This window comes from Meleagris gallopavo, chromosome 1 (genome assembly GCF_905368555.1).
Source record: "Meleagris gallopavo chromosome 1, MGAL_WU_HG_1.1, whole genome shotgun sequence".
Lineage (NCBI taxonomy): Eukaryota > Metazoa > Chordata > Aves > Galliformes > Phasianidae > Meleagris > Meleagris gallopavo.
In genome coordinates this window covers 26,240,790-26,312,878 of record NC_139404.1, presented here as the reverse complement: position 1 = coordinate 26,312,878, position 72,089 = coordinate 26,240,790, and the positions used below count along the sequence as shown (strand labels likewise).

Sequence of the window (72,089 nt, the reverse complement as noted above, 5' to 3'; positions counted from 1 at the left end):
AAGCTTTTCTGCATTCACCAAAACAGCAATTGGTCACAGTCATCTGCTGGCAGCCATATCAGGACCAAATGTGCACGAGACAGCCTCTTTACTGACATTCCACACTGCTTTGTTTATATTCTGAAGAATTTCCATGGCCTCCTTCAGCCACACTCGTGCACAGGAACCTCCGTCTGGCTGATTATCTTCCAGGACATCAAGTCATCCTGGCAGTGACTGCACACCAGCACGGAGTTCCTGTTCTTCACATATGAGCCAATAAAATGAACAGAAATGTACACTGTTTGCTTGCACCTAGTCAGAAGCACACTCCAAATCTTTTCAGTGATCTGTCAGCCTCATTATTCACTGCTCCTCCATTTCTGTGCACTTTCTCAGTTGTGTTTTTTTTTTTTTTTTCCTTTCAGGTCACTGATAAAAAAATGAAGTCATCTGAGGCCAAGAACAAATCCTTGAAGGCCCCAGTAAAATTTTTCCTATTTGATGCAGATTCCCAGTTTCAGGCTGAGGTCTGCCAGTTACCTAGTTCTCAATAGCTTTAATCAGTTATTTTTGTGCCCCGTTTCTTAAGCAGAAAGCCAGACAGGTCTAGGTCAAATGATGTGCAGAAGTCTAAGTATGTTACATCCTTAATATTGCTTTCAAGAATTACATTTGTAATTTAGTCTGAAGTGCTGAAATTTCTATTTATAAGTCAATTTAAACTTTTAAAAATGAGATTAATCATTCTTAATCCTATCATTAGGAATAATTATTGTCCAGGTTGTTCTTTTTTTCCCCAGCTCTTCTTTTATCTGTTCTGATACTGTCATCAAGCTAATCGCTTTGTAACTTGCGTAAACCTCTACAAGTATTCATGCAGAATAAATGCTTCTTTGCAGGCAGTTTATCAGCAACAGTTTAGGGGTCTGTTTAGCAGGCAGGCTACACCTCTAAGCAAAGAGTGAAGAGGGATATTCACTGGGTTACATAACATCAATTTTCTCCATGCTTGCTTTTCTTTCAGTTTCATCAGTCACACAGCGCTGTTTAAACAAGGATTTCATTTCAGCAAATTATTCCATAGTGTAGTCTTGGGGCATGGCATGAAGCAACTGAAGGTTGGAATTCCTTTAAACTAAAGAGAGATTGAATTATCAGATCTCTAATAATTCATAGAGCCTTGTTTTAAATTCCTCTGGAGATGATTTTGTGCTCTGGATCCCCTTCCCACATGTATGACATAGCTGCCTTATTTTTGGTTTTTCCAGTGCATCTCCAGAATTACAGACACCTGAACAGTCATTTTGGTTTCCTACTCTATATCACTGAAGTCAAGAGTAAAGAGTCATTCACGTTGCTGGCAGTGTGCCTGGATGATATTCTGAATTCTCAACTGTATACTGATTTCACTAATATCAGCAGGCCTATGACAAATAAGGACTTACTCTTAGTCCACATTTTGTAAATATTATAAAACCTGTTCTTTCTTTTCTAAATGTCACCATTCTGATTTTAAGGAAAAGTTCTAAATTGTTTTATATTGAGTTATTATTAATCTTTCATCTTGTGTCACTTAGGTGTTGCATGCTCATATTTCCTAGTCAAATGAACGTATAATAACTATACTTAAAATTGTATTTAATTTTGGATTAAATTCTGTGGGGTCAATTCAATATACCGTAGACGTTGGTGAAAATGCCAGCTTCTAAAGAACGCAGTTATTAATTACTATGAGCCATATTATCTCCTCTGAGTTAGCTATATACATACACAGCTGGATTTAAACCAATATCCTTGAGGACAAAACCTTCAGCTCCTTTAAAGATTAGACAATGATAACAATGCTATCCTTTAGAGAGCTTGACTTGAGACAAATTTGACCATGCAAACCTAGCAGTGAATGATCTAAAATGTGACTGGATAATAATATAAAGCTGTTTGTATAAACAATGGAAAGAAACACAGTAAGTTCTGCAGTGATTTCTGATCACTGGTTCTACTTTGACATTTTTTTTTTCTGAAAGAACACTCAGAAATAAGAAGTTTAAACTTCCTTCATTGTATCTATACACTGAATATACAATACTGTGCATAGGGAGCACAAGAGGCAAAGAGCTCTTCACCTTGGAAAGACATCAATTTATCCTCCCATCTGGATTTTTATGATTAATTATTAATGTAGTAGTAAAATAAATAAACTTTTGAATACTGTATAGGAAATTCAGATTTTCTAATAAAACACTGAAATGAAAAACAAGCACCATGGATCTCTGTGATCTATTTCTAATTTAGGATGGGAATGAAGGAACCAGTCTACTTCATAAATTATCTTCCAAAAGCAGATAACTTCAAATCCTCTGTCATACCTAATCAGGACCTGTGCTCTACAAACCTTTTATTCCAAGATTTTGCAGTGAAGAGGAAAAGGTATTTGAATTCCAGCTTCTGTCTCATAAAGTTTACAAAACGATGTATGGGTGAAAGTCGCAGTTTTAGAGGGAAAAAGATTTTTTAACAGACTTTGTGATATACAGGTATTCACATCAGCCAAGTTGACCCATGGCATCCATTAAACATGTTAATAAAATAGTTCATTCAAACTAAGAATGAATTCTGCTGTTATCATTCCTATTGTATACTGCAGCGTTGGCATCAGTATTTTATAACTAGCCTCATAGGAGAAAAGGTATAATCATTTCTCCTTCTTCACTATTTGAACTGCGGTCAACAGCATAAAACACTAAACATGAATTTAAAACTAGATAGTAGTGCCAAACTAGATTTTATTCCCTGAGTAGCAGAGTGAGGACAGAAGAATCTGTGTTACTTGGAATATCTTTTTCCATGTGTGTATCAATACTGCAAACATACACGTACATAATTAATTGCTTGCACTGCAGAAGTACTACTGAGGCTAAGATTACTAACACAGTTACTTGACATTTTTACATTTTTTGTACTCTAAATTTGGAGTCAGCTTATGAGATGTCTTCAGAATTTCCCATTATTTCCAGAAGCATACTTTGCTGCTTGCTCATTATTATTAGGACAGAAAAAAAATGTTATGCAACTTCTCTCTTTCTTCATGATACATTTGGGTTTCCTTCAGTGTGCCCCAAAACCTTGGGGAAATTCTCACTTGCTTAAACAGTGACTAGATCAAGCCTGGAGTGAATCATTCAGGAGCTGTTTCTGTAATCAGACATTCACTTGCCAGGGGACCGCTGTTTCCCTTTTCTTGCCATTTCTGTTTGTTGCAATCCAATCCCCTCAGTCTACTGGTATTCAAATAACCTTTCTTTCAACTACAGAACACAAGTCATTTATTCCCAAGTCATTACTTCAGTTCTTTTCAAACACTGGCAGCTACTATTCTGCTGATACTTAATTGCGCTATGAATTCCTCTTGGGAGGAACAGCTCCATCCATCGGCACAGGCTGGAAGCTCTGATGTAAAGTGGCTTCGCAGAAAAGGACCTTGGGGTTTTGGTGCATCCCAAATTGAATGCAGGCCAGCAACGTGCCCCTGAGGCAAGGGAAACCAACAGCCTCCTGGGCTGCTTTAGGAGGAGCAGTGCCAGCAGGTGAAGTTTGGGAGTCCTCTGCTTAGCACTACTGAGACGCATCTGGAGTGTTGGGTCCGGTGCTGAGCTTCATGGTGTACACAGAGATCGAGACACATAGGAGTGAGTCCAGCTAACGGTCATCTAGAAAACTAAAGGCTGTGACACAAGGCGTGAGGCTGTCAGTTGAGACTGTTTAGCTGGGAATGCTTAGGGAGGGATTTACCAGTGTGAGTAAATGCCTAATTGAGGAGTAAAGAAGAAAGGGCCTCTCATTCTCAGTGGCAAGATAAGAAGAGATTGGCACACATCAAAAAAACAGAAAATGCCAGCTAAAAATAATAAAAAGTCAAATCTCGTTTGTGGGTGGTGGAGCACTGGAGCAGCTTACCCACACCACTTGTGGATGCCCCTCCACTGGAAGCGGCCCTGACCAACCAGCTCTGGCTGACCTCCAATTGAGCAGGCCTTTGGACTGGGTGATCGACAGAGGTCTTTTCCAGCCTCAGCTTTCCCATGGTTTTAGCTAAACAGAATCGTGGGTGGGAAGCTGGTGTTGGAATGTGGTTCTTACACTGCTGAATCTAATTCTGTGCATACATATTACTGAGAATAATATCTGCCACCAGGAGGACCAGCAGTGATGAGTTGATACTGTCTATATGCTGTATTTGCAAGATGAAGCCCTTTGTAAATTCAAGAGACTCACTTCTATTGAGCCCATGCTTTCAATTACATTGTTGTGGATTGTTCTCTAAAAGAATTTAGCACAGGACTGCATTCTATACACACTTCAGTGGTTAGACAGGTTTGATGGAAGGAGGGAATCAATAATTTATGTTCTTTTAAAAATATCCATAAGTACATCACAGAGAATATCAAAACTTTGGGGAAAGGTGATATTATTATTTAATGCCTTGTTGATGAGGTTTATTTTGGTAAGCTCTTGACAGCACAAGGTAACATATCATCTTTGTGTTGACACAAACACTATCAAAATGTGAAAGGATGCCTAGCAATAAGAGATGTGCATCCAAAATAGATTTTTGAGAGAGCAAATTATTCTTTTCCTTCCCAATAGCTTGTTGGTTTTACTTTGTTAGAATCCTGCCAAGACCTCTGAGCAAAATTAAAAAGCATTTTTGTTGCTATAAACCATCCTCTCCAGGTCTGTTCAAAATTCTGTTTCTTTCTGCCTTTTGTTCGATGTTGAAAAATGTTTGTTGGTATTTGTTACAGGAATGAACGTCTTTATATTTCCACTGCTTTTGCAGTATAGCTGCTTTCATTACTCACTGCACTTGTGCTATTCATTTGTACATTGGAGACCAAGGCCTTTTTCTATTTTTCTCCTGTTTGTCCTTTGTTTGGCTTGTAAGGAGAGTGATTCAGAATGCTCCAGAGGGCAGTGTTGCACTGAAAGCTTCTGTTCTGTGGGTTTGCCAGGCTACTTTTTGGGCATCAGGAGGCTGAATATTTATTATGTGCAGACTTGCTAAATTGACCTTAAGTCTTAATTCCACAATAGCCTTGGATATATACATTTTATGATTGGAGGTCCTTGCAACAAACATACTAATTGTGATTGTGCACATAGTGTGATCTTCAAGGTTTTTCAAATGCTGAGTTAGATGGAAGCAATTTAAAATATACAGTTAAAAATTATGGTAATCTTAAATAATGATGTGCTAGCTTCACCAGATTTCCCTGCTCATGTCACATGGGGGAAAGAGAAGAGAGAAATCATCCCAACAAGGGCACATGACAGCGATGTTCCCACTCCCTCGTAGGAGCTCTGCGAAAGAACAGCATTTCTCAGTCCTGATTAAGGCCTCATAGGAGCACACAGAAAGGCTGTTGGGGAAGTACTAAATCACGTATCTCCTCCCGTCATGGCCAACAATAATTTCCCTCCGCCTTCCCTACCCTTGATGGAGTATGTGCAGCAATGTTTGCTGGCCTGGAAAAGCCAGGGTCACTGGGTCCAAATGCCACTGAGCCCTAAACTCCTTGAGCACTTTCCAACTGCATTTATCTTATTTTTAAAGTATCTTTCAAATTTATCTCTAAACCGAAGATACCTTGGCTGTGCCTAAACTGTCTTCCTAATTAAAGAATGCCTACTAATGAAAGGTTAGTCTCTGCTCAGAGAAAAGTCCTGCTGCTTGCAACAGTGTGCTGCTTGCTTGGAAGCACGAGCAACGACCACAAAGCTCTGAGTATCCTGACTTGTCAACCATGCAGTTGAGGTGTCCATTCCACCTCAGCTCCTGGGTCTAAAAGCACCTGCTTAGCCCCACAACCACTCTGTGAATTGTGTGTGGCTTACAGTTGCAGCTTCAACTGTTTGCCAGCCTGCACTCAGGAAGAGGCTTTTGAAAGCTGGCATGCCACCTTTTATAAATGTGCCCTCTAAGCAGCAGCAATAGGCCAGGTACAATGATAACATGGCTTGAATCTATCAGAGGTATCTGTTTGTATGGGGAGGTATCACAGGTGATCACTGCAAGCTGAAAAAAAAATCAGTGAGGGACAGAAGAAGGGTCATGGAACATTTTGTATCTTAGCCTGCCCTTCAGCCTCTATATCACTGAGCTAGAGAAGGACTAAAGACCCTCCCACAAATGCTTATGGATTTAAGCAGTGCTGGCAAGGGAAAGCTTGAAGTTGTCACTTGAGAGTGAACAGTGCCCTCCTGCAATGAGACACCTAGAAGCAAGCAAAGGAGCATAGAACAGCAGTAGCTCTAGATAGGGATTTTTTACTTGCTTAATTTTTGTTGAACAGGGACAAACAGTCTAGCCCTGCTCCAAGAGTACACTGTTCCAAGTGTGTAGCAATGGAGGACAAAAGAAGATACTGACAGAAGTGTGGAGGTACTTGTGCGGCAGTAGGACAATGCCCAGAATAAAAATACCTAACATCTGTACCTCTGGTAGCTACCAGCCTGCATTTACTTTCTTCACCTGAGTACTGGCTGCTCAGAAGCGCCCAACAAGATTACAACACGCTCATGAATCAGAGGAATATACCACTCTTTAAACTGCTCATCCAGCAGAGGGAAGGTTTGCTATTAGCTCTCTTGGTAAGTATATCCCTAGATTCTTGACTTGAGGAGAGTGACACTCCATGCCAAGAAAAGGAAGAGGAAAAGGAGATAGTGCCATCTGCTTGTGTAGAACTACACATTTGTGCACCAGCTCTCCTGTACAGATAAAGAGGAATAACACTTCCCTTTCTGTCAGATTCAGTCTTGAGTATGAGACGGTGTTCTCGTGCAGAGACCTGAAGAAAGACTGTAGGATATCCATGCAATAAAACCTCGGGCTCAGACTTAGGGACTTACATGTTAGGCCTGCAACAGCCTGAAGACCTTTCTCCCAGTTGACCAGCCAAACCATCACCTAGACTGCTGGAGCTCAACTGAGAGCCAAGGGAACCCCAAGTGCTCACACAGAACCCCAGGGGATTGCAGGTGCATCCACAGAGCTGCTGTTCCCACTGGGTTGTCTTGCACAGCCTTTTGTGGGTTGAGCAGGTTTGGGTTCTAGCATCGTACTGATGCGATCAGTTTCAAATACTAAATGTTAGGTATAACTAAAATGCCCTTAACTAATGATACTGTTGCAGTCTGGCAAAAGTAAAAAAAAAAAATTAAAAAATGAAAAAAAATCAGGTATCAATACTTGTATTTATCTATAATATTTTGTGGTAACCCAGATACTGAATTGCCCAGGCAACTGTGCCTTAATCGTGTTTAACTGCCAGCTTGTATTTTTGCAGGCATATCTACCCTGACAAAGGCTTTTAATATTTAAAATCATGCAGATTATCTATTCAGTCCTCAGAAAACTCATTGTGATGAATTCAGTATCTCAGTTTCAGGCACTTCAACTGCTGACACCTTACTTCAGGCTAGAGAGAGAGACTTTATTAATTGTACTGAAAATCCTGTGCAAACATTTAAAAAATATTATTTAGGACTCAGTAAAATGTTTTTCTTTTATTTGAGTATGCCACCATCTATCAATGTTATCATGAGTATCTAGATCTCAGAAGTCTTTTTTTTTTCCCCCAGTCTCCTTTTAAAATATATTTTTATTCTAAGTGCCTCTGTTTATGCAAATGTATCAGTCATGTCTACTCAGAAATGCTTATATCATATCTGAGGTCAGGAATTCAGCTGTATTTAAATTATATGCCAGATGGATGGGCAATGCATACATTTCAGTTATTTGACAACTTAATGAACATATCTCTTGGCAAGATGAGGCTATCTGAACATCCCAAATCATCAGTCACAGTTGTCTCCTAACTTTTGGGCTGCAGTATATTGTTAGCAACAAGAGGTAACCACCATGCTATCTCATCAACCTTTAGCTGAAAAAGCTATAACAATTATTTGCTTGCCTAGAGCAGCTACAGCCATTTTGCACGGCCTTGTCAATTACAAGGATAAATCCAGATTTATAATGAGTTTCAAAAATCTAGAAACATTTGCTAATTAATTCTCCTATCCTTACATTAAATTGTATTATCAGCCATTCTACTCAATTAGCAAACTGGGCAGAATAAAAGTTTGAGGGAAAAAAAAAAACAAAACACAACTAACCAAGCAAACAAAACCCTGAACTAAACATTTTCAAACTGACAAATTATATGGCTACCTTATTTTTGGAAGTTTATCCTGAAATAATGCCTGGCTTAATCCACATAAAGATGTCAAAAAAAAAAAGAACTCTGCACATCAAATTTTGAGTTTCTCAAGAAGGAAAACAACATCAGGGAATTTCAACTTACACTTTTCAGAAGGCCAAAACTTAGCAAAGCACTCTAACCATAACACTTTTGATCAATTTTGCCACCTACATACCTGTTACACTAATATAATCTATACTTACAGGTGCTGTATTGCCATACTTATTGGTTAGCTAGTGTCTTAAACTAGGAACCCCCAAAGTCCTTGGGATGTTTAAAACTAGGGGATAACTAGAAAGTTGGCCTGTATAAATCATGCAAGGTCACCCATGCAATGATATTACCAGGAAAGCTGCAACAAGAACCTGGAACTTACTGGCTTTCTTCCTAATGGTCACTTCACCAGACTAAGATACCACCATTATGGGAGATAATGATAACAAAACACTGTAGTGCTCTCAAATTGCACAGAAATGGCACTTTCACTGTTCTGAAAAGCTGTCATCCAGTCTGAAAGTCATCAAAATTGCTGGGCCAACATGCTCTAAATACAGTGTCACTTATAAAGAATATGTAGCTCTTCTTAGTTGAGTAACAAAAGTAGAGTTACAAAAAAGAGAAAGAATATGCGGGTAGAACAGAAAAACCTATTACAGTGTCAAAAAAAAAGTGAACTGGTAAATAGTGGATACTAATCTTTCTTCAGGCTCCAACTGAACTCAGATATTACAGTGGCTACAAGAAACTGAGAGCACCAGAACCACAACCGCCTAGACACCACTGTGAGAAACCCTTATAATTGCTTTCTTTTGCCATGGCTTAACATAAAGTCACTGGTAAGCAGATCCTCTACTAGACAATAGCAACCTGCTCCTGTCTGGGCAACCCTCGTTCTGTTTCTTCCCAAATCTTTTGCAATACAGCAGTTCTTCCCTTCTTTCACCTTTCCCCCCTTACAATCTCCAGCTAATGCCATTTCCTTTTCTCATTATTGTCACTCCTTCCATCCTTGCCAGAGTTCTTCATCTATTGAAATCTCAAATGCACATCTCTCCACTTTAATTCAAGAACACTTACTCAAGTTTGGTCGTTCCTCCAACCTCTACCTGTCCTCACCTCCCACCACTCTTTTGAATATCCCTCAGTCTCTCCGGCTGGCGTCATCAGCATCTTTTCTCCTCTGACCCCTCCCATAACAATTCAGGAGTTAGATAACTTCTATCTTAATTTGGAAAAACAACAACCAAAACCAGTTTTTTGTATCCCACTTATTCCTTATTTTCACAACTACTCTACCACCTTAGTCTACTTCTCCTTTTTAAGCTCACTGACTCCACTACGTGGAGTCAATCTCTTTGGCTTTCACCAGCTGTTTTCACTGAGCCTTCCTTTCAACATGACCTCTGATGACCTCTTCTTACCTAATGCTGAGGATCAGTAGTTATTTTCTGTTCCTCATTCAGCTTCAGTGACACTTCTTTCTGCTCTTCTTGGTCTATCATCTTTCTTTCTTTATCAAGAAGTTCCAATCTGCTCATGTTGACAGGCTATCACTGACAATTATCACTGACAATTACATTTTCAGGAAACAACCTTTGTACTTTCTCCCAAGCTACTCTTCTCTTCTAAAAATCTCTCCTCTTGTTATTTTTCGATCCTTTAAAACTTGCCTTTTTATCATCTCTCTCCTTCTCTATATTAAAAAAAAACTCCAACCAAACAACAACAACAAAAAACAATCCAATACACTGGGATCTCTTACCCCCATCACACTTGTCTCAGAATTTCCCTGGAATCTCACATCCCTGTACCCTTCTTCTAATTGTGTGCTTTTACACAGAAGCTGCTTTTTCACAGAACCTAATACAAAAAGGTACTTGAGGCTGTTAAGCAACGTGGTTATATAAATAATTACAACAGGAGTTCAGATTTCACTGCAGCAATCATCATACGAAAACCTTGACATGAAGAAAATGGAACCAAAATGCTTAAGAATGTGGTCTGGGCCTTAAAAACTCCTTTCTTAGACAATTCCAATACAAGTGAATCTATTGTCTTTAGAAATAAAGGTTTATGCCTGACTTCAGTGAAAGCAATAGGTATTTTATTATTAATTTCAGTATGGTAAGGGATTTTCTATCTGTCTTATCAAATAGTCTTTTTCAATATTTGCAAAGAAGCAGTCAAATAGAAATAGTTATAGTTACAGCATTTCACACTTATATTCAGTGACTAGAAATTATCTTGACAGCTTGATTTCTAATTTTGTACTACGTTTGTATGCTAAATCTGACAATACCCAGGTAAAAAGCCAATGTTTAATGGATCACAAACATGACTTAAGAAAACACAGCTTGTTTAGCTTTACACTGCCTCTTCTGAACTTTAAATTAATACATTATTTAGTAGCCAGCACTTGTGCTTAGGCAGCATGGCTCAGATATCAATACCACCCCAAACAACCACATTTGCCAAGCCTGTCTTGTATGAAAGGGATTGAAGATGTTTGCGTAAGAAACACGTCAAAGCAGGAAATTAACTCCTTCAGCTGCAATAACTGTTACTGCATCAGAATTTAATTAACTGGCATCAAAGCATCACAATATTCCCACTGATACTGTGTTTTCCATTGAGACTTGGGGTTCCCCAAGCTGGGATAGGGCGACGGGCATTTTTGTGACTGCCTTCAAGTTAGGATGCTAACAAACAAATTTGACATGACATTTTAACCCAAAAATACAAAACGGACTTTTTTCCAATACAAATGAGTACAATACACCCCAGCTTTTATGCCAGTGTGCCTCCTACAGGAAGGTCATCTGTACAGAACAGTCTCCACAAACAGTGGTTTCTGTCTGCTTCAAGATTTACATTTTTACAAAGGAAATTATTTGATCTCTCATTCATTCCCTTTGCACGCACCTCTTTTTCACCCATGAAAACCAGAAACTACTCACAACAAACCCTGAAAGGAAAACAAGTTTCAAACATTTGAACAGCATGGACCGTGTCCAAATAACCCATCTGGGCTAGCTCCTTCGGCTGACGGGTTTAGTGACCAGAACCACCCACAAGCTGCTTGGGGCAGGAACCAGCCTATTATGGGCTCAAATTCCAGTCCACCCCTATGTAAAGAAGTGGGGGCAAGGTTTTGCCAGCAGCATTCCACCCTGCCTTACTGCAAATGCCCTCACCACCACTTTGGAACTTACAAAGAGGTATACGAATGAATCCAAAGGCATTATCTACTAGTACCAGCACAGGAAGATACCACCAGATGTCCCTCATCTTCCTTGTGCCTGACTTTATTCCCGTCATGTTCCAATGTGATGCTCCATGTCTTCCAGAGGAGCTTGAAGTGTCTCTACTCATTACCAACTATACTGCAGTATTTTGAGGACTCTGAAAATAATCCATATATATGCATATACGTCCTCCCTTGAAAGCAATCAGCAGATTGCTTTTGCGCATAGCCTATGACAAAGATTACTGCTAACACTCTGCTATAGCATCCTCTCACTTAGAACTAGTCAAGTAAAAAACATCAGCGTTTACATTAACCATCATAATTTTCTAGTTTTTATTGAGACAAGATTTCACAAAAGAAGGAAGATTTTCCTTGAAGAAGGACTGTAGGACTGTAGCCAAAATTACAAGGATTACATGTCAAATGATACTCTATTTTTTTTGTTGTTTGCTTTATGTCTCTCTTGCTATAGCTTTGATAGAGTATATTAACTGCATGTAACTATACTTATTTGTGTCTTTACTTGTGTTTACTTTCATTTACACAATCATCTTACAAAAGGAGCATTTCTCTTTTGTGCTAGGTACTTTAGGATTAAATTTAAAATTGCAGTTATCCAAATATGTTATTTTAGGAGCCCCATCACTATCACTTCTATTGCCCAGTCATTACCATAAATTATGACACAGAAGCTAAATATACATTTCCAGTCTTTGTGATGTCCAAACAGTCCTGCAGTCAGGGAGATCGAATGTTCCCTGCGGTGTGCCATAATAATCTGCATTGAGTGTTTTGGATCAAATAGGAGAAATTTCCAAAGCTTAAGGGCCTTGATAGAGAATTGAGGAAACATAATTGTAGAGTGCCTTAATTTCAGAAATAGGATTTGTGTTGTCTCGAACACAGGAATTGCTTATGGAAATGAGCAAGGACATGCTTTGATATATACCTCCATAATCAGTGCAAAGCTACAAATGATTTACCATTAAGTATGTATTGTAAAGACTATACAAACTCGATTAAGCATAAAATCAACTTGTGAGGGGTGGGATGGAGTGGACTGGCGGAGATAGAATGCATTTTCAAATTAAATGAAATAAAAACAGATCAAGAGTAAACAAGATCTCAGTTACTTCTAAGAGGGTAAAAGAGCATGAAACACCAACCAGCTGACATAAACATTTACCTCTGGACCTCTGCTTCTCCCATTACTTCTTCTGTTTTGAGAAGACAAACATGTATCACTTGTCTGCAGCTACTGCGTGTTTTCTGGGCATTTCTGATCTCTGCTCCCTGCTCCATTTCACCCATTGATACCAAGGGGATGCACAAATGAAGCCTGACCTAAGATCAGCGTGGAAGTGGTTATAGGCTAGAGGTACACTGGTTCCATGGTTTCCTTCACAGGGTTTTAGCTAACACATATACAGGAGTGGAAACCTTATTGTATTCCCCCACCTGCTGCCTAACATAGTCAGCATATATATACATATGCTTGTCTTAAACTGTCTCAAGCACCCAATCCTCCAAAATTATGCAGAACTCCGGTTTTAGCAACTTCTTCAATTTGCTTAAGGATGTTAACATGCCTGAGCTTTTTGATTACAGAAGGAAAATTATATAGTTAATGGTAGCATGAGAATTTAATCCTGCTTATAGACACAGGCAAAACACAGACAAGCAGATAGACTGTAGCCATGCAGAAAATGCAATACGTATATTTTTCACTGCAAAGATTACCTCAACAAATGTATTTCTGGCTTGTTTCTCTCCAACACACTTCTTTTCAAAGTTTGCCTTTGCTTTCCTAAAATTGAAACTCTAATATTCCAGGAAAATATGAGAAATAATCAACTGGAAGCGTGAGACTGGACTTTCTTTGTTTGTTTTCCTAAGTGATTGCTCACATTTTTAAACATAAGCTTCATAGGTTTGTTTAAAATGTCACTACAACAACTTGATAAGTGGCATACTAATTGAAATTCAAACATATCATTTCATACTTGGGATTTTTAATTCCGCATTACAGAATAACTCATCTTAACCAAGAAATGACAGGATGACAAAAAAATATGCATCTTTGGCTAGATGGCTCTTTAACAAAGGTGAAGTAGACTCTTCCTGAATTAGCACAGGGATAATTTTGAATAATCTCTGGAGACAGTAATTTGTCTAATATTTATTGTAGCTAATGCAATTTGTTGAAGATTATATCAGATGAATTCTGTTTTGAAAAACTTGTGCTCATTATAAAGCACAGTACAAAGACTGTGATGTAAAGAGTAAGTCTCTGGATTGCATCAGTCAAGCCACTGTCTAAAGACATTGCTCCTTAAGTGCATCAGGTACACAAAATCACTGAATACTGAATACATTTATTTTTATTTAAATGGCTGAAGATTGTTGTTACTTATTTCCTCTTTAGACTATTACAAATGTAGTTTATTTACTGTGGCATTCCTTTGATCACCATATACTTATGTAATCACACATTTAACATAAACACACAAAAACCCTTTGCTATTTATAATGAGCAATTTTTAAAATTTGTGTTTTTTCCCATACTGTCTAGTGAAAGACTTTACGCATTGAAATGGACGGTTTCATCATATTTTTTTTTTCTAAATATAAAGCATGAGCTATTTTCAGGCCACTCAAAGAAAGTCGTGGTACGTAATATCAAATTCTTTGATTCCTCGCTGCCCTATGCATCACAAAATGCCATCTTGTCCTGCTGCTAATGGACACAGCCACAGCATGCTTAAGTTCATTAACAATTTAGATCACTGGTTTCTTCACACTCAGAATCACTTCAGTAAACAAAAGGAGAGAATCTACTGAAATTTACTTTCGAAGAACAGTATCTTAGAGTGAGCCCTTGCTTTTTTCTGAAAAGTCAATCAGATTAGTAGTGTGCACTTCCACAGCTCTCAATGAATATAAGCTGGAAGGAAGCTGTCTATGTGGTATGCAGAACTGTACAGTCAACTCCTGGCTGTCTGTGGGTGTGTAACCCAGGTTGCAGATTAGCACAGCTATGCTAAAACAAAGCAGAAAAAAAGGAAAAACACCCACCATTTTCCTTTGAGTTTCTACTTCGGCTTTTTACTTCAGCTTAACTTCATTCCTCAAAAAACGTAATAAACACAGGAAATTCTTGCAGTCTAGAGCGCGTATGCTTTGTATTATCTATGATTTAGCTTTACGCAAGTTAGTCTACACCATTTCTATTGTCAACAATTGACATCTGACTGTGTAACTATGGAAGAGCCTGGCAACCCACAGTTCTATTTAACATTTGCTAAAAAACAAATGTTAGTCCAAGTACCTCTCTAATCTACCTCAAAAAAAATCAGGCTTCCCTTTGACGTTATTTATTAAACACACGGGCAATAGCAGCTTGCAGTGACACTGCGCTCCTACAAGTAAAATGTTTTCACGCTTGAAAGGCAAAGCAAAGACAATACAAGCGAAAAAACTCAGTGCACTTATAAGGAGATAGATGCAGAGGACTCCTCTGCCCCCGAGGCCTGGAGAATGGCTGAAAACCATTGCGTAATAATCTTCTATGGCTGTACCAACAACCTTGCATTCATTTGCTAATGTACATTTGATTTATTTAGAGAGTTTATGCAGCAACAACTGTGGTTTCGTTACGAAGAGAGGAAACTGCTTCCTGTTGCCTGCTCTTCATCCTCATTTTTTCTTTGCATAACACAGACAGCATCTTCTTCATTATCAATGCCAAAAGCCAGAGATACCCAGTGTGCAAGACAAGCACCATAGCATGACAGCTACAGCTATGAAGGCAGCTGGAAGGAACCAGTGGTCCCTTTAAATTCAGGAAAACAACCCAGACACTGACAAACTTTGGGCAACCACTGGAAGTCAGTACAGCTCGTCTGTCTGTTCTGGAGGAGAGATGGCTGAGATACTTAAAGAGCACCGGGGCAGGATAAATATAGGACTCAATATATAAAATATTTCACCTTGAAGAAGTGATGGAGGCTGCCAAATGGCCAGTGGTGCGAACAGATTGGGGGAAAAATCAGAGGCAGACATTTTTTTCTAGACAGAATCTGTTCTTACACTTTTTTTCTGCCACTAACTTCTCATTACACATGAGCATTCAACATCAATGCAGACATAAGCCAGCATGATATTCTTTGCCCTTCTGTAATAGAAGAGTAATCTACCAGCCCAGTAAGCTTTGGCACCAATGTCACATCCATACTAAAATGAAAGCAGAAGGCTTTTCACAGTGTGATGCAATCATGTACTGAATTGGAAGGAAGCTTCTTGCTCCTTTGAATTTATACCCTGATGCATGAGGCCTGATGTGGCAACTAGGATCAAAATGACAGTCATGTCAACATCTGCAACTACTGCTTTGGTTCACATATATGTGTAACTCTTGTAGGAACCTCTCAACTACTCGACATCCTTTGCCAGTGAGTTCCAATGAGTAATAACTCTGTATGAAATGTTACTTCGTATGTTGTCACTTAACTTCTCTGCACATCCCCTTGTTCTTTTAACACTGGAGAGAATAAAAGGAATTACATCTTACACAAGACTTGTTCTGGAAACATATAAAAAATCACTTACAGCACTTCTCTGTCAGGTAGTAACACACTTGCGTATCTTTCAGTTAGTCAAAGGAATTATGTTGATATCAAAAGAAAAACATTTAGCAAAATATTTGCTTTCAGACTTGTTTACTGTTTATTATTTTAATTTACATCAGTTACTGCTTGCAAAACTTCCAGGGAAATAATTTTAATTTTTTTTTTTTCCCACTGCATAGTAAACACAGCCTTCTTAGTATTTCAGAAGCACAGTACTATAGAAACGTTAGGGCCTGCTTCTGCTCCAAATGAAGTTAATGGGAAAACACCAACTGACTTTATTAGGAGTTAGGCCAGGCCCCAAATATGCAGCTCTTGAAATGTCATTGTTTTCTGGCTAATTTTCAGAACCGACTACTTCTACAACTATAACACTATTTACAACTTTATTTATATGTACTTCTTTATTACAATATGTAATATCAATGTTCCTTGTAAAGGTTACTATTTTATAGAAATTAGACTGAAGTTATTGCCAATCAACCTTTTAATAAACTTAAGTGGGATAACTTTCAGAATTTTTCTCAACACACGATTCAGCTTTTATGCGCTCTTTCCATCTTTGACAATTGCTTAACTACCTTAATTTCAAAGCCTTTTCCAGCGTAATAAAAAAGTCCTTTTGGTAGAAGTTTATTGGTCCCGTTTCAAATCATGTTCTGAAACATTCTTGTACTGATGAGGACTCATTATTCCAGCAATTTTTTCTGTTTCAACACAGTATATTAGGCCATGCCTCTCAACCAATCAACCTCAGTATAAAAGTGTAAGTGAGGTCAAACAGATTGCTCACTAAATCTTTGATCAAGTTGTCTGATCACATATAGACACAACTCTCTGAATTGTTGCATATGTTGTATACTGTTATCATACAAATTTAAGCATTTCCATTATTGACTGCTGCTTGTGTACGTATAGATTAACTTGCTGATCATAAAACTACAACAAAGGACAAGATACACCAATGCTGAATCAAGACCTCTAGTCTTGTCGCTCCAGAAATTAAGAAAAAAATCAACGTTCTTTATGATCGACTGACTCGTGATGTTGTGCTTCAAATATACACATTTTCCAAAATCAAACTGTGAAGTTAATGTCAAATACTGTGTTGTAACTTTAAATATAACTGACATATTAAAACAGATAGATGGGTAATTATGATAAACTACACAATAGTGCTACCGTAGATAATATCATTTATCAATCCTGTGGTCCCCATCATTCATGCATTTACAATTTGGGAATACAGTGACTGCAAAGGATAATAATTCATAATGGCTACATTCTCAGTACTTCATGCTAGCTCACTAGACAAAATAAAAAAAGGTTAATTGTATAACTGGAAAAATGTAAAATTTTATTCCAAGAAAATTAACAAGCTACACAGGTAAATTTTGGCAAATGCAACTTTATATTGAAATCCACACATCTGTATCTTAAAGAAGGAAAGACTCACAGACTCTAATGTATTTCTAAAATACTAAGAAATCATATTATATGCTTTCACAAGTTAAAACTTAAATAATTTAAAACAACCAATACACCAAAATGTGCAGAAAATATAAACAAGACTGTGCCTTCAGTAGAATAAATGCTTCACAAATTGTGCAAGATATCATACTAAGGCTGCGGTCTCCCCATGACAGCTGTCTTAAAATATAAACATACATCAACTGCCTGTGTTTCTCAGAACAAACCAGAAAGGGCGGCACACCTAGAAAAAAATCGTATCATCCCAGTGATGTGCATACTGATTTTGGGAACCTTCGGAGTAAAAAGGAAAAAAGAGGACTAAGTGATCGTTCATGCACTCCCAAATGACTGACCAGAGTCACTGATTCAATTTTCCTTGCTTATTTGCTTCAATGCTAAACAAAATGGAAGATACTAGATAACCCTTTAAGGCAACATGTGTTTATTCTGTATAATTATAACTGTTCAATTATGACTGGATATTATCATTAACGTTGCCTAACAGACTGATATCTAGCTTTTTAAAAAATATAAATAAGAGTCTATTAAACTTTATACCAAATCAGCAAAAACCACAGAATACAGTTAAATGTTATTATTTCACTGTTAAGGAAAATGGCATTTAGAAAGAGCAATATATTTGGAAGAAAAAAAAAAAAAGAAAAAGAAAAAGAAAAAGAAAAGAAAAAAGAAGTGTAAATGAGAACAAAAATACTGCTTTGGAATGCTCCCCAAAACTTACTCACAAGGCAAACAGATTTGTAAGTGTGATAATCCAATAATGCATGGCACATCTTTAATCAGTTACAGTACTTGAGTCCCCAGTTTTCAGTCTTCGCAAAACAATAATTGTATGAAATGTTTTAAAGGTCTTCAGATGTCTAAAATTAGTTTTATCAACACATTAACCTCATATCAACTTAATTTATTAAGATGTCCAATGCTAATGTTTCTGATGGTCTTATTTTATGTAGTGATATACACAGCATTTAGCACTGATACTTAGCACCTGCTACTTTCATAATCTAGATTTCAACCACACAAAGAAATTCAGGGCAGTAGTTCAGTCCTTTGTTCTTAATTACAAACCTTCAGCAGTGGTCAGCAGGAACACGTTTAGGTTTAAAATAGGATTAGAGGTGAGCTATTGCAAAGACTGCAGAATGTTGCCCAAATCCTTACAACTGCTGACATCCCATTCTTGATTTTCTTCTCAAGACATGGCTACAGGCCACAATTGCTTAGCAGAGAATGGTAGTGTTTCACAAGGCTAAAGATTTACAGATGCTCCCTCATATAACACAGTAAGGTTCCCTTGGTAACCTGGATTTTCTGCAGTAAAGAAGGGTTGTGCTGAAACAGCGCCTCAGCTCCCTGTTGGAGAAAATGCAGACAAAAGGATTGATTCCAGCTTGGGCAAAACTCATCCAGACAGCGGCCGTTAGAAATCCCCCCGGTACTACAGGCCCTCTTGCAAAAACTCTCCAGTAACAGGCTACCAAATAGGGACCCCACAAGGTCAGAAAGAGGAATGTCATGATGTAGAACATTCTGCTGATTCTCTTCTCCATTTTGAACTCGTCTAAAACCAGTAGCCTTCTCCTGCCCGTGGTGTTGGCGTTCTGCCTGATTCCCAACAAGGTTGGCGGTGTGGGACCCCTTCCAAATCCAGCCAGCCAATTAGCAGCTGCTTGACCACTCGCTCCGGGACCGTGAAATGTCCAGTTCTGGCTCACCGCTGCAACAAACTGGACTGGCTTCATTTTCCTGCGATCGTGAACAAAAAATATCAGCTTGAGGTAGACAAGCTGTGTGGCTAGGAGGATGAGGGCAAGAAGAAGCATAAATCCCAAAGAATCATTAGCCCTGAAGGAACGATGCTGGAAAGTGCATTGGTCTTCCTCCCTAATGAACGAGTAGGTGCCCACATCTAAAACTGGGGGGAAAGCCATGGCTACAGAGAGAGTCCACACCATACAGATCACGGCCAAACAAGTCCAGAAGGTCAGCCTCTTTGTATAAAAACGGTGGTGGGCAATAGCTAAGTATCTGGTGACGCTTATGCAGAATAACATGAAAGCGGTGTGAAAGCAGGACAAAACCCCCAAAAAGGCAATCACTTTGCAAGTAAGAGTCCCGTACGTCCAAGTAGAGCCATTTTTTACAGAGGTGAAAACAAATGGGAAACAAATTGCAGATCTGAGGATATCTGAGCAGCAAAGATCCAACAGGAAGTAGTAAGGAGCTCTATGCAAGGTCTTATCTTTGACTAGCAAAATGGAGATCAGAAGGTTACCCACCACACTGACTCCTATTATGAAACCCAGTGAAGTCAGTTTCAGAAAAGCTGTTAAAGGAGAGAGATTTTGTAAAATGTTGTCAGCTGCATGGCTGTAGTTCGCCATAGATGGATGGATGATATGTATATTGCCTCAGTCAAGTCTCATGATCTATATATAAGAAGAAGGAAAAAATAGATCCATACATCTTACTGAAAATGTAATCCACAAACAGAACTGATCTGGTGTCTAGTCATACAGTACATCCTCTTCGTTCTGATTTGTCATGCCATCAAAATATCTGAAAAAAAATCGAGCTATCAGTTCTTAAGTTAACGAGAAATGATGTCAGAAAGTGCTAACAAAGATGGTAATTTATGGAGAAGCAAATGAAGTTGTAAATTTGAGTACTATTGTTTGTTTTTAAAAATCACGAGGCTTTCACAGATACATACATACTGTTCAGCATGTTTGATCACTGGCATTTCACAGATCTGGCTGGTTACAGTCTCAGAACTGGCCAGTGCCCCTTAGCTGTGGTAGCGTATGTCGTTCTACAGTCAAAGCCTCGGAGATTTTATGAATCGAAAGATTCCCAGTTTGCGAGCCCAAGAGCTAATCACTGACATCCTTAAAAAAATCCCCAACGGCTGCTGGTATTTTGACATTACCTATGTTTATTTTACGGCTACGGTATTTGTCAGTGTTTTAGAGGCAGCTGCTGTGTTGATACGGATCACACCCAAAGAAACCCTGCAGAATTTATGTTTTTTAACCCGAGTCACCAAAGCACATTAATCACACCGTGTTAGTTCATGCACATTCTAAGAGAAACGGTATTCATTATCTCCCTCCCTTCTTCCTGCAAACCGTAATTTCATCATTTCGGCTTCCAAACAAACAGGTACGCCAGGCAGCCGATGGCACTGTGCTTCAGGGTCCCCCCCTCTCCGCTTTAATGCAAATCTTTAAAGCCTCGACATCATTCGGAATAAGCAACGCTCGATGTAAATACCGAGACAAAACAGGCATCACACCCAAGACATAATGCCCATCCTTCGGGGAGGGCTGCTTTGGGTTATGCTTAAATAAACATATCGTACATCGACTGCATCTTTTATTATTATTGTTATTATTTCCCGCTAATCGGGGCTCCACGACGCCCGCTAATCCTCCCGGAGAGCGCACCGGGGCACATTTCATGCAGCAAAACGAAATAAATGGAAGGGCTCTGCCTGCCGCTGTGCCGCCGTTGTTTTTTTCCTCCCCCCGCGCCGGGGACAGAGCCCCGCAGCAGCCCCGGGCTGCCCGCCGCCCGCACCGAGCGCCGCTCCGCCACCTCGGGCGTGCAAAGCCTATTCCCGCTGAATCCCCGGCAAGATCCTTCCGTTCTTACCGTCCGCGAAAGAGCCCGATCGCCGCCGTGTAAACAGACGCCGATCAGATCATGGCATCGTTTTAAAACCATGAAATCAGGCTCCCCCTCCCCCTCCCGCCGGCCCCGCCGCTTCCCCTCCTCCGCGGAGCTGTCCCCGCCGCGCGGCCCTGCCTCCGCGCACACGGACACCGCACGCACCGCACACACCGCGCACCCCCGCCCACGGCCATGCAGGGCCGCGCCGCGCCGCCCGCAGCCGCCGCCCGCCAGCCGCAGCCGGAGCCCTGCGGGAGCCCCGCGGCGGGGCCGGGCAGCGCGCCCCGCGCTTTGTCCGCTGCCATCGCGGAGCGCTCCCCGCACGCACCCGCGGCTGCGGCAGCCCCGCTCCAGCCCTTCCTCCTTCCTACCTGTTGGTGCCGGAGAGCCCCGCGTGCCACAGCCGCTCCTTCCCGCGGGATCCCGCCGGCCTCCTTTAAAACCCTCCTCGCTTCCCTCCGCCGTCGCTCATCCTCCTTCCCCTCATCCCTTTTTCTTTCTTTCTTTCTTTTTTCCTTTGCCTCGGTACCCTGACGGAGCGCCCAGTCAGCGGCTCGCCCGGCGCATGCTCGCAGCGCCTCCTCCCCGCGCCGAGCCCCGTCCTCCCCTGTCGCAGCGGCACGGTCCCCCCCGTACCGCGGCGGCGGCGGGCTGGCCGGGGGCACGGCGCCTCAGCGGCGTCCGCTCGCCCGCCGGGGGCGCGGCAGCCGCCGTCTCCGCGGGGAGGGGAACGAGGCCCCCGCCTCAGCGAGGGGAAGGCGGCGGCACGTCCCCATCGCGAAGCATAGCCGAGCCGGATTTATCGCCGAGCCCGTTAGAGGAGAGGGAGGGGGAGGAATTTGGTCCTGCACTCCTTGTTTATGCCTTTGAACTCCCCCTCCCGCCCCTTTCGCTGGAAACGGGGGCGAGGAAGCGGCCACTGCGCGGCTGTCGCCAGCTCGGATCCCGCCGCCGGCGGTCCCTGCCCCGTCCCCGCCCGGGGATGCCTGCCCGCCGGCCTCCGAGCGGGGGGTCCCTGAAACCGCCGCGGTTCGGGGAAGGCGTATTGGCTGCGAGGTCGTCAGGGCGCTGCGCTTCCCCCGAGTCTTCCCACTCCGCCGCCGGCAAAGCGCCTTTCGCAAAATTCAGGCACAACAGCGCAGAAATGCCAGCGCGTTGCATGGCGGCGGAGCCGAGCGCTCGTGTCAACCCGCTCTGCCCCAGCGGGGCCAGCGCTCCCCTCGCGCGGGCCGGGCGGAGGGGTGACTCGATGGGCCGGGGCCCGGTGCCCAGCGGGCCGGTGTTGTCACCGGACGGAGCCGGCGGGACCCGAGGCGGGTGCGGCCTAAACGCTGTCAGCCGGTGGTCGAAGCCGTGTGGGGGTGCCACTATCCGTCAACCTGAAGAAAATGGGAAGGGTTTGGGGAAAAAATAAACCCTTGCAAGAGCCTGTCCCTCAGCCCTCCTGCCCCTTTAGGCTGCATGGGAGTTTATCCAAGAAAAATAACATTTAAAAGGGAGCTGCACCCAATATAATTTGTTTTGGCTTGAAAGAGGTTGTGGAGCTTCTTTTGGATAGGGAGATTGGGGTCCTGAGGAACTTAGAATCATAGAGTCATTAAGGCTGGAAAAGGCCACTAAGACCATGTAGTCCAACCACCAACACATACCCACCTCTAACCGTGTCCCTCAGTGCCATACCTCCACAATTCTTGAACACCTCCAGGGATGGTGCCTCCACCACCTCCCTGGGCAGCCTGTGCCAATGCCTCACCACTCCTGAGAAGTTGTTTCCCCTAAGATCCAGCCTGAACCTTTCCTGGTGCAAATTAAAGCCATTAGCTTTCATCCTATCGCTGTTACTTGGGAAGAGAGACTGGCCCCCACCTGACAGTAACGTCCTTTCAGGGAGCTGTAGAGATCAATAAGGTCTTCCCTGAGCCACCTCTTCTCCAGACTGAACAATCCCCGTTTCCTCAGCCATTCCTTATAACTTTCCCACTGGAATCTTCCAGTTTCCTCAGCTATTCCTTATAACTTTCCCACTGGAATCTTCCAGTTGTGTTAAAATGGGTTATTCAGGGGAATAGACCTGTGGGAGTGCTTCATAATGTGCGTCATGTCTTTGAGACCCTTAGTAGACAACAAGTATTTTTAAAGCTGCTGTCAAAGTTCAGGTTCTTCTTGTCACTATCTAAAAATTATTTTAATTAAGGGCCAAACCACAAGATTGGTTTCAGTCACAGTGTGGTTAGGCCCGAAGATCTGCAGGCACAGGACAATTCAGTTATTTAAAACAAAAAGTTGCGGTGTTTCACGCATGTCTTTTTCTTGAGCAGAAAACTCAACAGAGTTCAGTTACCACATATTTTTTTCTTTTTTTTCCATGAATGTAATCAATGTGAAGTTGGGTTGGTGGCTCATCTTTGGGGTTAATTTCCCTTTTACAAAGATTTTTACAGCTGTTTTCCAGCTACTCCTGTTGTTAAATATGTGCACACAAAGCTACATCTACCATGACTTTTATAGTCATTCTCAAAGTTAAAATGTGAAGAACAAGAAAATGACTACCAAGCTGGTAAGAACGGTCTTTTTAATACAGCAAAGAATTCTCTGAATGCTTTAAAAATTAAACACTTTTTAAGTTTTACGGATTAGGGAGCACGTTGATCATATCTATTACAGGACAGTTATAGTATGTTCACAGCCAGAGCCTATTTGTAGACTCTTAATTTAGGATTTGTATTTAGGAATAAACAATATGACATTATTGTCATTGTCATCATTCCAAAAAAGGTGTCATGCAGTAGTTTCCAGGGACAGATGTAGAGATCTGTTCTGAGTTGTTCTTCAGAATAACAGTTCTAGAGAATGGAAAGGTACAGAAAAAGAATAGTGAGGAAGCCTTTCTTGCAAAGTGAGATGATTGCTCTGGGCAGCCTGATCTGGTGGTTGGCAACCCTGCAGATAGCAGGGGGCCTGAAACTAGATGATCATTGTGGTCCTTTTCAACACAGGCCATTTTATGATTCTATGATTCTATGATTAGGGTAGCCAGGCAGAATTTCTTGGAGCTTTGCAACAAGAATGGATCGGGAACTCAGAGTAGTGGCCCATTCCTCAGTTTAAGGGCAGCAATGTTAAGGGCAAGAAAAAGAACCTGTGTGCCATCTCAGTATCTCAGAGGAAAGAAACAATTACTGTTGGGAAGGTAAATATCTTTTCCTCCCTTCTGAACGGAAGTAAGTGTGCTTTTCCCCAGGAAAGTAGGGGAAGAGGACAGAGTACAAGTGAAGAGCAGGAGCAGGATAATTTACTTATCCCATGAGAGCTAATAGCAGAGTATTTAGAACACTCCCTAAAGACTATGAGAGCCAAAAATATTTCCTATATTTACAGGTTTGGGCACACCTACTATAAATTTATTGAGAGTTATAGTACAGAGCTCTTTCATTTTGTCCTTAAATAGTTACTTAACTTTTCAAAAAGAAAGAATCATAGAGTAGAATGTTACTGGTGAGTTACTCTGCATTATTGTTTGTAACTAATTTTCTTTTCAGACAGTGTTTGAGAAAAAACAAGGGTCTGGGTGCTGTGAACTGGACCTATTAGATCCACTCCCAGATCAGGATCACCTTATTGGAGAGGCATACCTAGCAATATTTGGTCTTTGGCAGGAGATCAAGGCAGCTCATTCCCATGAGGTTTCTATTTAGGTACACACAGCTAGATATCAGGAATTCTGGAACCTGCATGGTGGATGGTTGAAAACTATTGTAAAGAAACAGCAGCAGTTTGGGTGCATGGCACTTGATTTCTTTTAAGGAATCCTGTATCAAATTTATAAGCAAGCTAGACATGCTTGGTAGGCAATTCTCATTGTCCTGAGCTTTTTCCTAAGAATGGAAGAGACTTTTTAGAAAAGTCTGGCACTGAGAAATCTCACTAATGGAGTCTGAGGTAGAGATTGGGCTGGAGCACAGGCTAGTGATGACAAGTGACTATCAGTTGAAAAGATGGAGTGAGATATTGGCCTCACCATTGTCAGTAACAACTCTCACCAGTTTCAGCGGAATCAGGATTTCAAGTCTAGGGCCAGACGGTGTGAGTAGCTAACCTGTAAAATATTCATGCCTCTGCTCTCTTGATTATTTCAGAAACTAATGTGTTTACTGGTGGTTTGGAAATTTGGCAGTATGTAATGTCTGTTCAGTCTGCTAAGTGCAAACTGTAAAGCACTGTAGGATTTTGTGACATTTCTTCAGAACAGGAGAGATACTCTGCAAGGTGTACCCACCTCAGTGCAGAGGCCAGCAGAAGATTTATGTATTGCTTAAGAGACTGTGATAGATGCTATCAAAGTACATCCTTTTCAAAGGGCTCAAGGAATTCTTCCAAGGGAAATTTCATGCCAGTGCCATAGATTTGTGCAACTTTAGAATAGTATTTAAGTAGGACTTATGTAATACGGAGACCTGTGAAAGACCCCTGCACAGTGGAGAATCTCACCTGCAATATATTTGGTTCCCGTGCTTTGTAAAGTGTTTGCAGAGTAAAGACAGTGTTGGTAGTGTCTGGCTCGTGGATGGCTCTGAGCACAGACATAAATTTCCCCCCATGCTGAAGATGTCTGAAGTGGTCTCCCTCTCGATGATGCCTATTTTCTCCTATAGCAAAACTGCATTCATATGACTATCAAGAACAATTCCTATGGATAATTATTGCAATTTATTTTTATTAATTTTTAGGCAGATCCAGTTGTTTTTTAAATGTTTCCCAGAGGTGTTGAATGGCATATTTTAAAACTGTTTCAAAAGTGCCCTCTGAAACTTAATTTTTGTTCTTGAAAATTGATCTGTGTTGCATATTTACATAGGGATAAATAAAGATTTAAGGGCAAATATACAAAAGGTTATCTTCTGAAAATACAGAAGGTCTTTAGAAGGAAATATCTTCTTTGTGTGACTGTAATGGAAAGAAACCACTATGTTTCTGAAAATCCCATTAGATATTTATCTATATTCCCAGGCTTCTAAACACTTTTTAAGGCTTTTTTTTTTTTTCTTTTCATTAGAACTATATTTGAGAGATGGAACACACATCTTTTGCATCTAGCTTTCATAAATACACTACTAAGTAAGTATTATAGTGGCATTTTTCATGCAATTTAGGTAGTATGGACTTGACTTCACTTCTATCAGATAGTCAGAAATGCAAATGAACTTAACCTTGTCCATAAATAATTACCTGTATGAATTTGCACTGCTACTTTATTTGTGCGAGCAAGTAAAGGAAGTAAAAGTTGGCCTTGTTGTATGTATGTGATTTAGAGAGAGAGAGAGGTTCATGCTGCCTTTGTGGTTTGTGCACCATATGTGTGCTGTCCTGTACCAAAGAGTTAAATTATTTTCATAGCCAGGGTGGAGTGGCAGTAAAAACAGATCAAGGATACAAATACTCACATCCACAGTTATGCAAATCAGTGATTTACAAGGCTTCTCAGAAAGTAAAGCCTCCTATTTTATGATGTTGGCCCATGACATCAGAGGCGGATGTTGGCAGTAGAGACTGAACCTCCCGCCAGTATCCTGTTGTTGCCCTGCAACAGATGGCAGCAGAGGGGCAGTCTGACAAAATGGCACCTGGTGTGGAAGTGTTATGAAGCAACGCTGTGTCACTGAATTCCTCCATGAGGAAAAAACGGCACCCACTGACTTTCATCCATGCTTGCTGAATGTTTGTGGAGAGCAGCCGGTGGATGTGAGCACAGTGAGGCAGTGGGTGGTGCGTTTCAGCTGTGGTGGCAGTGGCAGTGGGTCAGCTCCACTGATGCAGATGTTTAGGAGTGCAGCATGCAGGCTCTTGTTCATCGCTGCTGAAAATGAACAGCTAATGGTGGTGGCAGTGTTGAAAAACAGTGTTTTGTAGCTGAGAATTTTCTCTGTCAAATGGTGTTATTGTGCTCTTTGTATCTGTTGTAGTTTCCATGGATATAAAGAGGAGGCATTACTTTCAGAGTGATCTATGCGTTTGCACAGGTATAAAAATAATAAAAGGAACTTTATAGTAGCTGAAGGAGTCATTCCAAGCAGATAGATTTGTTAAGATAATATTTTTGAATGGTTGAGAATATTTGTCTGATATTGCCATCTTGGGTTCCTCATAAATTGTACATATAAATAATGTCATATTTTAAATTAAATTTTTGAATAACTTCTTCAGCTCAAATTAAAAAAAATAGCAAAACAGAGAGTAAACACTATTTTGTGGACCCATGTATCATTTTTTTTTTTAATGTGAATAATACTGCACTTGCAGTTTTGTTAGTGGGCAGTATTAAAATTCTCATTCCATCAACAGTTTTTAGTTAGTATGAGCAGCAGCGTAGTCCTCTGTGAGGTCCTGAGCTGCTGACCTTGGGAGAACACTTGTTATTCCTTGTATTCCTGGGGAGGAGGATGAACCTCTCAATACTTTAAGAGAATGTGGGCCAAGCTTACTGAAGTTTGTGCTGTCTACTATCCGTCTGCTCTCCTCACGTGCCAGAAATTCCATTGATATTTTGTTAATTGAATGTGGAATGGGAGGAAAAAACTTTCTTCTTTCTGCCTTGCCAGAAATAAAATACCCTTTCTTACAAACGCAGATAGGATTTGTTGAAGCACATGTACAGACACTGGGGATAGTCTCACAGAAGTGACGACTTATGTATTTAATGTATTTTCATCTGAAGTTTAATTAATCCAATTAATTGTACATATTTATTGTAAGCTATATTGCAGTGCATCTTGCAACTACTGTAAATGCATTCCTTGTGCTCATATATTTTTCCTGTGCATGACATACAGTTGTATGAAGTCATCACAGTGGTACAATTCAGCAGCCAAAGTAGTGGAAAGGACCAGTGCTAAGCATGGTTATGAACTCATGACTAAGTCACCCTAGGTGAGTGGTGTGACTTTTGCATGCACCTTACCTGTAGAACAAAAGCAACGTGGTGTGAAACCAGCAGAGACTTTCGGATTCAGAATTCTGGAAAGGAAGTGGGAGAGCTGACCCAAGGCCATGCTATGAGCAGCCTGAGCAGCCCTGGCCTCCCTTCTGCCTGCTCTTACAGATGTTACTTTCTGCCACCCTTCTGATCTTGTGTAGGTAAGAGGGAGGTGTCCTCAGTCCAGGTAAGATTTCTAGCCAATGCAAGTCAGCACCACATGACCATTAACATAGAAAGCTGGGTATGTGTATTCAGTGTGAAAATCAGTTACAGTGAATTTAGAAGTGCAGTCTACTAGCTGTAGAAACCAATGTTTGACAAAAGCATGTAGATTTTCTTTTTTAAACAAAAGAAGTGTTTGGTTTTTGTTTTGCCTATCTCACCCCTTCCGAGGTATTATGCTTGATGGTCCTTTGGTTTCTGCTATTTTAACACTTGTGTATCAGTAAAATGCTTACTCAGAGGCTATGTCATGCTCTTGGTTTACTTTGCTAAATGGAAAGTCAAGACTCAAAATAAGCCAGCCACTGCTGAAACGCACAGCAGTTCTGCAGTGTCATGGTCATTAGCAGTGCCAATCAGCATTCAAGAGCCCTTTTTTTTTTTAATCACCATTACAGATGCCACTGGAACACTGTGGAGCAAAATGAATAGGGCTGGTGACAGTACAGAAAGATTGCTTGCCTTGAGAGAGGAACCTAAAAATGCTTGAGAGGTGAGGGAAGGATGACTTCTTCCAGCTGCGCTCTGTCCAGCATTTTTATGCACTCAGTACAAAGTGCAGAAAGCCTCGTGTTTGCAATGCATGTCGCTATACCAGTTATGTAAAGCTATTCTATCCCATCTCCTTTTGGGCTGGTGGCTCACTGGAGATAATTAGGAAGTGGTTGGGACCTAATGAGAGAGTGATTATAGTTCATTATTTTTCATATACTTTCTATCATGAAGCTATATAATGACTAAGTAAATTTATGCACATTTCCTCCTTTTCACTGAGCCTGCAGTGAAGTTTTAGTGAAGTAAGGTACATGATCTCAGAGCCATGTGAGGTCTCTGAAGTTTTGTGAATGTAGGTGTTGGCAGGTTGCCATGGAGTTTACCTTCTTCCCACTTGTATTCTCAGAACAACCTAGGGACATCCCTTTCTAATTCAAACTCTGTGACCAGGCTTGGTTATGCACAGATGTGCAGCCTCTGCAGACACCGTGCTAGTAGAACCAAAGACCTTGCTGGTTCTGTGATAGACTGAAGATAATCATTAGTCTGATATCAAACTGATTAATAGTCACACTGCTGAGCTCCCCCTGGCTTCTGTTGCACAGTGACTGCTCCATTTCTTCTAGTGCTCAAAGAACTATTTGCAGGACTGTTTGTGTACAGCGATATATCTCAATCCCTTTTTGCAGAGTTGAGAGTATCAGATCTCCAATCTTCTGCCATCTTTAAGGTTAGGCTAGAGGTGAAGCATGAATGGACATCATGTTGTCGGATTACAGACACTATTTGGCAATAGCATTTGCTATTTCTAGCAATATACTGAGAAAGGGATTTAAAAATAATAGGATAAAGTAGGATAACTGTCACTGACAGCTTTCAGAGAAATTTTAGGCCATGCTCAGGGACAAAAATTAACAATGTCAGTGTTAGAAATACTTATTTTTGCTGATATGGTCGGTTCACAGCTAGGCATTAAACTTCCTACTAATTTATTGTTTCTATTTGAATACTGACATGTACAGTATAAAGACTTTGAATTGATTCAAAGCTCTGAAAAAAACAAAACAAAAACCCACAACCAAACAACCAATCAAAAAAACTCCAAAACAATGGTTAAAAATAATATATTATCCTGAATGATAATTGCTTTGAATGCTTAGGATTTAAACAGTGGAAAGTCAAGTCTGTAACATCTGGCATGGGAAGTGAGTGCTGGCTTTGTGAGTATTTAGCATGAATATACCTCCTACTTCTGATCTTCAGGTTTTACAATCTAGAATGTGGAAATACTCCTGAGTACTTGCATGTCACCTCAGCTGCTACCTGTTTAATGCAACTTTGGCAGCTAAAGCCTAGTGGCGTGGTTTCCTTCCGTAAGTTTATTGGTTATTAAATATGAAATGTTCTCATTTATAGGTAGAATATGGAGAAGCCATTCTATGTTATAGAATCATAGAACGGTTTGGATTGGAAAGGACCTTAAACACCATCTTGTTCCAACCCCACTGCTATGGGCAGGGTCACCTTCCACTAGATTAGGCTGCACAGATCTCATTGCACCCTGGTTTTGAATACTTCCAGGAATGGGGCACTCACATCATCTCTGGGCAACCTGTTCCTGTGCCTCACCACCCTCAGAGTAAAGAATTTCTTCCTAATATCTGATCTAAATATTCCTTCTTTCAGTTTAAACCATTACAAACCATTACCCCTTTTCCTATCATTACATTCTTTCTGCATCTTTCCTGTAGTCCCCTTTATGTACTGGAAGTAGGGAAGTCTGGAAGTGTTAAGACACTTATGGTGCAGATGCAGGAAACAGCCTATCTCAGTAAAGGTAGGTCATCTGTAAGAAGTCGAGTTGATTTCTGCAGATACTATTAGAGCAGCACTGTGATGGTACAGTAGGAAGAACTGCATGATTGCAGTTCTGTAATGGAATTTTAAATCCAAAGTTATTACTGAATTGCCTATTTCATGGCGGTATGAAAGAATGAATGTTTTATTGAAATGTCACCTACAGAACTAATTAGCCTAATGTTAGCAATGGCAAGATCTGGTCCTTAATTGGACTGGTATTTGCATATAATTAGGCAATGTTTGAATGTCTAATGGTATTTAAAGAAAAGAGTAAAAAACAGAGCAGCAACAGGATATTGTGCTGCACTAAATAAGACACTCAGCTGGCAGGAGAAACACATGGGATCTGATCCCTGCTACCTGAATTGTTTAGTGATGTTTTCATTCTGTTTTCTGCTTGACTGCATCAGGTCAGGCCATGGAGCAGCAGCCAAGACCTAAATCTTACTGTTAGAGGCAAGTGTCCTATTCAGTGGACGCAATAATTAATTTCTCTTTTCACTTCTTTCTTGTTTTGTTTTGTTTTGCAGTGCCATTGCCCTTCTATTTTTACATTCAGAGAATCCAGAATTGATATAAAATCATGTGTTCCAGAATTGGAGTTCCTGGTGCTAAGTGTTGATGCAGAAGATGGGCTTCTTGCAGCATTTGTATGTGCTCTGGCCTCAGTGCTGCTGCTGCTGCTCCTTACTTGAACAGGCAGATGGGACTCTTCTAAGGACTTTTTCTGGGAGGAAGACACATAGGTTGTCCTCCATCTCACATCTGGATTGCAGAGATTCTGATACATACTCATATTTTTTTTTGAAGTTCAGTGAACTTATTCACTCTTGATTATTAAAATAAAATGTGGAAATAAGAGATCTAAATACTTGTGATCTGCTTTTCCTAATCTGGGATGTGTGCCTGAACATAAAAGCACTTGTTTCCTTTGATGAGTGAACGTACCAGCTCCTTACAGTACAGGACGCAGCCAAGGAAGACACCTGTTGGGTAGTTCTGTGCTGCCTTTGGTATTAATGTTATGCTTCAAAAACTAACAGAACATTTAGTTGATATACTGTATATCTCTATTATGTATAATATCTCCTCATAAATATGCATGCATAACAAAACTGTGGCAATTTGAGGAATTTATGTAGAACTTACGAATTCTCTTTGATATCATGGGTTTTCCAGACATCTCTGTTTCAACCTGCACACTCTGTACTGAAAAGAGAACAGGTTTTTTTTCCCAAGCTTTTTGGTGTATTGAATTTTCAAAGGGCCAACCATGGAACATCATGAAATGCTGTTCCTGAATGAAATGCCGACAACCTGAAGTCAAATGGAAGATTCTCAGACAAAAAGTTAGCAATTGCTCAGAATGATTTATTTGCCAAAGTGGATTAGTTACTAAAATGTTGACCACATCCTGAGGAAACCTGGTGATGCTGACAGAGAAAGAAAAGTTAGGAAGAAGGTAGCCTAATGGCCAGACTGGAATGAGACAGAAATGAGAAGAAAAAGTGTGTTGTAGAAATGTAGTAAGTGTTTTTCTGCTGTCACAAGCAGCCAGAGACAATTGAGTAGATAGATTTTGTGGAAACACAAGGCTAGATTTAAGTGAATTTTTGACCACTTTGGGTGAGTTATATAAAGGAGTTGGGATAGCTTTGGGTAGATACAGGGATGAGGAGAAGAGAGCTATAGTTACAGCCTTAGTTTGAAACTTTCAGACTTTTGTTTTACTTTGCAGTCTCAGAGTAAAATTCTGGACCTGCTTATATCAAAAAAATTTAAAGGTGAAGTGTTTTTTTGACGCTAAACAGGGGATACAGATATTCAAATATGGCCCCTAATGAATAGATAGAGTAAGGCACATTTCAAAACAATGCTAAATGCCTCTTTTTATTGTAAAAATGTGTCTTAAATCACGCCTAGAGATTTCTGAAATTGAACAATATAAAAAAGATGAATAATGACTAAGTACTAAGAATATTAGTACTTAGTACTTCTTAGTACTAAGAATATGCTGAGATTTGAACACGGGGTTTCTAAGTGTTAAAAGGAAGAAGGAGATGCAGGTCTAGTAGACCTTGAATCAGGATCATGTCTTAAAGCTTAGATATGCTGTAATGTGAATAAAACTGCATGATCTAGCAGTTTTAAGAAAGAATTTCTGAAGTGTCTGCGCCAGGGGATGGATGGTGAAAGATTTGTTCTGGTTTGTTCAGTGAGAAGATCCTTGAAGGAGATTTTTGAACCGGTGTAGTTTACATGCCTTTATTTCTGTGTAAGTTTAGAGAAACATAAGTACTTATAAAACACATTGCAAATGTCCTAGTTCTATATAACCTGCACATTTCTCCATCTTGGTAATGAGACCAGAAATAGTTACTATAAGCTGGTGGTAGGGATCAAATCGTTCAACAAGGGAAAAAAGCAGTCCTTCCCTCATGAAGTCTACTTCCTTAGTTTTCATTTCTTCATGACAAAATGAATGTAGCTGCTGCAAACATAGGACAAGAAGGTGTTTTTTCCACAGCGGATAAAGAAAAGATGAAACCTCAGTCCTGTGAGAGGATGTGGAAATCCTTCTGAACAAATAGCTCAGCTGCTACTACACGGATGAGAGTGTATTTAAGGTCTATTTGTCAGTGCCTTTCACCTTTCTTTTATGACATTTGCTTTGCAAACATGTATTTTGCAGTGAATCCATCAATTTTTGTTGTCCTGCATTAAGACAGATGTCACTGTGATATATTAAGGCAGCAAACTGACATCTAATAAGTACGGCCAGTTTCAGATAATTGGGAATTCACTTCGAATACACTCAGTTTATTTTGGTGGTGTGCATAAAGTGATCACATGCTGTTCATTCAGCAGTGGAAGGTCAGTAAGTACTCCTTTGGAAGCAGAAGGGATTTTCATGGTTATTTCCCATCAAGTCTATAGGGAGTTAAGCAAAGAAACTTCTGGCAAAACTCATGAACATTCAGATTTTGAGTGCTTTACATCTTTAAATTACAGCTATAATAATTTACTTGTTGGTCCTTCTGAAATTGAACATATAATCTTTTTTACTGGGATTTGCTTACTACTTCTGCATAGAAAAAGAAGATTTCCAAAGCACTTCTCATTCAGTACAAAGAACCTTATGCAGGCTAGGTGGTGGGAGCTCGTGGAGAACTGTTTGACATAGAGACAAAACTGATTTGTCTTACTACTGAAATGATAGAGGAGAAACAAGGCAGAAACATAAGCTGATGTACATCAGGCGTGTGTAGCACACATGCATTAAAAGTGAGTGAACAGGCATTTTATATTAGTCTGGCGTCCTTGAGAGTGGGCTGTCCTGTGGGTTTCCCTTTTCCTTGAGTGATAAATCTTGGGGGAAAACCAATGGAGTATAAATTGAATATATGAGTTCTGAAATGTATTTGTAGAATAGGAGTGGGGAGAACATTTTTTTCCAATATTTATTAAGATGTAGGTCAAATAATTTACTGGTAGCAGACTGAGAGAGAAAAAAAAAAGACAGCATCTATTTTAAGAACCAATTTAGATTTTCACATAAATGGAAATCAAGAATAATTCTACTGCATTACACAGAAGTGTAAAGGCTGGTGCAAGGTCAGAATGAAGCCTCTTGTGATTGCTGTTCAAAATGAATTTAAATCAGGATGACTGTACTGATTTCAGCAACTTCAAGCTTTTTCTTAACCACATGAAAATTTGGCGTTCAGTTAACCAAATAAATAATTTAGCTAATTTTTTCATAACGAATCAGATGGGGCTGGAGCCTAATGTGGCTGTAGTTCCCCCTGGGCACCATCTGTTGCAAGGTGTTCAATGGGTCAAAAGATAGGAAGCCCTCAATCTTATTGACTTAGCTGCTGCATCCAAACCTGCATTTTGTCTTTGACCTTGTCCAAACCTCCCAGTGATGCAATGTGAACACCATGTGCAACAGAGTCTTTTTTTTAGGCTGTCAAATCTTAATATTTTTGAAATGCTGAATTTGTCAGGAGTTGAGGTAATTCACATTTGAGGCTTTGAACTGAAGCACTGAATTCCATTTGGAGTACAGCACTAGCCCCATAAGCCCATCTCTAAAATTCTACTCCGAAAAGAGGATTATTGTACATATGCTGTATTTGCTCCCTTTTTTCCATAACCTTTTAATGCCTTGGGGATTGAGTTTCACTAGACGCAGTGGGAGAATCCTGGTACATCTGGTTTCCCTGTGGTCTTACATGATGACTGAACAGCCTCACAGCTTTTGTGGTCAGGTTCCCTATGGGCTCACACTGTGATTAGATTTATTCACCACAAATATATCCTTGTTTGCCATAAAGATACGAGTGAATTGAGCTGCTGTTTAATGCATCCCATTTACAACTAAGATTTCATAGAATCACACAGTAAATTAGGTTGGAAAGGAACTCTGCAGGTCACCTAGCCCATTTCCTGGCTTGATCTCTTCCCAGATAAGATTTTTTTTTGTCCCCTTTTGAGGATGGGCAATTTAGAGATACGCTGTCAGTCACCCTTGAGTTCTAGCAGTGATCTTTGCTTTCCTACTTCTCTCAATTCCAAGCGCAGACTCCACATACAGCCTGTATTCAAAAAGATATACAAGCTCTTTAAAAATAAAGAGTAATATCCAATACTGAATTTTGAAATCTGGCATAGAAGAAGGTTAAAGACTCATAAGCCATACAGTTGTAACCGAAAGCATCTAAACAAAGACCTGATCAACTATCCAGTTTTTGTCATAGCAGGAGATGACTCCTCAGAGAGAAGAGGTAGTAATGGCCTGGGTGTGCAGTTGGAACCCAGGGACACCCAGCTGTGTCACACCTCAGGCAGGACTTAAGGTTACCCAGCATTTGTGAAGTTACCCAGCATCCCTTATATCAGCACAGCCTGCTGCCAAAACCCTGGCATGAGGGATGGCCGTGACAAAGTTGTATGGGACTCAAAAGACACAGTTTTAACACTCCTTCAAGAGAGCTTGATTTAATTTTAAGACAGTAAAATTTTTTGAGCTGACTTCACTGAGTTTTTCACCAGGGCCATAATTATTACTAGATAACACTGACTTGTTCTCGAGAAAGCATTTTCTGCCTATTCTTAATGTACAATGGTTTCTGGGATTTATGTCTTCTTTCTGCAAATACAACAGAATGAAAAACATGGCTGTGACATTTATTACCGAGTACTGGTTTCCTATTGGCAACTGCACTGGATATATGATCAGCATCTTTAATTTTTATGAAGAGATGAAAAGTGATTTGTGTAAGGCCCATTGAGATACTACTTTTTATTGGAAAAGGACTTTTATTTTTTGATAGATGTATAAACACTGTCGGCTATAAACTCTCTCCAAATCTCAGGTAGACTTTTGGAAGTTGACCACAAATGGCTTTTCTTAAAAGCTCAAACTTTAACAAGGCATAACTGTTCCTTGCCATTTGTAAAGACACTGAAATAAATACGTTTGAGGAAAAATGAGTCAGGATGATTTCTGCTAATACTCTAGATCAGTTAAGTAGATTCAGATACATTTTAAAACTGCCACATGTGACTTCTGAACAATCACAGCTAGATCATATTAGGTTAAAGTCTGAGAAATAAGTGCAGGTATTTACCACGTAATTTCCATAGCCTGCTAAGTTCTGAAAAAGGTTGGCAGAAAATGTCCTTGAACAGAATTAATTAAAGACATCCTGATTTCATAGGTAACTCAGGAAATAGGTGAACATATGTTGATAAAAATGACAATTTTCTTTGCTTTAATTGTGCCGGGATTAAAATTGGTCATGTTTTAGGACTGCTGCTTTTCTGTGAAGGGGTTTGGAAGAGACATGCTGTTGTGTCATTTAATCTTTGCATTACAGCAATGTGTGCAAAGAACTGTATTAACAGAAGAACAAAAGACAAAGACAGATCCTTCTCTAATGAATTTTGGAGAACTATGTTGCTCTGCAGTATTTGACCCCATTTGGAGAGAAAAGGTAATTTTCAAGCTCTTTTATTTGGGAAGTAACAGTATGAAGATGTGCACGAGCTTTTTAGTGCCTTGAATGAAGGCAGCTGGGAAAGCTGCTGGAAACATGGATTCCAGATGAAATTTCCAACACAAAGGGTACTGAGAAGGAACACAGCCAACACCAACAACACAGTGAAGCTCAAGTAGAAGACAAACTCCAACCCTAGGATATGGGACAAGATATTTCCTCCCAGTTGTAATGGTTGCAGATCAGGGGTCTGCTAGGGGCCACCCTACTTTCAGGTCTTTGAAATCATCAAGAGCTTGTTCTCTCTATTTAGCAGTCCAACTGGCTGCTTCATTTTGATTTTCTCATCAGTATCTTGGTTCTGCTAAGATGAATGATCCAGAAACAAAATGCTGTGCTAGCTGCCTGTTGTGCCTCCTCCTAAATTTGATAGAGCCTCCCACATACTTGCAAATATGGGGCAGCTGGGGAGACCAGTCAATATCTGGAAATATTTTGAATATCTATTTAATTTCATTGTTCTTTTTTTGTTTTCAGCTCAAAACAGGTGCGCTTTTACAGCAGTCTCCATACCAAACCTTAGTATGAACATTCCAGCTTGCTTGCTGAAAAGCTTTCTTTCTGAATATTGAAAATGTAATATTTATGTACTCTTGCCTATTCACATGAACTGAAAATCTTCGTAATTTTAAAGCTGGCTACATTCTCTTATAAGTTAACTCTTAGTTTATTTTTCAGTCATTATCTAACACATTAAAACCTTGTTCCACAGAAGCTAAAAGATCTGGGAATAAAGTGTTTTGGTTGCTGTGCATCTTTAATATCATGAAAGCTCACTCTAGATGTTTTGCTGCTTTTAATTCTAGATACTGGTCTTATTTTTCTAATCTGGTGAATAAGCCCCCCAGTTGACTTCACATCACTTCTTAGTAATTTGTTTAGTGTAAAAAATGGGAGGACAAGCAGATTCAAGCCTTCCTCTCCACCACTCTTAAGAATCTCCTGACATTACATCAGCTTAGATCTGCCAAACCTTTCAGCAGATGTAAAAATGAATGGAAAGGTTACTTTTGTAGTGTAATAATTAGAGCATTTACCATGGCAACAGACCTATTACAGTTCTTCCATTTAGTCATGCGTTATCTTATTAAAAATGGTGAATTCAGCTCCGCTACTCCATTTTCACAAAGCTCCTGTAAACAGCTTTTTTGCAAAGAAGAACCTAGGATTCGGACTGTGCCTACTCAGCACCCAATGTCTCTAGGCTAGTCCAGGGGCAGCACCAATTGCAGGGGCACACTGATTGCAAACTGTATGCACAATAAGCTCCAGAAATCCCAGTGAGTATCCTGGAGATGCCACATGTTTCCTATGACACCACAGTGAAGTCACGACTTCCACTTTTCTCATTCATAGAAGGATATGAGGGGTATGCAAGCATTAATATCTGTAAACATACAGCACTTACAGATGGAAGACGACATAAAATTGCTGAGTGTCAGTATAGTACTAAAGCAGTGTCACCACCAGCAGCAGGATTTATCTGTGTGGGAGAAAGGGTTCACAGCAGTGTTTTATCAGTTTTAGTACACCCAGAGAGACAAGGACATTAGGAACCAGACGCACTGTTTGCATTCTGTTCTCAGCTACAGCTGTATGCAGCAGAGCAGCAATGCCTAGCTGTTGTGCAGCACTTGGAGGTGCGGGATGAGCAACGAACGACATCTGTCAGTTCACAAAGGGACTGTAGGTTGGCTGTTAAATGCTGGGGACAGCTTGGTTTGAGCTACGCTATTGTAAAGGCAGATGGAAATCACAGCAGTCAAAAGCTACTTGTTCCTCATTTACAACTTTCTTGCACTAAAGAGAGGGTAGGTTGCTTGTTAAGAGGTAGGCGTTGTCAGGCTGTTTTTGCTTTCTGCTCCGAATACAGCCACTAATACAGTCACAAAACTGCTTTGTGCACTACTGAAGTCCCAAAAGAACTAGAACCCTATTTTCATAAGATGCTGGGATAAAACAACCTCTTTTGAAGTCTAAAAAATGTATCATTCAAATAACTATACAGCATTAGAACATCTTTTCTTCAGGAGAAAACGATCCTTTATACACTTGGGTCTCTGGCTAGAAAACTGCCAAAAATGGCTTTTCTGGTACAAAGGCAACTGCGTAATAATGTTGAAAACTCACAGTCCAAAAAAAAATAAAAATAAAAAAAAAAATGCTTCAAGTTTCCCTTGTACCAGAGAAACAGGCTGCTGCACAACTGCAAGGTTTCAGATTCAAAGTAAGAGGATGAGCTCCTTTGCAGTGCTCTCAAATGACTAATACCGAAATTAGATATACTAGAATACTGAAATTGGATTTCATGTATACCAATAGTAGGACAAAGAGAAGTACACACATTTTACAAAATGGAAAAGATCTTTTACCTGAGTTTGCAAAGTCAAATATTTAATATAAGCAATTTCAGTAGTTTCAGTCATTTCTGTCATCTCTGTTTTCCTCTTCACATAAAAATTACTTCATTGGACTGATAACAAATCATATGTGAAAGTTTATTAAAGCAGAAGAAAAACAGGGATATCAAATTTTACACTCAAGTAATTGACAAATGCAAGTCTTCAACAATAAAGCTTCTGTGAGAACCCTGGAAACAATGCCATTACGCTGTGCAAACACCTTACAGGGTTCCTCATTTCTCTATAGCCTGATACTAATTATTCCGCAAAAATGTTGTACTCCTACAGTGAAAGTGTTGCACAACCCTCTGAAACTGTTGCCAGGGATCTTTTCCAAATTGATGATAAAGGAGTCTGAGAAAATCTGCTTATGATAAAATTTCTACTATTGAAAGTATTATTTAATATTCTACTGAATAATTGGCAGACTTCTCAAATTTGGGGAAATGCAAAGCATACTGAGTTGCTGGGTGTTTTGTTGTTTTTAAGGGTAATAATGGTTTAGCCAGGCCTGAAATGCAGAAGATCACACATGATGTGTGTTTGCATCCACTCTGTTGAAAAATCACGTACTGGACTTTGAAGGTGATGTTACTATTCAAAGCTCATTCTAGGGCTGTCCCACTGTGGCCTTTGGAAGACACAAAAGGGGGTATCAGAAGAGCTACTTGGCAAGGCTTGCATTTCAGCAGAGTAACTTTGTGACCAGTATCATTCCAGTAGCTTGAGAGCAGAAACCAAGATTAATGTGGCTTGCTGGGTTGAGTCCCAGTTTCAACCCCACAGTATTTTGGACACTTTCGTTACACCTTCCTCCATTAACCATGAGATGGAGACAGACAAAATTAGGAGACTGAAATAAACTGGGATTCTCTCTCCAGCTTCTGAGCAGACCGAAGTCAAAACAGCCACATATGGTATATGGAATATAGAAATTTTAGAATTTGTAGAACATGATCTGCCCATCCAATTACTTATATAAAATGTATTTCGCAATTCTAGCCACTGCTTTGTGCTCTACTGAGCAGAGACACTAACAGAGAAAGGGGAGGAACAGTATCAACATACATAACTTTACATCACATTTCACTTTTTCTCTCCAACTTTGAAAGATAAAAGACAAGATTTCTAGCAAGAGTGGCAGTGCCCACAGCACAAGATCAAAACAAAATTCTGTGAACTGCAGAGAGTTCACCTTCTTCTGCTGCTTATTCTGCTAATTTTTTTTCCCTGCTGTTATTTATTTGCTTTCATGTGCTCCTTCAACTAAGATGACAGCGAGAACATCCTCATAAGCCTGAGGGCTTTGTGGCTGACATTCTCAGCTGTGTCACTTCCACATTGCTACTAAAAGAAAGAAATGGGTTCTAGATCTACTACTCAGTAGATTTTTTCAACCATATAACACCCTGTTTAACTGAGCATGAATAGAGTTTTGCATCAAGATTTTTTTACTTTGTTTTTGGTCCTATTCTTCTGCGGAACTCTTAGATATCAATTAGATAAGAAGCCTAAATGCTTAACTAACAACATCGAGTTTATGAGGAGGCGGACATTCAAGAATAACAGATTTGTCTACTAAACCCAGGATTTTAACAAAACAAGTTGTTTCCATATTGCAAAAGAAGTGTGCACAATTGTCCTGATAAAATTTAATAACTGCCTAATTCAGAAACACTACATATAATTCCACACTAAAATAGTTAAATCTTCATTTTTGGAAAAAGTGAACAAAAAAACCAAACAAAACAGAACACTTTACTCAACATGCCTAAAGGAAAACTTGAGTGCTGAAAATAAAGAAGTGATAACAAAACATACTCCCTACTTGATTCACATAGCTTTACATGTTGAAGTAAAATAACAGTCCCACTCTGGTAACAAGAACACAGGCTACAGAAGAGGTACATTCTAACATAAAAATGAAAATAAATAGAAGAGAGTTTTCCATGTTTTCTTAGTTCTCTCAAATCTCATCCCTGTAACAGTGGAAGTGAGCTGTCAGGTGCTGTCATTACAAAGCATGTGAGCACATGCGCTCATGTCAAAGCAGTCTGCTCGCTAGTTATCTCAGAGGTATTTCCAAAGCTCTATCATCCTGACTCGAAGACTAATAGCTGCTTCCTCCTGATGAACCCCTGAAACATGAACCCCTGAAAAATTGCAGAACTTGTTGAAGGTCTCCCTCATACATTCCATTTATCATTGTTTACTGTGAACTACTCTGTGGCTCTCTACCCCATTCAAATAGTTCTCTCCCTTCTCTAAGGCATTATTTAATCACAAGCAATGTAAAATCATCTTATTGTCATGATGACAGATCCTACAAATCCCTTCTACTAAGTACGGTCTTGATCTGTTGTATTGCACAGTAAGAGGGTTTGCAGGATTATCTACTACAAGTTTTCAGAAGTTATCCAGAACTGAAGCAGTTTTAAATCCCAGACCTCAACCCCAAGCAATGTTAAGAAACACATTTCATTTGAGCATCTTCTTGAAATCATTGCTGTCCATTTCTTTTCCTGGCATACAAGCCAAGACAGGCACAGAATCCAATGACACTGACAGCAAGGCCCAGCAGGAAAGCAATTGTATCTCCTGCGTCCATGGCTTCAACCACTGGCAGCACCAGCAGCAGTGCAGTGAGGACCAGGAGAATTTTTGAGGCACACCCTGCGGAAGACATGCTGCTGACCGACAAGGAAGTTAAATGACGAAAGCAGTGGAAAGCAGGTCCTTCAGTGCTATCTGCATAGAAAAGAAAAAGAACATGACAGGACCTCCCTTCCTTCTCCCTTGGATTCTATTCCCAAAAGCCAACCAATGAAATTGCTGTATAACAAGCATCTGAGTGGGAGTTAGGACAACAAGTTACAAAAATATGCAACTTAATGTCATGAGACAACTGTGGCGAGTTTGCAACTTTTCACTTCTTTTTCCACTAGGCTGAAACAAATCTCTGAAGCCTTTTCATGACGGCGGCTCAGAGCACGCTCTGCTGCCTCGTGCGGGCTCGCTGCACGCTCCATATGCGGGCCTATCCCTGGGCTTTCAGGATGGGTGGCCGACACGAACCGCTGGCACGGCACGGCCTCGGGAGCTGTGCACACAGGACGACAGAGAACGTGGATGTAAGTGCCGGTCCCTCCCTGTGAATACGCTCTAGGACAAACGTCCCTTCTGGTTTCACAAAGTTCAGGAGAACCGGTTTGAGGTAAGCTCAAAGAAACGGAGGGAAAGAAAACACAAGCGGTGTTTACCCGGGACCACACAGGTACCTCCGCTAAAGTAAGGCGGCACGAGCAGAAGGAAACTCCCGGCCAGCGCCGGACGGAGCCTGCCCGCCTCGCGCAGCTTCCCTGTCCGGTCGGGGCTCCGGCGGCCCGCGGCCACCGGGGCTCCGCGCGGCGCCTTCCCCGCTTCCTCGGCAGCGCTGAGCGGCCGTCGCCCTCCCACGCGGCCCGGCCCGCCCCGCAGGCCCTGCCCTCACGGCGGCCGCCGCCGGACCGCGGACCTCGGTCACCTCCTGCCGCAGCGCAGCGTCGCCGACTCTGGGCTAGGCGGCGTCCCCGCTCGGCACCGGGCGCTCAGCTCCTGGGGAGGGCCGCTTTCCACGCCGCCGCCTCGTCGCGCTGCCGGGGCCCGGCCGCCGCCATGACAGGAAGGGGCGGCGGAGGGCCGGAGCCGGGGGCGGGCTGACCCGGCCGGGCCGCCTCCCGCCGGGCACGAGGTGCCGCGCCGCGGCCTTCGCTCCTCTGCAGAGCCCGCCTCGACTCCTCCGAGCATCCCGGGGTGTGGGCGGGCCGCGACTCTGCGGTGCCGCCTTTCCCCCCCTGAGCGGCGGAGGGAGCGCCGCGCTCCTTGTGAGGGCCGCGTGGCTCCGCCACGGTGCGAGCGGCAGCTGCCCGCGAGTCTGGCATGGGAAGGCCGTCAGCGTTTCGGCTGCACGCCTGTGAAACGGCAAGCGGCTGGCTGAGCGCTCGTCGCTCTGGAAATAAATAAATAGCGCGAGATGCCTCCTGTCGAACTGCAGCTGCCGCTTTGGGTCCTGATGGGGCAGCGGTACCAAGTACTGATTGCGCCAGCGTAACGAGCCTCTTCGTAGGTGTATTAAGGGTGTATAAACGTGTGTATAGGGTGCAGAGCTCCATGGTGCCTTAACAACAAAAAAGACATAGTGAACCCGATTGTAATCGGGCAATTACCTGTGGTCACCAACAACACCCAGTAAAACGTCCTGGTTCTTGTTCTTATTTCTGCTTCAGAGCTGCTTGTAGGAGCACTGTGTCTCACATAGTACCTTCTATTACACAGAGCAGGGCTAAAATGTTTTTATTGTAAATACCACAGCAGCGTACCCAGCTAGTTCCTTATGGAAGCTCGAGTTTTTGTTTTTCAATGGAAAATGTGCATGCTTTCATCTGTACGAAAGACCTCTATGCAATATTAGAGTTTCAAAGTGTGTCTCTTTGGAATGAGCACAGAAGTAACCAGAAGCAATTGTGCCAACAATTTTTGATACCTTATGTTAAGCATTTATTCATATAGACCTTGTTACCACAGTGTTTTCCTACAGTTGTGCAAGAAGAGTTTCTGTAATCATTTCTCTTTTAAGAAACAATTTCTGATGAGTTTCCTAAACAGCAGTAGAAACCCAGAAAGGTTCTGTGTGCATCTAGCTTTGCCTCTGCTTTATATAATTTCACCACAATTGCCCTTGAGCAACCACTCCTCATTCTTATAAAAACTTTTGAAGTCTGAGCTGGAATGTTGCTGCATGCTGGCCATAATTACTTTCTTACTGCTCTTCCTTTCCCCATCTATCTGGATTCATCAGCTTCTTTGGTCTATAGACTTTCAGGACTAGGAACAATCTTTTTGCACTCTTTTTGTATCAAGTGCTGTGAAAGCTTATTCTTTATAAGCTGGAGCGCCTAAATTCTTTGATAACGTTAATAATAAAGAGATCAGCATAAATAATAGCAATTCCTTCTTATTCATTTTACAGTTTTTCTGATCTGAAATATGATGTCTCTTTTTCAGTTCTGAAAGCATTTTCTCAAGAAGTTGGAACAGATAAACTTGTTACTTGCCTGAGGAAAAACCCTGGAACTTCTGATAAAAAGGTATCGTGGCATGAAGGAGAGTAATGTCACATTGCCTGACCCATTCCTTAGTAGAGCACAGGCAAATATAACCCCTACAGAATCTGGAGAGCAGCATGTGAAATGCAGGTGGTTGGTGTCGCCTTAATCATGGCTGTTTTCTCAGAGAGTGACCTTAGAGTCCTGGTCCTCCAAGTGTCCTGCTTGGTCTCCTTGCTGCAGCCTGCATTGTTGATAGGTAAATGTTACAGCATTCTGCATGTCAAGAAGTGTTCCTGTAAATCCCAGTAAATCTTTCTTGCCAGCTAAAATTTTCAGTAATTGTCATTTTAGTCTCACAAAACATATGTGACAGAGTTGAACATGACTTTTCAACTCTACATTTTAGAGCTAATCATGTCAGTACTGAAGAGTTATGGCATCTTTGGACTTGCATATTTTGAAGATGAGGACTGTAAAATCCAAGGAGAAAACTGAACATAGCAAAATTATCTTACTTTCTCCTCTTCTCAGCAGTTGACGTGATGTAGACAAGTACAGTAGAAATGTTGTGGAAAATTTGGATTGTAAGGTATATCGTGTATTAACAATAGCATGGAAGTGCTATTGAGAATTAGAAAATAGTGTCATTTGGGATGTATCTCTGTCTTATTAGCTTTTCCAGTGCCATTGCATTTCTTAGCTTTGGCTTCAGATACAGAGTGCTTTGAAAAAATGCCAACAAAATCTAAACAGTGAAGGAGACTCTTGTGGTTTTTGTGCTGTCTGAATAGCAGAGAGATGTGTATTCAGCTTCAAGCTCTGCCATCAACTTCCTCCATCACCTCAGGCAAATCTTCCTTTTGACCTATCACTGCTTTGATTGTTGAGCTCAAGCTATTATGTAACTAATATTCAGAGGAAAGGCAGAGAACTCCCAGAGCTGACAAGTTAAAGCTTTGTAAATGCTGAGGCACAAGGCTAAGGAGGTATGCGTGAGACTGGAAATTGAAAATAAAATGCACTTTCTGGGCAGGGAAAAGTTACAAGATAATCAGCAGAGAAGGGCTGAAGGGGGGATTCATTTTTTTTTTTGCTCCTGCTCAGTTTGTCTTTTCATGAGAGCCATTTGTTTATTACATGACCACACTGATCTAAGAAGCTTTCCGATCAATTTTTGGACTTCAGCTGTAATGAGAAATGCTAACTCTGATTACTGATAAGACATTGACTACGGGGCAATGATTATCACTTTTACACCAGCATGTTCACCCTTGAGCTACTTCTCCTTGGTGATACTGAATCTGACATTTTAGCTGGCTGTTGCTATATCCTCACTGCATTGCTTCACTCAGATTCATCCACTTTTTTTCTCTTACAAAAGCTATGACTTGCTTTATTTAGTCTTCTCTGTCTTTGAATTCCGTATCAGAATGCAGATTCTACTTCATACACTTCATTTGCCTCTGCACTTAAAATACAGCATGATTTACTTCTATCATTAACTTTTTCCACATGCTTCTCAGTCTGCTGTCACAGAAATGTTGACTTCATCCTTGCTCTTCCTTCCTCTCTGTTCCCTCCCTTCTTATCACGTGTACCTGTTTTATCCTGCCTTATTTTTTCATTTTTGTTTCTTGAGGTTTCCTCTCAAATAAATGTAGGTAGTCACAGACCTTCCCTATCATGAAAATTAGATTCCCTTCCTGTAACCAGTGCTGTTTTTATTCCTTTAATCTCTATCCTCTCCAAACATGCTGTGCAAATTGCTCTAATTAGAATGTGTATCTGCTCCAGTATGCCCCATCAGCTGCAACTGCTCATGTTGGTATCTCTAGTTAGTGTCCCAAGAATTAAGGCTCTTGTTTTGTTATCGACTCTCTGATTGAAGGACTGCCTTTGAAACACTCTTCCAAAATCCAGTATTCACCTGCTTTTCAAAAAAGCTATCTTTCCTGATTCTTCACTTCTACTTCTGAAATCTTTATTGCTTTCTTTTCTCCTGTTGAGATAGTGATAGGTTTCTACTTGTTATTTTTCCTCTTAACTCGTGATTTTTCTTGACTTTCTGTGGATTGGCTGCCCTTATCAACAAATATGTTTTCAGATATCAGCCTTTAAGTCCCGTTTTCTTTATCTTCCCCCTTTTTGTTCCCACCTGGTGGTGTTGAAGTCTTACTGCACCTAGCACAGCAGCTCTTTGATAGCTCATGACTGTATTACCTGTAGTTATGCCTTGACAATGATTCTCCCTTACTGTGACCCCTGCAGCTTTGTTTATTCAAAGTGCTGTTGCTAAGGTGCCGCTCTCTGGTTTGTCATTTTTGCTGTGTTCCCTCACTTCATAATCCTCTGATGTTACATTTCCTCTTTTGCTGAACCAAAGACAATTTTCTTCTGAATCACAGGCCTTTGCAGTGTAATCTTCCTTCATACTGGTTTATCCTATTGCCATGTCATGAGGTTAACTTCTACCTCTCTTTTGTCACCCTGGCAGACTCTTTTTGATCTCTGAGAAGCAAAAGTTACTTCTTTCTCAGAGTGGGGAAAGGCTTACAGAAGGAATTGTGCTACTTTTTGATACAAAATTCTTTCCTTTGGCACCACATGCTTCCTGCTGTCCTTTACACAGCCATGAAAATAAAGGATTAAATAGCCCAGTGATTCCTCTTCCCTCAGTCCTTTGCTTCTCTAGTCTGGCAGGGGATCTCCTGTGCTGCTGGAATCTCTTTGAGTTCTCTTGCCAAGACTTCAGAGACGTCTGTGCAGCACTGGCTGAAGCAGAGGCACAGAGGCAGCTGCCAGCCCTGCAGAAAAAAGCTCTGGAGTTGGTGCTGGCAGGAGGCGGGAGCCGTGAAACTGCAGGAGTGAGTGCAGAGCGTGCCAGCCAGAGTTAAGCACCCATTGATTGACTTCCGTGCTGAACTCCACAGGAGAATGCATTGATGAGCTACCCATCAATACTGGCTAATCCAGGGATTCCCCATGATTATTGTGAGCAATGCCATGCTTCTTTTGCATTATGAGGAGCAGGCATCTGGGGTTTTTGTAGAAGTATAATACAGCAGAGGTAGAGATCTGCTGGAACAATGCTCCCAAACTCTCTCCAGCTCTGACTGAAGAGAGACTACTTAAGACTGAATTCAGTCTTCTTGACTTCAGTCTCTTTTTTGTACTGATGTAAACGATTGAGATGTTTTCACATTATTTATTAGCATTTCCACTGGTAAGTTGAATATTGTGTTTTGTATGGTTTATTCTTTTTGAGAAAAATGAATTAGTGTACATTATCAAGAAAATGTATACAGCACCAGCAGTTTAGCTTCAGAGGACCTGGCTATGCTGTGTTCATCAGTATTGAATGGTAAGCAAAAGAGGATACTATTCAACACAAAAATGACAGAATGGGATTTAAAGAGGATACTATTCAACACAAAAATGACAGAATGGGATTTAAAGGGGAGTAGCAGCTGTCATCCACGCATTCTTTTGTGTTGTACATCTTTTTTTTTCCCCAAGTTATGCTGTCAGATGTTTTCTCCTGTGCATATGATTATAATAAGTAGGAGAAGTTTAATAAAAATAAAAAATGATTTAAAACATGTTAAGCTTGAATAATCATGTGTTTTAAATCTAGAACTAATCTGTATTTGGATGCATATTTACCTATAGAAACATGTAAATATCCTTTTTTATCTTATCAGCTTTACACATTAGAAATAAAGCTTGGCTGCTTATGGATTTCTCGCTATCTAAATCTGAGTGTTTTAGTCATAAATGAGGAAACTGTTATTATAAAATTGTCCCTTAAATTTGCATGCCTAAAATATACTGCTTTAGGATTGATGTCTGAAAAGAAGGTGGCCAAAAATAGAAAATAATTAGGGAAAGCAAGAGGTTAGTATCAGGCTCAAGGTGGTGTATCTGGCAAATGGGGAAGAAGTCAGAATGAGGGGCTGTGCCCTCTGCCCAAACTCACAGCCTGCGGGAGGAGGATCACAGAAGCAGAGAATGGGTCACACTGGAAAACGTGATGCCCTTCTGGTTTTTAATTTCTCCAAGGGTGGAAACTCCACAGTGTCTCTGTGCAATCTGCACCAGTGCCCAATCACTCTCACAGTAAATTGTCTTTCTTATGTTTAGATGGCATTTTCTTTGTTTCAGTTTTCATCCCTTACATCTTGTCCCGTCACTAGACGCTTCTGAATATAGCTTGGCTCTTCTTCTTTAAGGAGATATTTATACAGATGGCTAAGAAACCACCTGATCTTCTGCAAGCTGAGCAATCCCAGCACACCCAATCTCTTCTAATATGCCAGATGCTTCAGATCCTAAATCACTTCCTTTGCTTTTTGCTGGACACTCTTCAGTAGTGCTGTGCCACTATTGTAATGGAGAACTCAGGACTGGCCCCAGATCTTTGTGTCACACAAGTTAAGCCGAGTGAAAGGATCACCTCTATCAGTCTTTTAGCAGTGCTTTACTTAGCATAACCCAGGATGTTGTCAGTAAACATGGCCCCACAATACTGCTATGTTGTCCTATTCTCCACTGACCCAAGGAATAGAGGGGTATTAGAGTAATTTATACACCTCTCGGCAGCTGTTAAATCATCACACTCATTAATGCTCTGTGGTTCTGGGACCCTCATTAGAGCATGATTGGTGTAGTCCTTGTAATGGGGCCTCAAGAAGGCATCTCAGTTTTTCTCTCAGCGCATGCTCAGGAGGAATTTTTTGCACTGGTGCAAACATTTCAGAACTGTTTTGTCAGAGTTCTGTGTCAGTCTCCCAGTGAAGGCCCAAGCTGCTCAGCTTCTGCACACAGTGAACAGTCCTGCCACAAAATGAGCAGACATTTTTATGTAAGTATATCTGAGGCAAGAAGCAATTAAATTTACACAATTAAAAATGAACAAAAGCTGGAGAACAAAAACAGGAAAAAGCTAAGTCACAAAGGGAGAAACTAAGGGTGACACTGACTGGAGACAATCAGAGAAGAGAAGAGAACTAAATTCTTCAAAGGAAAAAGAAAACTTGATAGTTGCAGCTGACCCTAATAAGAACTAATTAAAATGTTGCAATTCATCTTAAATATATTATTTATTTGGTGTTTCTGAGCTTGAATTCCATATTGGAAATACTGTCTCATTGACATATTGGAATTTTCCTATAGCCTTCAGTGAGGACATGATCCCATGTGTACTTGAAATATAGGGGCAATTATTCTTTTCAGTGTTGAAATTTCATAATTTTTCTGATGCATGTGCAGCAGTCCAGTGCTAAAGGGAATGGCTGTAAAATATTCCTGTAAATAAATAATTGCACTGAAAGTCATTTATCCTAAAATTGACATGTATTTATTTGGTAAATGCTGAAGTTTTGCTGTTGCAAGTTAACAAAATGTATTTGTGGAATAAATCTCCCATTTCTTATTTTGGTCATAGAAGGCTCTAAAAATACTTTGTAAAATAGAAAGCAAATCTGGATTATTTCAATGCCAGACTAAAGGGAAGGGACATCATTCATGAGGGACACGTTTAATGAGCCAACTGTCCGCTCTCAATAGCTTGAAATTCATTCCAGCACTTGGTTATTTGGCTCCCTTTTCATTAGCAAAAACAGTTTGAGTTTCACTGTTGAACTAAATACACAGCTGTTGCTACAAAAGACACCGTGATTTCAGAAAAATATAATGGCTTAATGTCTTTGTGTCTCACAGATTACACAAACCTTTAAAGAAAAATACATTCATCTTCTGTTACCAGTCTGAAAGTTCATGTGGTGAGAAAAATCGCTCATCGTGAGTAAACTGAGAAATACAATGGTAAATACATGTAATTAAAACTGACATTTTTCACCTTAACAGCTCCAGTGGCCATGGTGATAAGAATCTAAGATACGTGAAACATGGGAGCGATATATATTCAGTGTATGTTTAGTAACTACACATATTAAATATAAAATAGTAAAATAATAATAATAGTAGGGTTAGTACTATGGCACCTGATCCAGACTCAGCTACCAAAGTTATGGAAAAGTTTCCACAGAATAAGTGGGTTTGGGATGGTGTTTAAATACCATTTTTCATGGCGTACTATGAAGGAGAGCGGGGATGGTTCTCCCATTTTACAGCTGGGATAAGTAAGAAGAAAGACATATACTTGAAATTCTTGTGGAAGATCACCAGGACAGTCAAGAAAGAATCCAGCGCTTTCAAAGGATCATGGAATCATATGGTTGGAAAGGGCCTGCAAGATCATCTGGTCTAACCATCCTCCTATCACCATTACTACCACAAGCTACTAAAGCATGTCTTGTAGCTCCTCATCCAGACACTTCTTAAACACCACCAGGGACAGTGATTCCACATCCTCCCTGGGCAGGTCATTCCAGCACCTGACCACTCTTTGATTGAAAAAGTTTTTCCTTATGTCCAATCTAAATCTCCTCTGGCACAACTTGTAGCCATTTCCTTGGGTCCTGTTTGTTGTCTGGGAGAAGAGGCCAAACCCCTCCTCATCACAACCTTCTTTCAGGAAGTTGAGAGTGCAATGAAGTCTCCCCTGAGCCTTCTCTTCTCCAGACTAAACAGTCCCAGATTGCCAATTTCTTCTTCTTGCCACTAAATTGTAGTAGCAAACTTCCTCCAAAACACTTAAAATGAAACTGGTGTTCCTTATATATTAATACAGTATTAATTGTGTCCTGAATAGTTCAGTCTTGAAAAGGATGTAGCTTCTTCTAGTTCTTAAATATCTTTATTATATATAGCTATGTAACCTATTTGGAAAAGAATTGAGAGATTATATATATACTGAAAGCCATTCTTAATGACTTACTTCTGTTCCCATGTATCTGATTGTAACTTCCACAATTCTAACTTCTTCTGTTCTGTGGGAACAGAAGAGGAAAATCCCTTTGTGAAAATATTCTGTCAAGTTGTATGGTATCTTGTGCCTCTGAATGTCTCAGGGGGAGACTTCTGCAGTGACAAAGTTCAACATTTTCCACGCTGATTGTCCTTATGTTCCAGCTGAGATACAAATATTACCATAATGCAAATGTATGGAAATACGTATATTTCCATCACTGTTTTCAAAATGTTTTGGGAGCATCTTAGATCATGGAAGATTTTACTTTGCCAGTGCTAAATTTCAAATGGAAGCTGCTTAACTTACAGGGCTATTTGCTATTTTGCTTAATCACTTTTGAGAATCAATCCCTTCTTCAGGGCAGGAGCACGGAAAATCACACATTTTATGTTTTAGGGAAGTGTTACTTCTCTGTGGAAGTTTCTATAAATATAGTATGTAGTTGTTTCATCTGCTGTGAACTGATCAGTATCAGAACAAAGGAAGGCTTAAACTTTAGCATTTGTTAGATAAAATACCCAATACCCATGATAATAAAATGTGCATAAAACACACACAAACAGGTATTTATGTAACTGTGTAAAGAAATGTATGCATGTGCATACATATGCAGACATGCAGTCTTGCAGTACTTAGGAAGTTTCACTTCTCCCTAAGACTGAGCACAGCTTGCACGCTTTGGCTGGCATCCTGTGAAGCACTTAATTACCTGCTACCCTGTGAGCACATCCACAGTATGACCATAATCATCGAGACCATCTACATTTAGTCTTGCACTTGCTTCCCTGTTCAGAGCCCTGACAGATAAAGCCCAAAACACGTATCCCAGCAAACAGAGGCAAACAGTTCCTGCAGCTGGCATTTTACTTTTTGATAAGATGCTTCTGAGTATTATGGTTGGGTTTTCACAGTACAGGAGCCAGGTTTTGTGCCTCAGTGTTATGTGCTGTCGCGCACCTCTGTGCACAGAATGCCAACGACTGTTCAGAGAAACTTTGCAATTACAAATGTGTATAAAAGGCATCTACATTAGAGGCCATTTGAAAATGTATTCTAATGTATAAGGATTTTGAGAATGTGGAGAATAAACTTTTAGAAGAAGAGTGACAGGAGATTACCAAGTTTGAAACCAATTTTATATGAGCCTCTGCATTCTAATGGTTTTGACTAAATTATAAACACATTGTCTACCTGTTCCCATTGCAGAATATCTTGAAAGTATTTAATAGGTGGTTCTAATTGCTCACATTCATAGTCTCTGAGGACTCCTTTTGCCAGTATCTGTCATCTTCTGGAAGTGTCAAGCACTGAGGGATTCAAAATTTATTCTGACTCTTTTATGACTTGCAGTCCAAATAGAGATAATAAGTCATAGTTTCCCTTCACCAGCTCATAGTAATGTAGCCTTTTATTTATCCATGATTGCAGGCAATTAGAAAGCATATATCCGTTAGGCTGCATATTTTAGAGCACAATAGCTATATGCAGATTGGCTTAGACACTGCTTTCCTTACAGACATTGTCCTTCTGTTTCATGCCTTTTTGTTATTTTTGATGCATCAGAGAAAATTTCTGTGTGTCACGGGGAGACCATAAAGCAGAAGGTCATATGGATCAAAGAGGGAGGTGACAGGGGTATGGGTTGATATTTTAACAGTAGGTACTGGGAGAAAAGGTTGCATTTTGATTTAAAGAGAAAACTATGACAAGGTCTACTGACATTTAGGTGCTTGGAAGAAATTATGGGTGGAAGATTGCACTGCGATTTTCAGATAGTTGTATTCTTCGTATTGTGGGAAAGAAAACAGCTAACTGGTTTGGCTGGTGAGTTTTAACACGTGAAGCCAGTTGGAGACCATCTAAACTTATTGCTTAAAAGTAGTAATTTCTGATCAGTTCTGTCACTGCCATTGCCACTGGACCAGATGCTTTGTGCTATGGTGTTGAGGCTGTCTTGGGAGCTCCCACGGTACTGGGCTTATACTGGGCAATACAAATGAAGGGAAAGAGTTAAAAAAAAATTCCAAACTCAATGACAGGCCATAGTCAGCTGAGTACGGCTGTAAGAAGAATGCTGGATTTGAATTAATACACAAATGAAATGCTGTATAACCTATAATCCTTATTCCTATTTTAACTGCTTTAACAGGTTTGTGTAGTGAAATGTCAGCAACTGTTAAAGTTCCTTATGCTACAGTCCTTTGTCTTTCACAGGATCACTTTTTCCTTTGTGCTTGCACTAAAAATCTCAACAGTAAGTCATACTAACAGTAAGTCATACTAACAGTATGTGGCAGTAATACAGTTGTAAAACGTTTTAGTGTTCACACTGCTCTTAGGAGGATGGAGAGCATTACCTGAACTGCTAATAATCCCATGTGTTTGGCTATATTCCTAATGTCCCTGGGGTCAGAGTTGTCCTGCTGTCTGCGTGAAGGACAAATGATGAGCCTTTGATGTCAGTTTGAGGTGCAGAAATGTTACTGCTATTAGCATTGCAAACCTCAGTAAACAACTGATATAGAGATCAATTCTTTGGGCTGTACCTGGTGTTCATGTGCTGAAGTTCAATTCTAAGTCTTTTCTGTTACTTAGCTAATGCTTGAACCATAACTCATTCCTGGAAGTGGAGTGTACTTATTAATATTTTCCTTTCTAACATTTTCCTAAGTATTTGCTCTAAGTTTAGGATCATGCTGAAAGCAGAATAAACCTTATTGACTAGTTTGGTTCACTTCCTTCGATTGACATTTTCAAGCTGCTAAGATGCAGCAATCATAGTTCTCTGAAGATCTCAAAGTTACAGAAAGGCATCATGCTTAGCCTTTAGATGCAGTTGACCTTATGATGAGATGAGTAATGAGAGAATTAATGTTATTTAATCCTCCCTGTGATCATCTGAGGAAATTTGGCGCGGCACATTTTCTCTTTTTGCTTATTCTTTATATAAATTACTGAACTGAGTTCTGAGTGTTGTTTTCAGTGCTTTAGTTGTGACATTTGATTATGAGTAATGAAATACCCCATAGTTTCATTAATAATGATAAAAATTTATTGGTAGAAAAGCACAGGACAGTTACAAATATAAAACCTTGACCTCGGCAAACTTAGGTCAAATTCATCAAGCAGACAGGTCATGGATGTATCTCCATGTGACACCACTGCTGTTGGTATTACCCAGCTGCCTGTTGATCCACAAATACCTGTAATCCTTCCACCAGGGAGGTACAACACCAGTTGTGAGCTGAAACTGCTCCGCAGCTAGCAATCTGCCTACTGATCATTCAGGAGAAACTTTGACTCAAAGCTCCAGGAGTTGGATGCTCAGTGATGGGGGGATCTTCTCCATGCCATTGTAGTCTCAGACCATGGCCATGGTTGAGATGTGCTTCAGCTGGATGCAACCTTTACCTCAGTCGGGACCAGGTGTGTAAACGTTGGTGTGAGCACACGCTGCTATGCTACACTGAGCAACACTTTTTTTTGCGTCCAAAAAATTCAGATCCAGTTCTTCATCCCAATTTAGAGTAGGGAGTTGAATTTGCATTTTCCACATGGGAATGTTCTGGGTGCCAAATTGCTCTTTCTCTTAGGAAGACAAAATATCCCTAGATACACGAAGATTTACAAGCTGGTGTTCCAGGCAGAACTGGGTGGGTGTCCCTGCAAATGTCAGCTCAAGCCCAAATCCTTTTCCTCTGCAGTGAAGTCTTAATGGTCTACATGGCTTCTGAGGATCTCTCAGAGGTACTCCCACACAACCAAGGGTGAGGAATGGTTGGAGACAGTGCTATGTCAGGGTGGAACTGTGCTCCAGTGTGATGAGGTACATGTGACAGAGAGCTCAGAAGTGTGGCAACCAGCCTCTAGTCATGACCAAGAACATCTCAGAGGTAGGTGCTATCTAAGAAACATAAAGTTTAACTATGTGTTACCTACACTAATGATGTTCAGTTAATCTCTGCATTGCTCTTGGATGAACGGCAGTCCCACGCCCCCCAGCACATCTGCTTTTCCTTGTGGTCAATCCGTATGTTTGTGCCATGGCTAATTGGTCCCTGTCTGTGGCTTTCTTGGGCATGTTTCTCAACCCTTCCTCCCCTGAGTCTCCTATGCACCTCTGTCTGTCTCTAATGCTTGTCTGCTGAGAATGACTCTTGTGTAATCCATGAGGCAACCTCCCAGGAAAGTTGTTGGTGTCAGTAGTTTCTTATTACAGAGATGAACAGTGTTATTTTCATGAAGAGGTGTCAAGTCCTAGAATAATGATAGGCCTTTTTTTTTTTTTAAACTAAATTTGTCTTTTTCTCACTCTGCAGTTCTTTAGTGAGTCTGACATTGTTTTCTAACTGAGCAGGTGTTTTGTTTTTGTTTAGCAAAGTGTCAGGAGCTGTCAGCACATGATTCATTGATATAATTTTGTGATTATATTATCTGTGCAACGAATTATAAAGAGCCATGAAGACTAGTATGAGCAGAAAGTGAGTAGAAATGCTATGGTGCTGAAATACCAGAAGAAACAACAGAAAAATGGCACCTGATGGCAACTGTGTTAGCAGGTCTTCAGGATATCATGGAGTCTGTGCACAGCTTTTCTGACAGATCAGAAGACAAGAGACAGTGAATAATTCCTAATAAACAATGCATAAGGAGTATAATTCTACTCATAAAGAATACGGAAAGCATATCCAAACCAGCATGTCACCTCCAACCTAAGAAGTGCCAAGAAGATGTGATGAGGATTCAGTAGCTCCATCTGTCATCTTCTGTATCACCCAAGATGGGAAGACTGACCACCTAGGTGCCTCCATTTTGGTGCTTGTGAGTATGTGCATATATACGTGACATGACTGAGTGAAACTGATTTTTTTTTAACATGAAGCTGCCTGTCTCACACCCTTAAAGTCTTGTGTGAGGTTTTGATACTCTGATGGAATAGTTTTGCTTACATTCCAAATTTCCTACATATTTCCACAGTACTTTTCCTGTTTGGATTGTGAGTTAACATGGGGGAACTATCATACATGTAGTCACATATATCATTCTAAATTGCCTAAATTAATATTCTCCAAACTATAATCCTGTTGTCAGGCACTGCTGTCTGTTATAACATGTCTGGCAAAAGCAGATTTGGCAAGAAAAGTCTATTGCTTATCTGTAACTATCATGGGAACTATAGTAGAAATACTCATTTTTGCCCATCAGTGTAAAAATTCCAAAAATCTAAAGTAGTTAATTTTATGGCATTAGTGTTAGCCTTTCATTTATTCATTTTGTGGTACCAGATCTTCTCCAGTACTTCCTTTGGGTATATTCAAGCATTTCATTATATATTTATTGTCATTGTACTTCAGGACTGATGATTTTCTTAGGCAACTTTTTGTTTCTTAAAATTTATTAATAGTAGTGTGTCATATCCATTGTGTCTTCCTCAAGATGTGGTTTAGCTTGCCAGTACAGACAGCTAGAGCAGAAACACTGATGACTCTTAGAAGAAATATTCATGATTCTCCTTCTCTGTTGGAGCAAACAATGATAAAGCCTCAGATTGCTATGAAATATCTTTATATTCTTTATTATTCACTTCTTTTTATTCTGTAACACAGATGAAAATTAAATGTTACTCTTGTTCAGCACTTTAAGCTGTTCTTGCATTTTTCCTCAGTTGAAAATGTCCTTTATACAGACCTCATCACAAAAAATAGGATGTTTTCCACTGAAAGATTTTGGGCGCCAAACTACAAGTCAGCACCCTCCCAAGATGTGTAATCTATCTGCAACAGGATTCCATATTCTTGAGAGAATTTGCAAGATCCTTGCAGATGGGTGCATTAGAGAAGATATTAGCTAAAAATGTTCCGTATGTTTGATAAAATATCAATCCTACTCTCTGATATTATAACCTGTACATAGCAGTGATACCAAATGCTGTAGCCTGATTTTGTCTCAACTAGATGTCACAGGGCTCATGCTGACTGTGCCCTTCTTCTCGAGCAAAAAGTAATCAGAGTGAAAAGTGATTGCTTACTCACTCCCTTTCTCACAGTATGGTTATAATAATAGGAGTGCATTGTTTCAAACCACTTTTTCAGCACAGTGCTCAAGGGTGGAAGTGCAGCTTTACTGCCAACTTCATTACTCTCCATCATGTGTACATGAAACCATGTTTATGTCAGTGATTAATGAGAAGTGCCCATGACCACTGAGGAGTGTATAACTGGTCACACATGCCAGGAGCCCTGGCCTATGTAAATCTCTGACCAAGAGAAAGCTGGCCAGCCAGGTCCCACCTGTCCTGCAGAAGAAGGCAGCATCTGGCTGATGACTTGTTCTGCCACAGCTGATTGAGCACATAGCTGTATTAAACACCAGCTGTAAAGTACCATTCTGGTAACAGCTTGCCCCATTTCCTATAAGAAAAAAAAATAATAAAAAGCTTTGAATATCATATTGAGGCTCCCTGTATGAGCATACAGGCCTTGAAAAACAAAATCCTAGCCCCAGAACTAGCAGTAGATCTCACATTGTTTTTGAAAAGAAACAACAAACTTGAATCCAAACAAACAACAAACCTGATCCATTAGGACATTGACATGTCAGTTGACTGAACCTGGCAATGGACAGGGAGCTTCTGCTTCCCTCTGTTCCAGCCTGGCTGAAGTTCCTCCTAAGAATGCATGTTAGACAAATGGAGATCCTGAAGCTGGCAAAGAATATCACCAAGGGTAACTGTCTTTCTTTGTAACTCATACCCAGGGGTTCTGTGATGCATTTGATGTTCAAGGTCTCAGTTCTCACACAGTCCTACTGTGTAACCTTTGCTCATACTGCTGGTAAATGCTGTGAGAAATTTTGCAGAAAGGTCAGAAAAGTAAAATTTTAGGCGTAAGTAGAATTGTTGAAGTGAAGTTGCTAACCATTCAAGTGTTCAAGAGGGAAAGAAAAAAAACAACAACATTTTGGAAAGGTATAAAACTATAAGGAAAAAATAAAACAGGTAGTTTGGCCAAGGGTAAACCAAAATCAGGGGGGATTTAATTAAATCAGTTGTTATTAGTGTTAACAAAGCTGGTGGGGACAGCAGCTTAACATCTCCAAGGATCCCTTCCCAGCAGCTGCAGAAGATGAGCTCTTCCAGCATGCAAAAGCCTTTTTGGGGTGGTAAGCATAATGATTAGCTAGAGGAGACACCAGCAGTTTTTAACAATAGCCAGGAGGGGGAATATTAAAGAGTTGTACTGAAAGTCCTTCCATAGTAGATTGGGCATTTGCTAATTGGGCATTGCAGATTCTGAGCATGCTCCGCATGTACGCATGAAAGATCCCTCTCTGGTCTCACGATGTCACCAGATCTCTTCCTGCTAAGAGCATATTTCTCCTGCATACCGATAATCCATTGTAAGATCCTTCTGTTTTCACTTGATTTGTTGAGCAGCAGAAAATCAAAGGCCCCTTACCCGTTCCATCTCAGTCTGCATGGTGGTGGTTGAAGAGGGTCTCTAACAGCCACAAGAAAGGTAGGTATTTAAACATTTGCTAAGTCCTATCAGAGGGAAACTTATATTCATGGACAATGTACATAGTATCTTAACTCAGTGTCCTGCTTACCCATCAAGACTGTCAGAATTTCCACTCCAGTTGCTACAGCTGTTTTCCTCGAAGCTTTCCTTGATTAAATATTACTTTCTCAAACTTACTTTCTTACTGCCTCCAGAATTCACGTCAGTCCTTATTTACGTAGTTAACTCTTGTGCAGGTTATTATGTGCATTGGAAGAGTCCCTTGTAAGAGATTTGCATGGCTGTCTTAAAATTGGCTTCACTGTTGTTGTTAGAATTAAACACTGCTTGAAAGAACAAAAGTGAAATTCTCATATCTTAATATTCCTTCCCATCTAATACATAGATACTAATACGCAATGTTGTTAGGTATTAGATACGCTTACATTGATATTTCTGTTTTTCAGCTTTTTGTTACTCTTGTCAGTTTACAAATACAAATTTGTTTTTGTCTTTATTGATCTTAAGTTTCATTATTCTTGCCACTTCTTCAAGTCTCCCATTGTTTTTTGACAGCTAGGGAGTTATTAGGTCACCTTTTGCTCTTTTAGTTGTGAATGTAAAGAGGCTTTTCTTTACAGTGGTCTTTGTTTCTTGTTTATGCCATTCTGTTCTTGAAAATCTTAAGTCCTTAAGTTTGCTGTTTTTAATTTAGATATCCAATTTCATTCATTCATATTATCCTTCATTTTCAGATTTCCAAGAATTGCAGTTCTCATGCATTGCCCACACATCTAATACATAAAACTTCTTAAACTTTCATGAGACATTATTGTCATTTCTGACAAGGTATTGACCAAAGTGGAAACGATTCCTTCTAAAAAGTATTATTTATCATTTGCTCACAACAAATGTGGAGAAGAGAACTAGAAACTTACAAAGGACTACTTGCTCTGCTCTGTGATTTCAGACTCTGTGACCCATATTTCTATAACTTACGATGTCTGAAAATAAATATGTTTTCCTCATCCACAAAATCTAACATTTTTTGCAAATGTTATGGACTTTGGCTATCCTTTTCCATTTTCTTTCTGAATACTGATAGATTTATACTTTCATTATTTTGCTATTGAACACCTAATTAGGAAAAGAACTTGAATGTGGTACTATAATAATATCACTATATTATTTATATGAAAATAATTTGCTTGCTTTCTAGGGCTAATGGAAATCTTATTTGATTCTTAAATTATTAAAACTTACCTACACTGCCATTACATGGCTAACAGACTTTGTTATTAGGTTTCCACACAATGTGGATTTTTAACTATTACAAGACTGTGCTAAGGCTTGTAGTTAGTTGCTTCTTGCCAACCAGTTTTTTTGTTTTTTTTTTTAAATTTTATATATATGTGTGTGTGTGTGTGTGTGTGTATCCACAAAAATATATTTCAGACCAAAAATGAGTGGATTTATTATGACCTTCTTCAACCCACATACTGGATTACATGATAATTCGATGCCAGGGAGGGACTTCTCTTTTTAAATTAATTTCAATAAGAGCTGGTTATTTTTAAGCAGTAGAATGTGTTGAACTTGGAGAGGGTGTGATAAATCTTTATGCTTATGGAAACTCAAACCAAAATTTCATTTTGATTCTTCCATGAGGATCACTATTTATCTAAGAAAAGTAAAATGGTAAAATAGTACATTTGAGTTGCATTGTATTACCGGCAACACCAAATAATTTTTATTACATTTATCCTTGGGTAAGACAGGCAGACAATTACTACAGGTTACTCAGCTGCAAGTTTATCCTAAGCCTACCTGCAGAGTTGTTCAGCTACTCATACTTGTTATACCATTGCTACTCACATATATACATGTGTATATAGATGCAGTTATAAGTATACACATATGTAAATACATATATTCATTAAATAGATAGAGGAAGAAAGTGCATTACATGATACTGTTCATAAGATGTTACTCTTATAAACAGATATTTTTTCTTCCTTGAATGTAAATGTTATGTACTCAGAAAAAGTCAGTTTATGCACCTGTAGCATTGCTTGCTATTTGTCTTAAAGACTGCATATTCAGCAGAAACGTGTCCCTGTCTGGCTTAGAGACAAGGACTTGTACAGCTCAGTCTTCATAACATCTACGCTTTCGTTAAAAATAGTCACAGGTCTAATGCTCTGCTTCTCTTTTTTCTATGCCGTATTGTATCAAAATGGGATATCAGATCCAATTGCAGTGTTACTTCACAGCAGTCCACATGACAGTGGCAGATGTCAATGTTTAATCACAAAACCACAGAATCGTACAGGTTTGAAGGGACCTCTGGAGATCATCTAGTCCGACTTGAACTAATGACAGCGCTCAACGTAGAAGTACATTCTAGGGCACTGAGGATGGACCAAGGATTCATATTCTTCAGGGAGCTGATTAATTTTAAACTTATTTCTTTCCTTGTGTCTATATTTAGTGTAAGAACAAATCATTTTCATATAATTTTCTGTTCTGGTTACAATCTTAAGAGTGTCAAGGGACTGGATAAATGGATAAATGTTCTGCTATTTTCTCTTTATTATTATAATTTTTTCTCACAAGATTGAGAAAAAAGGGAGAATATAATGAGAATAAAAATGCACGGTATTGAAGCATTAAAATATGGTGATAATTCATTCCCGTGACAAACTACAGCAAGTACAGAATGCAGTGTAAGATATATCCATTCTCCTGACAAAACCTGTGGAAAGAGTGGGAAATTGTATAAAAGTAATTTACTCCAGTGTCAATTGTCCTAAAGCAGCAGTCCATGTCCCATGTCCCTTGTGCCAGCATAGCTGTGGATCTTTTATTTAAAAGTGCTCATTAGCTCAGATTCATTTCTGAAACAGCACTGTTTTGTGCATAGGCCTTTAGTTCTACTTTAAGAATATGAATATCACTTTGCCTGTGAGACCATTTAAATGAAAAGATATCTTCACTCTGCATTTCTAGGTGTTGACGTTGATTTAGCATTTTTTATGGCGCAATCTAGCAAAGCTAAAAACAATCAGGTTTTGACTTTTCATTGCGTGGGTTTAGTTCTGAAGTACTGTATTATTTACATCAATGGGAGTAATAATAGTTCAGTTTAGAATTTTGGTCTTCAATTTAATTCCACTGCAATCACTGAGATGACGCTGGAATAATAAGGGACTTTTTTCCTAGCAGTGTTGGTGTGAGATTTGTGGGCTTGAAATATGTCACTTGAAATTACATGTCCACAGGAAATTTAGCCATAGCAAACATTCAGATAAAAATCATTAGAGCACAGAGCAGTATCTGTTTCCCTAAATTGATTCGGTTGAATTTTATGTAGTTTTACTGAGAAATTGTCCCAAGAACTTTACTGTTTGGTGATTAATTAACAAATAGCATGCAATAGATTTAGTTTTAGATAGTGTTTTCTCTGTAGTGGGTATCTCAAAGTGCTTTGCCAAACTGGCTGAAATTGCCTAGATGGGTGTTGCTGTGGCGTCAGTAATAGGTTGCATGGTGTTGGTTGATTAGAAGATTTTCTTTTGTTGAGAATGGAGGGTTACACAGATCCTGGCCTGAGATCCAGGAGGTACTGAGCTCTCCTTTGGGCTGGGAATCAAGGAGCTGGAACAAAGGTGTCAAGTATATGCTGAACAGCCAAAGCCTGCCTCAGAGCTGTGGAAAAATAGAGGTTGTGATCTCACAAATGATTGTCATGAGATTAACTTAAAAGAAATCTAAATCTAGTCATCTGCCACCCTGAAGGATTCATGTAGTAAAGTATTTAAGGTAGCTAAGATTAGAATAGCTTCATTTGCAATTTATATTTGCTACCAACTATTTTTTTGAGAGAGTCCTAGGATGTGTAGTACAGTTCAGCAGGGGGTTATATTTGGATGGTATTAAGGTAGTGTTTCTCAAACTATTTTTTGCCCATATCTGGCTTCCCTCCCATAAAATTTTTAAGGGAAGGCTGTACACAAACCCCATGCCCTGGTTTCTGATTTTTTTTTTTCTTTTTTTTTCTTTTTTTCCTTTTTCTTTTTTTTTTTTCCCAGGGAGGCAGAAAGGCTCGGCAGTGCCCACTTACAGCTGTTTCTGAAGGGCTGGTGCTAAGCTGGTTCTTTCTCAGCTGTATTCCTTCAAAGTCCTGGCCGTGTGCCTCACAGGTTGTCCTGCACACTGCAGAGGAAGTCCATGGGATTTGTTTGGGAGTTTGGATTCCAAGCATCTAAAAAATCGTGCAATGCTTCGTCTTGCAGAACTTCAAGTTTTTTGTTCTTGAATATGACTCTGAACTGCTGTTGGCCCCTAGGAACATACCAGCTGAGAAACTGCAGTTTAGAATTGCAAATCATTAATTACTCATTCTCTTTGCTGCTTTGGCAGGAAGACTTGATGGTATGTGGTAGTGCAAGACCCAAACAGAGACCAATCATAGTTTTATTTCCTGATTAAGTCTCTGTTCCTTTGTGCTGGAAATCCATAAACCAATGTACTCCCGTCTTTATCTTACCACAGGCTCTCCAATTCTGAGCATGGTAAATCCATCCCAGGTGATTTAACTGGTAGAAAGTGTACTAAGCTCCAGGTGGCACTTTAAGGTAGAAGTAATGTTTTTACTCAATATAGGTTGTTCTGAAACTGAAGATTATCTTTGTACATAATCTTGGAAAAGTACCACAGAATCAGTTCTAGCCTACTGTAGCTATGAGCCTGCACAATAGGAACTGCATCAAGTGGAAAACAGTGATGGGAAAGATTCATCCACCAATATTTGAACTAACAAGGATTTTTACTGTAAGAAAGAGGGTGCTAGAAAGAGGGTACTGTAAGAAAGAGGGTCCAGCATAACAGGATTATTTCAGCAAGTCCTATTTCACCCCACTATTGTGAGATCTATGAAGAGATCCAATACTCTGAAGTCACTGCTAATATACACCTCATTTTTGTCTCCAGACTGCCTCTGGGGCAGGTCTTAGATATGCTGGGGCAGGTGCCTAAATCCTAAAAGCAGTTCTTCCTCCACCATAATGATAATTATGCCTTGCTAATACTCAAAATACTGACCTTTAAGCCCTTCCAAATGCTTTAGATAAATGATCAGTAATGTTTGTACACCATTTTTAGTGTGGTCCTTGTATTATTATTAATAGTCAATATGTTCGTTCAGCTACAGCTCCCGTGAGTCAGACTTGTCCAGTAACCAAAGGCAGAATACAGGCAGTACAGTACAGCACAAAGCAAATGCTGTTAGAGGTCACACCAAGGATAACGCAGGACAAACAATTGGCTCAGGAGCTGGAGAAAAGCATTACGAAAAACAACCAAGTGTGAACAGGGTATGCAGCAGAACAGAATATTCATTCCCCAATTATTATGACACTGTTTAGACTGTTTACTATAAAACCCATGATGTACTAAGATGCACATGTTTTCCAAGAAAGAATGTTTATGGTAACAGTGAATGATGATTGCCTTGTAACAGTGCAGCAATTGCAAGATGCCAGAATGTAGACGAAGGAGGTTGAATTTATTTAACTTCTCTCAGGTAGACAAGGACTCAGATAGAGCAGCACCTTAGGCTTTAGATTCCAAATTGCTAATATCTTCCACAGAGTTAACAACAACCACTGAACTCACTTTAGTCAGCAACTGGAAAAGAGGTAGTGATTGTGAGAAAATGTTAGTCCTTAGATCTTGAAATTGATGTCCCTAATTTCTTGGGAGAGATTAGACAACAGTAAAACAGTGTTTTTAATCTCAAAGCTTCCCTAAAAATCTACTAACAGTGAAACACTATAATGAAAATCCATATCATGCTGATTACATTGTCAATAGTAATGAAAATGTTTCTGTTGGTCTTCAGGGAACTATGTTAGCTGTTGCAGCATCTCTACATAGAAGCTGCCAGCTAAGTGCATTTTTTTCCTGCAGACCTGCTAAAACCTAACACGACAGTATGTTCCTTCTGTGTGAGATGAAATAGTGACACTGCCAGTAGGAATATGTCAACATGGTAAATTTTCGCCTCTCTGGAAGTGGGCAGCTTGATGATTGCAGCCTGACTGTGACACTAAGGAACATTACTGTCGGCTCTGCTACTTCAGACCAGAGAGGAAATGTAAAGGTATGCCAGCCTAGGTAATCTTTTATGTGATTTTAAAATTCAGACAGTATTTCAGTCCTCTTGAAAGAGAAATTACATGTCAAAGATATCACTAAGTACTAAATAACTCTGTGATGGTAGGTGCTTTTACCACTGTTCTAATTTGGTTCCAGTAAAACAAAGGTACACACTGAACAATTTGCATTTGCACTTTCTCTGTATTTTCTTGTTAGCTGGTAGGTCTCTTGAATTAGCATTTGCAGACACATCTCCAGAAGCTGATCTGTCATGCTTATCTCCCTGCAATGGCTGCATTTCTCTTTTTGTATGTCCATTAGAAAGTCTGTCCCTGGGGGAATGCTGTGAGCATGCTTTCACTCCTACTATTCTTATTTTTAAATTAATTTAAAAATAATTTCTTTTTCTAAGAAAGAATATTAGAACAGAGAGCATTAGAAATCACATTTTTCATGTTACTTTTCAAAGAATGCATTCATAATCTCATAAAAATATTTTGTACTTCTGTGGAAGTTTACATTCACTATTCTCAAGTGTCATAAAACTCTTTTCTAATGCATGTCTTTACATGAACAGATTAGCACAAATGTAGGCCTGGTGGATGGACTGACTTGTGTAGACCCCTGCCTGTGTCTGTCCCGCACCATGCTGGGGAGGACCAGGGGGACTGGTGAGTTTAGGGAATGGGGACAGAAAGTACCAGAGTGAGGGAAGGAGAGGTGTAAAGTTCTCCCAAGCTTTTCTGGAAAGTACTGACGTCTTCACATCAGTGCCTTGTTGAGTACGAGTGAAGACATATTGTAGGAAGCAAAGCTGAGCAGGCACTTTTTAATTCAGTTGCAGTAAATGATGTGTGGTGGTGGTATGGCCAAGTATGAACAACTTGAGGAGAGTCCTCATGGTCCATAGAGTATAGGAGTGACAATGTGCTCCTAAAAATAGATTTTGGCAGCTGAAGCCTGGGGGAGCTTGATGGCCAGAAGCCACCTCATCCTGTAACAGGAGCCATTGTAACCACTGAGAGGATCACACTTCTTCAGTAGCAATTTTCTCAATGGAACAGGTTGATTTCCTCCCACTATATTTGTAATAGGTTAAGACTGGGTACAAGAAATAGACTTTACTTCAGCAACCACCAATTCAGAAATCTTTTTTCCATCTTGTCTGTTACTGCTGTTAAACCTGGAACCCGTAAAGCAGCAATAATAAGGCTAGGTTTTTGAAGTAATATATAGTTGCTGAAGGTGTGGATCCAGATAGGTAATTCAGACATAGATAGTACTATTTCTTTGCTTTGTTAGAAGCTGAAAAAGTTAAAAAGTTTTTCTCCTACTGGTCTTCTATTCAGGGGAACTGTGTCTATTTGAAACTGGCTTGGCATAACTCCTGATCTTCCTGGGACTTTCTGTATTTCCTTTCCAGTTTTCCTTAATTCTCTTAAATTTGTATGTGTATGGTTCTGAATATTCACAACTGCCCTACTTTTTTAGGATTTGTTTGAGAACTTCTACATTGTACTCCTTGTGTTGCGTGTTGTGAAGTAGACTGAACAGAAACTTCCCTCTTCTTGCTTAGCATAAGTTTCCCTTGTAAAACTCAGACAGTTCTGAATACTAGCAACCTGTCACTTCTCTACATAATTTAGAAAACATCACCAAATTTATATAAGCTCCTCTGGAACTTATGTCAGCTTCTCTGAATTTCCTTCTGGTGGTTCATTAATTGGGAAGGAGAACACAAAATAACAACCAAAAATCTACCCAACCAGCCAAATAACCAAAAGTCTACTAGCCTATATTTATTTCTTGTACATATTTTTTCCTAGCATCTGACTTTTTAACGTACCAAAATTTTAATTGTGGGTTTTGCATATTTATGTATCATCATGAAGATAATTCCCAATGTCCAGAACCTAATCTCAGAGTCTTATTCTTTTTCATAATTCTCATGAGACAACATGCACTGACATTTTCTACCATGGATCTCCATTTAAAACTACTCTCTTCAACTTTCAGCTCAATGCTTTTTTTTGGTCCAGTAATTACTTTGAAAGCCGGTGACATCTTTTTGTTTTGTGACTTCTTCCTCAGCATTATCTCTCTAAGCCTGATCCTTTACCTTTAGTAGGTCCAGACCTCTATAGCCCAAAAGAAATCATCATTCAGCTGGCAACATCTCTTTGGTTGCCTGGAAAACACTTGCTGTTTTTCCCTTCTTACTATGAAGATATTAATCTCAACAACTTAATTACCTGACTGCTACCTATTACACTTTGTATCTTTTTTTGCTAAATGGAAGACTTAAAACATTATTTTCACTATTATAATGTTTACTGTGATCATAAAAAGAAAGGAATTGTGCAGTTATCTATGAAAACAGTGCCTGCACCATTTTCCTCACAAGTAGTTCTACAGTTTGTGGCATATTTTGAATGTTTCTGTGGAACTTAAGTGTTGATTGATTACTACAAGAACAGGATTTTTGGCAAGAATTAAGCTTAACATTGGCAAGTTGCTTGATAATTATTAGAGTGTGAAAACCAACACAAATATACTCATTATGCAGGGAGCTCAGTCCCAAACTATATTTAAAGTGATGCATTCCTCTTGGAAGAGTTTCTAGAAACTGGGGGTTATGCTATTTAGATTGAAATATAAAATAAGAATATGTATTTTTTGTAATACTTTTTTACTGTTAAAATATGTAAAAATAATTTAAACTGATTTCAAAACGTGTAGGATGTCTTCTTCAGCTACATTTGCTAAACTGCTTTCTGTTCCTCTTTTTCTTTTGTTGATTCTGCTAAGATGTTTGTTGGAAGAGTTTCATTTTATTTTTGTCATTATTGATTTAATTGTCATTTTATAGAGAGATTCCAGTGAAAAATAACCATTTACAATTTGATAGAGACTTTTTATTAAGAAAGATGAAATATATTTACGAAGTAAAGCTGGAAGTGTTTTTATATTAAAATAGAAGGAAACTTTTCTTGTAAAATCTCAAGGAAAATATCATGAAATGAAATCAAACAAATTTGATATAAAACAGTATCTACTTTTGTGATGGTATCTGCAGGGAAAAAAAAATAATAAAGATATAACGTTGCTATCCAAGAGAAGATCTAGTCCTGCAAACAATGGCTTTTGGACGCAGAAATTCACTGCATTGCATTGTTATGGATTCTGTTTGTTTGTTTGTTTGTGTATGCTTTTTTCTCTCTCTCTCTCTTTTTTTTTTTTTTTTTTTTGTTACAGCAGGAGTTCAGTTTTATCCAGCCAAGCATAACTTCTTATATGAGGACTGTTCCCTCATCTGGTCTCCTCCACCTTCTTCTTTTCTGCATCTTCTGTCTTCCCCACCATGTTGTAGCCTGATTTGAATGAGGAAATAGGGATCTTTAGAAGTTATTTAACATCTCTTAGAAGACTTTCTTGGAATGAGAAACTCAAACTTTGACATCTAAACGACATCACATTATAATTATCAATGTCTAAACTACATGATGTTGATGCCGGTGCAAATCAGAAAAATTCATACAGATGGAGAATAACATGCTCCTAGAAAACAGGGTTCTCAGGATTCAGATTCATAGGATGTAGTAGGTACTCAGTGATGTACTATTTTGAGATTTAATAGTTCAGTGGTTTCTTGCAATATGAAAGAGTAGATAAGTAAATATAGAATTGGCTTGTTATAGTGGCATTTGTCTCCCTCGTACCTTGCACAAACAGTCCAGGATTTGGAAAGGAAAAACCTTGTCTGAATATCTTAACATCTGGAGAATTCCAAGGCAATCTTGGTCAACATAAGGGTTTTAAAGCATGTAGGAAAATCTGACTATGAATAAAAAGATTGTCTTGACATTTGTATGGGAACTGCTGAATCATGGCCTGAACATCTGATTGATCACCTGAGGCGAGCAATGAGTCAGCCATGGGAGCACAGGTGAAGGCAATTCACCTGTGCTGCTGGAAGGGGTGGAGCCTGGCTCCACCTCTCCTAGACCCATTTAAGAGCTGACTGCCAGTGGGAAAGGGTCTCTTGTGTAGATCACTCCTTTGGAGTTTTGCAGCAAGCTCATGATGCAGGTAAGCTTTCTATCTATTCTCTTTTTGTTATAATCTGCTTTGCCAAACTCTCTTGTTTATTTCGTAATTATAGCGTCTTTATATTCATTGACTGTACAACATTGAATGTGACAGTTGTATGAACCAGTGAAAGCTTCTGAATTCATTAATGGAATGTATAGAAAGGATTTGTATTTTCTAAATTCACTGGATGCTGCTACACTTGCCCATAAAGATTTTCATTTATGTTTCTGCCTTTGTTTGGATTAGACATGAGCTCATGTTCTCTTCGAAAATCCTTGTGTTATCAGAAAATGATGGTCTTGGCATGACCATGTTTAAAAAGAGATAGACTAACTGTAGAAAAGCAGTTAGCTAGCTCTATTGCTATCAAAAAGAAAAGATTAGATGACAGTGACAGTATTAGGATTACTTAGTCTTCCAAATAAATGGAGTAACTGAAGTATCTCCACTGAGATCTGAAGTTCAAAAATCATTAAAACTATAGAACTCTAGCTTCCATGGAGAAAGTTTTGTTGATTGTGGATCATTGCCTAATTGCACTGAGAAAATCAAACAGGAAAATACTGAAAGACATAGAGAATAATACAGCTACTTATGCAACCGTGTTCTCAGATACTACTGTACCACATGTATAGCTCAAAATCTTAAATCCTTTCTGGTAGGAAAGATACTTCTGTAAATGGATCAAAGTACAAGAAAATGAGGTCAAAAATTTTTAAAAACTATATATATATTTGCTTACATTCCCGTGCTTTTACTTTGGATTTCCATGGCCTACCATGAGGTACCATCTTCAGAACTTAGCTGAGTAAGTTATTCAGACACATTCATTATGAATTGAGTGTGTTTGCATCTGTTCAACAAGAACACAGTTATGACATAGCCTAATACACACCAAAGGATGACAGATTTGTTATAGTAAGAGCATATATTAAAACTTGCACATACTTTGATTTTCCATATAGTTCAAAAGAGTGACTTTCACTACAGAAAACAGTGTTAGCTCTGAGATGAGTTCAGCTTTCATGCTCAGTGTCTTGAAATCTGAAATGTTTTTGATTGAGAATATTTTTTGTTTTAAGTCTTAGAGAGACATATATTGCCCATTATGTAACAAAAGCAGTGGATCAGCAAGTATGATTAGAAATTCAATAAGCAAAACTGACAAAGGCCCAATTGTGTTTCGACTTTATAGAGACATTCCTTTGACTTAATAATTTGTTCCCATGTAACTGGGGGCAGGACAGAAGGGCATACTGGGAATTTCATTCTCCTGCCTTCATAAACAAGGAACTGATTCTGACATAATGTGATTCTACATAATAGATGATTGTCACTTGTATTGCAAAACCTACTATTGTGTCATCCTCTATATAAGGATAGAACTGACCCAGTGCTTCTATTTTTAGCACTGAAATACAGAGCCTAATTAGTGATGTCCTTACACGTTATTCCTATAGTGGAGAAATAACTCTCACAGAAGGCTTCCACTTTGTAGAGCATATGTTTATTTAGTCTTCCATAGTTATATTATCTAGCTGTTGCTTTTATAGTTCAGGCCACAGATTATTAATTGAAACAATAAATTAAGCAATCATCTTTGGTTGCCATAGCAAAGCTACCCAAAATATAGTTGCTGAGGAAACCATACTGAGAATATACACAATAGATGACCTGGTAATGTTGACATACAGCTTTAAGACTATGGTGATACAAAATATACTTGCACTGTTTCTAGGAGATTAAATATTGAATCTGATGCATGCTTACTCATTGCTTTTAGGAAATCTTCCTCCTGCATGTGAAGATAGAGCTTACTTAACTACCAGATATGTTACCTCTCTCACAATCCTTAAACTAAGTAATGGCTTTTGAAAATATTGCTTCATCAAGGGAAGAGAGACACTTTGGAAAAAGATTCAGGTGATAAATGGATGAAAAGGGAATAAAAACCATCTTGATGAATAGTGCTTTTATAATCCAAATAGAGCTCTAAAACTATGCAAAAAATAACAATAATTAGAAAATGCAGTTTTTCCTTGCTGCATTTGGTTGCTTGGTTTCTAGTTATAAGAAAAAATGTTAAAATGACCTCTCACTACCAGGATGGGATCTGTAGCACATACTGTACCTTTCCTGGCAGATTTCAGAGCCTCCCTACGTAATCTGCTTGAGGGCATTGCTCCTCCACTGTTAATAAGAGTTTTTCAGTGTCTACCATGAACATTCATTGCTGCAATTTAAGCTATTTATTTCTTGTCCTGTGTATCATGAACGGGGTATTTCATTCCTTTCTGCATACAATCCCATCCCTCAATGTACATGAAAACTGTTCCCATGTTTCTAAATTAGTTATTACTCTTTTAAATAACCACAATCTTCAATTTTTTTCTCAGTAATTTTTGTTTCATGCTCGGATTGCTATGACTTCCTTGAAAGTCTGTGCCCAGAAATGGACTTCATTTTCCAGATCAAACCAAATCCATGCTAGACAGAGCAAGGGAACTATTTCATATCTTCACATATTCCCAAGAAAAAGATAGCTAGATATGTTAAGGTTTATAATTGGGAATAAGACATATTGTTCATTCATGTTCAGCTTGTGATCCACTGTAATCCCAAAGACACGTTTCTTGAAGAAGAGCTACCTAAATCGGATGTACTTCTGCATTTGTGCAGTCAGTTATTGCTAAGAATAGAAACTTGATTTTTTTTGAGAATTTTTTTGATAATTTTTTCTTGTTCTTCTGTCTTATTTCTTGTTTGTTAATATTTAATCTCTAATGATGCTAGCTTTTTTTGTTTGCAGACCCTTTTTTATTTGTCTTATATGATGTAATAGTAATTATAATTCAATTCCTTTAAAAAGCATAAGAAGCCTTTTGATTTAATCTTCAGGCTCTTAAAGAAAATACTCTTTGCTGCTGTAAGAGATTATTCTTTTACATCATTTGTCTTAAAGCTTGCTGGGGACACAGATGAACAAGTCCTGGGCAAGGGTTGTGAAATCCTTTGTCTGAGGGACACAAATGGACAAGGCCAGGAGAAACGAGAGAGAGAGAAAGAGAGAGAAGCTGCAG

At 39.6% G+C, this 72,089-nt stretch overlaps 2 protein-coding genes and 1 long non-coding RNA gene across 5 annotated transcripts; 1 reads left to right on the top strand and 2 right to left on the bottom strand.

The window, feature by feature from the left end:
* Positions 1–16,267: 16,267 nt before the first annotated feature.
* On the bottom strand, positions 16,268–22,460 carry GPR85 (G protein-coupled receptor 85). Its single transcript, XM_085219334.1, has 2 exons — positions 21,656–22,460; positions 16,268–20,171 (listed from the first exon to the last, which is right to left on the bottom strand). Exon 2 carries the CDS (start codon positions 19,994–19,996, stop codon positions 18,884–18,886), a length of 1,113 nt encoding a protein of 370 aa, XP_085075460.1. The 5' UTR covers positions 19,997–20,171; positions 21,656–22,460; the 3' UTR covers positions 16,268–18,883.
* A 16,923-nt stretch (positions 22,461–39,383) lies between these two features.
* On the bottom strand, positions 39,384–43,008 carry SMIM30 (small integral membrane protein 30). 3 transcript variants are annotated; one of them, XM_085219317.1, is made up of 2 exons: positions 42,825–43,008; positions 39,384–42,049 (listed from the first exon to the last, which is right to left on the bottom strand). In XM_085219317.1, exon 2 carries the CDS (start codon positions 41,985–41,987, stop codon positions 41,802–41,804), a length of 186 nt encoding a protein of 61 aa, XP_085075443.1. In that variant the 5' UTR covers positions 41,988–42,049; positions 42,825–43,008; the 3' UTR covers positions 39,384–41,801. The 3 variants fall into 3 exon arrangements, with proteins under 3 accessions (XP_085075443.1, XP_085075438.1, XP_031409130.1); XM_085219312.1 differs by having other exon boundaries at positions 42,816–43,002; XM_031553270.2 differs by lacking the exon at positions 42,825–43,008 and adding an exon at positions 42,562–42,784.
* On the top strand, positions 42,088–56,895 carry LOC146545232 (uncharacterized). Its single transcript, XR_014881967.1, has 3 exons — positions 42,088–42,515; positions 44,345–44,427; positions 54,964–56,895. It is a non-coding gene; the product is annotated as an uncharacterized LOC146545232 (long non-coding RNA).
* Positions 56,896–72,089: the final 15,194 nt, after the last annotated feature.

Bases quoted from the DNA above. Each gene is read 5' to 3' on its own strand.
- GPR85 (XM_085219334.1), bottom strand. From the start codon at position 19,996: ATGGCGAACTACAGCCATGCAGCTGACAACATTTTACAAAATCTCTCT.
- SMIM30 (XM_085219317.1), bottom strand. From the start codon at position 41,987: ATGTCTTCCGCAGGGTGTGCCTCAAAAATTCTCCTGGTCCTCACTGCA.